The 72,089-nt window shown below is 42.0% G+C and overlaps 2 pseudogenes; one reads left to right on the forward strand and one right to left on the reverse strand.

The window, feature by feature from the left end:
• Positions 1–32,771: 32,771 nt before the first annotated feature.
• Positions 32,772–34,087, forward strand: LOC123392428 (annotated as a pseudogene).
• Positions 34,088–34,107: 20 nt separating this feature from the next.
• LOC123392429 lies at positions 34,108–57,313 on the reverse strand (annotated as a pseudogene).
• Between the last annotated feature and the right edge of the window lie 14,776 nt (positions 57,314–72,089).

Here is a 72,089-nt window from a genome sequence, read left to right on the forward strand (position 1 = left end):
GGAAATAGGTGCAACATATTCTGTATTAAAGTTAATTTGAGTTTGTTGGTTTAATTAAGATAAGCATGTTTATCTCAATTAGTTCCCAACATTAAATATAACACTTTTATTCTACAAAGGTTTGCTGAGGATCAAATAGGCTCATGTTATCTCTTTCCATTTTTAACAAAAAATGGTTTCAAATGATGATTAAATTTGTCTGTCTCAAAGTTTTTATGGGTAATTGCTAAAATAGCTTTCACAGTCTTTGGTAACCTGAAATTTTACAGTTTTACTTGGATGACAACTCAGATTGAATTCATTGGATATCTAAGTCTTTTCCAAATAAGAAAAAATACTGAATCATTAATTCCTAAAGTAAGGTTTACTTGCTTTTGACTTCCTATTATGAGGGAACAGAAGGCTGGCTGAGGACAAAGCAAAAGCTGACACCCAGCAACCTTCTCCCACCCCCACTCCTGGGTGGGACATATTATGACTTTCTTTAGGAATCTCCCTACTATCTTAATGTTAATACCTTGTTAGAGGGAAAAATGACCTTGACAATGGCAAGGCCTCAAGCTTATGAAAGTTTTATTGAAACCTCCCTTTTAGCTTATGAAAGTTCTTTAGCATATGAACGTTCTATTGAAATCTCCCTTTTCCTTCCCCACACTCATGGTACAGAACCTGCCACTCCTCACAACCCTGGAGCAGCAACTCTTACTGCCCATGGGTTGAGTCCCTGTGCTTTATTTAATAAACCACCATTTTGTACCAAAGATGTCTCAAGAATTCTTTCTTGGTCATGGGCTTTGGACCTTACCCCACTGAACCTTACCTATATCTAAACTTAATCATTATTGCAAAGAAGCTGAGTATAAGGACCTATTTAGCCAGAGTGCTTCCATCAGTTAAACAATAACCTTGTTATTTAACCCCTAAAATGTCCCTGTTCCCCTTCCCCTAGGGGACTTACTTAAAAACAAGTTCCAGAAACCAGCCCCAGGTAGCAAAGCCCAAATACAAGGGTGGGTCAGGCTAGGTGGAGACATCTGATCAGTGGGGGATGCATACTGTCTCCCTAGTTACCAAGAAGTATGGGCCATGCCCTTTGGGCTCCTTTTGATCGCCAATTCTGACCAAGGTGATAGGCTGGCTCAAATATCTACTAGGATAAATTGTAATTCAACTGGTCACTTATGTGTGACCTAACATGACTGTGCAGCTTTCTCTGTGTGTTACAATTTCATTGGCCATTTGTGTGTGGCCAGGCCCAACCACATGGCTTTTGCCCTTAAAAGCTAGTCTGTGAAGCAGAGAGGGGTGGCCCTCTCTGTAAGAGGCGTGGACCCAAATGTTTGGTTTGATTCTTGATGCTTGGCATGAAATAAAGCTTTGCATGACCTTCACTTTGTATCAGTCTCACTCCTTTAATCACAGACCCATTATTGGGGGGCCCAACATTGGGGACCGAACACTGAGGATACTTGGATCTATTAGTAAACATACTTGATGCTTTATCAAAAGATTGTACCACAGAAAAACACATTTTTACAAAATAGTAAATGTATCCATAAATTTCAGATCTAAAGAATTCCAGTGTAACACAGAGTTCACAACTGGTTACTACTTAGTTTTCATTAGACACTAAGGTTTCTAAGTGTTAAAATTCTGCCAAATGTAATTGAGACTGATGGAGATAATGAAAGCAACTTTGCAGGGGGAAAAATGTGTTTTTGATGAGAAAGATATAAGGCATGGGAATTCATTTTGTTGGGGTGGGGGATGTAATTTTGTCCTAAAATAAGACTGGTAGTCTAGAGAGAAAGGCTTAGGCCAAATCTGAAGGAGACAATACAAAAAGAGCTACAGAAGGATTGTGAAAGGAAATCGTTGAAGGAGACAAATCAAAAAAAGAATTTTATGTGTGGACAGGACAAATGTTGAAATAAATAAATTCTAAAGGTACACTGGCACATGATTAAAATTCTGCTTTACTCTGTGAGAAAAAGACACCATATTCTTGGATTGTTGCACTTGATAAGAGATTGTAAACAAAGTTGTTTTATTTTACTTGCCCAGAAAATCAAATTTTGTTTTGTCTTTATGGGGTCTTGGGTTACCTAAGAGAGTTAAAACTTCTCAATATTAAAAGAGCTAAATTTTTCGAACAACTATGTAACCCTACCTAATTGTCTTTGGAATCACTCATTATCACCTTGGGGAGATAAATAATTCAGGTTTAAGTTTTATAATGATGCATAATCCTATTTAGACATGTGCTTTAAAGCTTTCTGAGAGTTTTAACAAACTTTCCACAGAAATTGTAAATGAAGTCTTTTATTTTACTAATTAGACTTATTTGATATCTTAAATTACATGGGAAGCACTGTCAAGCAACTGATGATAAGCCTTAGGTTATATTGTAGGGGTAAATGCTATGACTATTTTAGAAACTGTATGAAATTCTGAAAGTTTTCTTATATCCTGGTATAAAGTAATCACTGGATGTTCTGATTATGAAAATGTTCTGTAGCAGAAAGAACTGGGTTTCCTTATCAACTACATTATACTGAACTCTCCTGTTATCACCAACTCTCATCAGATCTTTAACCATGTCCATTTTTGAGTCTTTTGTCAGTTACAGTTATTATCCTGATGCTCTTACAAAATGTGTTTTGTCTTCAAGAAGACCCATGAAATGGTCTTTTGGCAAATACAGGTATCTGATATCTTTAAGATCATAAAACTAAAACAAATGAAAATTTCCAGAGCTAATGGGGAAAGAAGCCACATTCAAAGAGATTAAGAATTAGTAATATGGGACTAAATAAATTGAGAAAAATTGACATATTTTTTTATGAGTCTTATTTGAAACATTGCTGGTTCTCTAATGTTAGCTCTTCCAGATTAAGGAAACTTCCTCATAGGGGATCCATGATATACAGAAATATGATGAAATGTTCTTTTGTTCTTTTAGGAACAACTTGGTGAAGCACTTTTGTTTTTCTCCCTACCTGAACCTTCTGAAATTCAGAAACTCTATTGAGTATACTTTCTTCCAATGCAAATTATAATTTTTTGCCATAAGTTCCATAATAATCTGTTCTCCTTGTACCAGGTCACCATTGGAAACATTTTGCCAAGGCTTTGACTAGAATGTCCTATTTGAGAGAGACATGCATAGATTCATATATGACCAGACAGCTTTAAGAACTAAGGTTGACTTTATGGAGTCAACAAATCCCCTTGGAAATGCAGTCTGGCACCCCACTCACAGAGCTCCCAGCAGCCTCACTAGGTGAGTAAAGAATGTTCCTTCCTGGCAGATGCAGGAACCTCAGAATATTTGGGAGGCCTCGAGAAGTGGAATTTCCCAAATCTACAGATATTGCAGGCATGCCAGAGGACAAGTATGTAGCATGGTTTCTGGCCTCAAGAGGCTATTAAAATTGTTCAATCTAGGGATGCCTGGGTTTCTCGGTCAGTTAAGTGGCTGTATTTGGCTCAGGTCATGATCCCAGGGTTCTGGGATCGAGTCCTATATCGGGCTCCTACTCAGAGCCTGCTTCAATTCTCCCTTTGCCTTCTCTTCCTGCTGCTCCCTGTGCTGTGCTCTATTTCTCTCTCTTTCTCTCTCTCTGAAAAATAAATAAATAATGTCTTTAAAAAAAAAACTTTCAAAAATTGTTCATTCTAGAGATTCCTTATAAAAAGCTCCAACAATGGAAATTTTAAAAAGATCTATGTGGTCAATCACTATTCTTGTTGAGCTTATTATATAAATAAATAGACCAAGTTTGTTAAAACTGGACTTGCTTTAAAAAATAATTAATCTTGATTTGGTTATCTTTCATAAAATGAGGGTGATCATAGAGAAAAGTATGATTTAATAAAACATTTTTGAACATATTGGATTTTAATACCATTTATTATGAACTAGACTAGATACTGAATGTTTCCTGAAATATCTGGCTATGGTTCTCCAAACTAAGGTTTCCAATCTTTTCACATTCTCTCAGCTTGAAGCCAATCAAAACTAAAACTGGGAGGAGGGGCAAGATGGAGGAGGAGTAGGAGACCTAATTCAACAGGCCTCCTGAAGTGAGCTAGGTACTACCAGAATACTCTGAGCACCCATGACATCAGCCTGAGATGTAAGATTATACACTTCTGGATCTCTATGGGGACAGAGGATTATCAGTGGAGAGGCACAGAGCTGTTGGGAACACAAGGACTGGTATCAGAGGATAAGCAGTAAGGGGACGGAGTCACCAGAAATGAGCCATTGGAAAATAATACCCCAATGCGAAAGTGTTCTGTGGTTGGGGACCAGAAATAGCTTAGAGAGCAGTGGCAGTGAGAAGGGAAGGGACTGATAACAGCACTCAAACAGAACAAAGGGGCTTAAGGGACAATTGCTCATACAAGATAGCCATAGGTGCAAAGCTAAGCCTACGATCCAGGAAGGCCACAGCATGGGCTTGAGTTGGCAGTACCTGGGTCTGTGGCTACCACAGCCACCTCTGCTGCCTCCACTGCCACTGGGGCTGAGCACATCCAGGGTGAGTTCCAATCAGCAGTCCCAGGAACCACAGCTGCCAGGCCCAGGCTTTCTCAGACCAGTATCACTCACAGTTTTGGTTGCACAGGGGTACAAAGACAACCAGGGGCCTCAGGCAACCACTGGTGCAGACACCTCTGAATAGGTGCAAAAAGCCACCAAAGAACAAAAACCCCCAGAGAACAAAGCCTGAAAAACCAGTTTCCACAGACCCCAGCCACTGGATAAATGGCAGGGCAACTCAGCCCAAGTTTGATTGACTGAAAAACAATGCAGCAGACCCCTCCTCCAGATGACAAGATGAAAGAACAAGAGAACAGCAGCAACCACAGGGTCCCCATGAAACTGTAAAAGCCCAACATCATGGGCAAAAATATAGTAAACTCCAAGTATTGCCACACAGCCTGTGTATTTCATAGATACAACTTTTCTTCTTTAATTCCTTATCATCATTCTTGATGTTTTATTTTTTTTTTACCTACTTACCATTTCAACTAGATGTCTAATACACCATATTCCATAGTAACTTTTTAACTAAACTTTTTTTATACATATACTTTTGTTTCCTTTTTTCTATATATATAAGCTTCAAGGTAATCCTTTTTCCCTATTCAATGCTATCTGTCTATCTATCTATACACCAGTTTCAATTTCCTTATATCTCTGGAATGGTGAGATCTCTATCAAAACTAACAAGATATACCCAGGAAGAACTGAAATACCCTTCCTCCCCCACTTCAATAGCTTGTAACCAACTTCTCGTTTTCTACTTTTGTTGATGTTTCAGTGTGTTGTTTTTGTACTTCATAAATCTTATTCTTGGAGTTCAGTTTGCAGGGTTTTTCTTTCCTATTCTTTTTCTTTTTCTATTATCAGTCTTTTGTTCATTTTTGTTTTTGTATGTTATAAATCTTATTCTTGGGGCTCATTTGTCTGGGTTTCTTTTTTTCTCTTTGCTCTTTTTTGTTGTTCTTGTTCTTTTTATTTTTCTTTCTTTTTGGTGGTGATTTCTGATTATTCTGAAACTTGCCAGGGTGTACCTTGCCTGGTTCATGGTTGATATCTACAGCTATGCATCCCCTCAACAATCTCTCACCAAAATGACTCGGACGAGGAAGCCCCAACAGAGGAAAAATTCAGAGACTGTGACCTCTGCCACAGAACTATTGGATATGGACATAAGCAAGATGGTGGAAATAGAATTCAGGGCAACAGTTAGTCAGACAATGGCTAGGGTGGAGAAAACCATTAGTGGCAACATAGAATCTCTGAGGGCAGAAGTGAGAGCTAATCTGACAGAACATAAAAATGCTATCAACGGGATCCAACCTAATTTAAATACTCTAACAGCTAGGGTACATGAGGCAGAAGATCAAATTAGTGACCTAGAAGACAAAGTGTTAGGAAAGAGGGATCAGGAGGCCTGGAACAAACACCTTAGAAGCCATGAAAACAGAATTAGGGGAATAAATAATGCCATGAAATATTCCAATGTCAGAATTGGTGGGATCCCTGAGCAGGTGGACAGAGGACTAGAAGACAAGGTTGAGCAAATCCTAGCAGAGAATCTCCCTACTTGGGGAATGGAACAAGTGTTCATGTCCTAGAGGCAGAGAGGATACCCTCCAGATCAATGAGAGTAGAAAGACCTCCAGGCATGTGATAGTAAGGTTTGCAAATTGTAAATTTGGAGAAAATGCCTTTTATTTTTTTTTTTTCCAGGCTCCCGGGAAGATTCATTGTTTATGCACCACACCCAGTGCTCCATGCAATATGTGCCCTCCTTAACACCCACCCACCTCCCCAACCCCCTCCCCTCCAATACCCTCAGTTTAATTCTCAGAGTCCACAGTCCCTCATGCTTCATCTCCCCCTCTGATTTATCCCAACTCACTTTTTCTTTCCTTCTCCTAATGTTCTCCATATTATTCCTTATGCTCCACAAGTGAGTGGAACCATATGATAAGTGACTTTCCTGCTTGACTTATTTCACTCAGCATAATCTCCTCCAGTCCCATCCATGTTGATACAAAGGATGGGTATTCGTCCTTTCTGATGGAGGCATAATACTCCATTGTATATATGGGCTATATCTTCTTAAACCATTCATCTACTGAAGGGCATCTTTTCTCTTTCCACAGTTTGGTGACTGTGGCCATGGCTGCTATGAACATTGAGGTACATATGGCCCTTCTTTCATTACATCTGTATCTTTGGGGTAAATACCCAGTAGTGCAATTGCATGGTCATAGGGCAGCTCTATTTTTAATTTTTTAAAGAATCTCCACACTGTTTACCAACCTGGATGCACCAACTTGCATTCCCACCAACAGTGTAAGAGGGTTCCCCTTTCTCCACACCCTCTCCAACACTTGTTGTTTCCTATCTTGTTAATTTTGGCCATTTTAACTGGTGTAATATGGTATCTGAATGTGGTTTTGATTTGAATCTCCCTGATGGCTAGTGATGAATTTTTTTTTTTTCATGTGTCTGTTAGCCATGTATGTCTTCTTTGGAGAAGTGTCTGTTCATGTCTTCTGCACAATTTTTGACATGACTATCTCTTTTCTAGGGGTTGAGCTTGAGGGGTTCTTTATGGACCCTGGATATCAGCCCTTGGTCTGGAGTGTCATTTGCGAATATCTTCTCCCACTCCGTGAGCTGCCTCTTTGTTTTGTTGACTGTTTCCTTTGCTCTGCAGAAGCTTTTAATCTTGAGGGAGACCCAAAAGTTCATTTTCACTTCTGTTTCCATGCCTTTGGAGACATGTCTTGAAAGAGGTTGTTGTGGCCGGTGTCAAAGAGGTTATTGCTTATGATCTCCTCTACAGTTTTGATAGATTCCTGCTTCACGTTGAGGTCTTTTATCCATTTAAAAATTTATCTTTGTGTATGGTGTAAGAGAATGGTCGAGTTTCATTCTTCTATACATAGCTGTCCAATTTTCTCAGCACCATTTTATTGAAGAAACTGTCTTTTTTCCACTGGATATTTCTTCCTGCTTTGTCGAGAATTAGTTTACCATAGAGTTGCGGATCCATATCTGGGCTGTCTACTCTGTTCCACTAGTCTATGTGTCTGGTTTTGTGCCAGTACCATGCTCTCTTGGTGATCACAGCTTTGTAGTAAAGCTTGAAATCCCATGACGTGATGCCCCCAGCTTTGTTTTTCTTTTTGCAACATTTCCTCAGCAACCCAAGGTCTCTTTTCTGCTTCCATACATAAAACTTTTGGATTGTTTGTTCCAGCACTTTGAAAAATGGCATTGGAATTTCGATTGGGATGGCATTTAAAGTTTAGATTGCTCTGGGAAGTATAGACATGTTAACAATGTTTATTTTTCCAATCCATGATCATGAAATGCTTTTCCATCTTTTTGTGTCTTCTTCAATTTCCTTCATGACTATTCTATAGTTCCTCAAGTATAGATCCTTTGCCTCTTTGTTTAGGTTTATTCCAAGGTATCTTTTGGTTCTTGGTGCTGTAGTAAATGGAATCAATTCTCTAAATTCCATTTCTATATTTTCATTGTTAGTATATAAGAAAGCAACTGATTTCTGTGCACTGATTTTGTATCCTTCTACATTCATGAATTGCTGTATGAGTTCTAGTAGTTTGGGGGTGGAGTCTTTTGGGGTTCCCATGTAAAGTTATCATGTCATCTGCAAAGAGAGAGAGTTTGACTTCTTCTTTGCCAATTTGAATAACTTTTATTTCTTTTTGTTGTCTGATTGCAGTTGCTAGGACTTCTAGTACTATATGGAAAAGTAGTAGTGACGAGAGTGGACATCCTTGTTGTGTTCCTGATCTCAATGGGAAGGCTGTCAGTTTTTTCCCATTGAGAATGATATTCACTGTGGGTTTTTCATAGACAGATTTTATGAAGTTGAGGAATTTTCCCTCTATCACCATACCCTGAAGAGCTTTAATCAGGAAGGATGCTGTTATTTTGTCAAATTCTTTTTCTGCATCAATTGAGAGGACCATGGGATTCATCTCTTTTCGTGTTGGTTGTTCTCAATCAAATTGATTGATATGTGAATGTTGAACGACACTTGCATCCCAGGGATAAATTCCACCTCGTCCTGGTGGATAATCTTTTTAATGTGCTGTTGGATCCTAACTATCTAGGATCTTGTTGAGAATCTTGGCATCCATATTCATCAAGGATATGGGTCTGAAGTTCTCCTTCTTGATAGAGTCTTTGCCTGGCTTGGGGGTCAAGGTGATGCTGGCCTCACAGAATGAGTCTGGAAGTTTGCCGTCTGTTTCTATTTTTTGAAACAGCTTCAAGAGAATAGGTATTATTTTCTTCTTTGAAATTCCCCAGGGAATCCATCCCATCAGATTCTGGACTTTTGTTTTTTTGGGAGGCTTTTGATCACTGCTTCAATCTCATTGCTAGACATTGGTCTATTCAGGTTGTCAATTTCTTCCTGTTTCAGACTTGAAAGTTAATAGGTTTCTAGCAATGCATCCATTTCTTCTAGGTTGCATAACTCTTTGGCATACAGCTGTTGATAATAATTTCTCATGTTTGTATCTATTTCCCCGGTGGTTAGTCATGATCTCTCCCCTTTCATTCAGAATTTTATTAATTTTGGGCCCCTCTCTCTTTTCTTTTGGATTAGTTTGTCCAGTGGTTTATTGATCTTATCAATTCTTTCAAAGAACCAGCTTCTAGTTTCATTGATGTGTTCTACTATACCTCTATTTCCTAACTCATGATCTCTGCTCTAATCCTGATTATTTCCCCTCTCTGTGCATGGGGTTGGCTTAATTTTTTGTTGATTTTCCCGTTCTTTAAGGTGTAAAGAGAGCTGGTGAATTCTGAATTTTTCAATTTTTTTGAGGGAGGCTTGGATGGCTATGTATTTCCCCCTTAGGACTGCCTTTGCTATATCCCATAGATGTTGGACCGATGTGTCTTCATTCTCATTGGTTTCCATGAATTTTTTAAGTTTTTATTTGATTTCCTGGTTGACCCAAACATTCTTGAGCAGGATAGTTTTTAGCTTCCAAGTGTTTGAAATCCTTCCAAACTTTTTCTTGTGGCTGAGTTCCAGTTTCAAAGCGTCTTGGTCTGAGAATATGCAAGGAATAATCTCGGTCTTTTGGTATCAGTGAAGCCCTGATTTGTCACCCAGTATGTGGTCTATTCTGGAGAAAGTTCCATGTGAGCTTGAGAAGAATGAGTATTCTGCTGTTTTAGGGTGGAATGTTCTGTATATATCTATGAGGTCCATCTGGTCCAATGTGTCATTCAAAGCTCTTCTTTGTTGATTTTATGCTTAGATGATATGTCTATTGCTGAGAGTGCCATGTGATGATCCCCTACAATTAATGTATTTTTATCAATATGTCTCTTTATTTTGATTAACAGTTGGCTTAGGCAGTTGGCTGTTCCCATATTGGGGGCATAGATATTTACTATTGTTAGATCTTGTGTCTAACAATCTATCCATCCCACCTGCCCTATATAGACCCAGCTGAGGGTTCACAGCGGAATGTGAGTGGGTCCTAGGTGCATCAGCTCTGCAATGACCTTTCATTTCTTCTTCCTCTACCAGTGCGCCTTGGGTGAAATTTCTGTAACGTCAGCACTTGGAGAGAAAAAAGCCATGTCTGGAAAACAAAGCAAAACAATTACTCCAATGAGACTAGTGCTTAGGGAATTTTATGGTCATCAATGAAACACTTCTAGAATTCTGATTAGCCTTTGTCTTTATTATGGCTTGAGTAGTGTCTTACTTTACAAAATGTTGAAATTAGAACATATACATCGGAAAAAAAATATGTATTTAGGAAGTAAATATACATATACTTATTTGTATGTATTTGGTTCCAATACGAGTTGACTCCTGACTCAATACTGTGGTGGTGGGAAAAATAATGCCCCCTCCCTAGCAGGTCCCCATTCTAATCCCTGGAACTGTGAATATGTTACATCACAGAGTAAAAGGGACTTTGCCAATGTGCTTATGTTAAGGACCTGGAGATGGGGACATTACCCTGGATTGTCCAGATGACCCCATGGAATTACACGGGGGCCTTCACACTGGAAGGAGGGAGAAAAGGAGGTCAGAGTGAAAGAACTCTACCTGCTGTTTCTAGTGCTGAAGACGGAGGGAAGTGTCTAATGACCAAGGAATACGGGGAACCTATAAAAGCTAGAAAAGTCAATGAAACAGATAGTCCCCTAGAGCCCCCAGAAGGAAGGCAGCCCCGTTGACACCTTGATTTTCATCCAGGGAGATCCTTGTTGGACTCCTAGCCCATAGAACTGTGAGATAATAAAGTGTGTCCTTTGAAGCCACTGTGTTTTGTGGTGACCTGTCATAGCAGCAGTAGAAACCTATACACCTATCTCTCTCACTCACTTCAACAGTGATAAGATCTGTGGGAGACAATAAACCCTGGATAAACTCTGTAGTTTGTCTGTCTTAGGTAGTCAGGTCAAGAGCTAGCTTTACATGTTTCAGTGTTACATTAGGTCTCTGCCATCATTTTCCTTCTCATTCTCTTCTGTACGATGTATACACCATCCTCTGCACAGAGCTCATCATAGTCCTTATGTGAATTATGCAAATTGGAAGACATTGGCGGTCACAAGGATGGATTTTTTTTTTTTTAAGCAATGGGCTCTGTTTCTGTACCATTGAGGGAAAGAACATAACTTACAAAAAATTAAATATTGGCAAATCCTTTGCTCAAACGTACATTTTTTTTTTAAAACAGTTTTGTTAAAGCACAGAGCTATTTTCAATGGTTCATAAAGAGCAGATCTGAGATTTAAGAGATCACATGCTGTTACTTTCATAAATGTTATGTATTCTTAGGAGCAATATCTGAGCTTTCATTGATTACTGATTATCTTCTCAATGCACCAGTCTTGGCAGCATAAAGATGAAGGAAGAATCACAAGGATGCTAGAACAGCCACGGGGCAAGAGAGTCTCACGTTTTGCTACTTTCTCTATGTTACAAGTTTGAGGACTTATGCATTCTGCTGATTCTGCCAGCGAGCTTCTGTGTATTGACAGCCAAAGGCACTCATGGAAATATTTAACCAAGTGTGAAAGCAAACACTGAGGCTACCCCATCTACCGGGAAAGAGGGGTATGTCTCCACTTCAGACATGAGTTTGTTGATGGATTCTTTTTGCTGGTGGTGGTGATGGTGATGACAGTGGTGGGCTTTTTTCTTCTTGTTATTTGCTTTAATTTTTAAACTGTTTCTAGGAAATAAGTGTGGAGTAGCAGCTTTATTTAACTCTGGAAGGCAAAGGAACGTAACTGAGGACAGTTCCTAATGAATATATTAAGATCTCTACATCAACATTAATGAAATGACTTATACACTTTCCTGTTAAAGTTTCTTCAAGTAAAACAACTTTATTTATAAGAGTAACTCAATGTTATATAAGCATATTTAGGAATCTGTGGTCTGTAGCCCACCTACATTAGTATCACTTGGGGTGTTTCTGTAAAAAGTGCAGAGCCCAGGGCCCCACGTCAACAAATAGCTTGGGAGTGGGGCCCAGGAAGCAGCTTCTGTGATCCCCGCTGCTGATCCTAAGGTCCCCACATCTAAGAGCCTCTCTTTATTCACATTTGCTTCAATAGCCACCACCAAGATGCTTCACTTCCTCTCACTGACCGTGTCCACCAGTTATGCTGGCTTCAATACATCATCACTATAGCAACACAAATGAATACAGGTCATGCATTTATATACACACACTTTCTACAGTGCCATGAGACACAGGCTAAGCCTCTCAGGTGCCACTTGAGAGTGATCATTAGTTTGGATTCACAAGACTTTCAATGTTCTGGGTCTGGCCACTGGTTTCAGTTCTCCAGAGAAGACTGAGGATGACAAAATGCAATAGCATATTTAGAGTGAGATCACCACACTTTGTAGATCATAAAAGAATCAAAATGGGAGGTGGTAGGTTAAACATGAGATGGTATCTGGGAAGCCATGTGACTTCAGAGCACTCAGATGCTGCAGTGTAGACTGACAGCCAGCATGATAGGGGCCCAGCTGAGCTGGCCCAGGGCAGGTGGGGGATCTGGCAGTAGGACTGGCTGAGCCCCACTGTCCCTCGGGGCACCACTCTCCATCATCATGTGCGTTAGAACTGCCAAGGAACTCCCGTGTTGGGACCATGTGCCCTAATTGTAGGAAGCAGTGTGCTTTTTCAACCTGGGTTGACCAGCTGAGGATAGATGCTGAGGAAAGAAAAGGTTGGTGTTAGTCCCCAGGCCACTGGCCATGTGGAAGCGGTGTCAGGAGGTCCTCTACAAACCCTGCATGTTTAGCTCAGTGCCTGGCCAAGCTGTCCTTGGCCAATGATGTCTCTTAACTGCAGGAAAGGCTTTCTGATTTTAACCGTCCTCATGGGGCAATGTCTCTGGTGTCCCTTGACCCTCTAGCAGGTGTGGAGAAATGGGCTCACATCTATGCAGCAGATTGGGAGCTGCACAAATGGAAGAAAGCCCATTCTTCTGCTTCAAGCAGCTCTGGTGACTCCACTTTTCATGTGGCTCTTGGTAGCCAAGGGTCACAAGATTAGGGTGCACAGCAGAGCCCTTACTGACTTCACCGGGAGACAAAACTATAAGGTGAGAGTCCATTATGCGGCCTTGCCGGGGGCTCCCTGAGCTTCACTGAGCACTGGGCTGTGGCAGAGCCAAGGGCGCAGGAAGAGCCTGTCAGGAGGATGAGCTGAGGGGAGGCACTGCTGTCCTGAGGAGCCACTGGTGCCACCAAGTTAGAGGCAAATGTTCCCCACCAGCAGGGCTGGTGATGGCCCTGCTCAGAGCTGTTGCACATGAGGCAGCCAGATCCCACCACTTTCTGTTCAGGGACCAGTGCTCTCCCCAGTTCACTCTGGAGCAAAATGATGACTTCTGTGCCCTCCCAGGAACCGAAAACTTAATATGAAACATGCACATGTAGAAACAGCTTGTTGTAGGAAGGAGGGAACATCACGCAAGAAAGTCCCCTGTTCAGCCATGTCCCTTTTACTTAGTGAGGAGAGGGAGGGGACACATCACCATGGAGCTTGGAGACCCCCTAAGTCTAGTACCACCTCTTACAAATGAGGGGGACGGCCTTGCAGAGACTGGGGTCCAACCAGAGTCATATGGCTGCTTTGTGGCAAGCCCAGGATTAGAACCGAGGTCTCCGGCTCTCTCCCATGGCCTAGGAGAAGATGAAGGTACCCATGGACATTGCCGGAACTGAGTGATCACTTTTATTTTTTTGGAGGCAGGACTCATGATTCCTATGTGAGTGAGGCACAAATATGGGCCTGTGTGAACTCATGAAACATTTTTTCTAACCTGGAAGTTCAGGATCTCCCACCTCAGCTATGACTAGCCAGCTCAGGACTGGGTGGCTAGCTGGTATGCTTATTTGCAAGCACCAAGTCTTAACATAATAAAGAGTGTGCCCAATACCCCTGCAGGCAAATATGGAGGATAGTGAACTTTCTAGTCAACAAGGGGAAGGACCACTGGCCAGTGACTCCTCCAGTAAGAGAGACCCAAAGCCCTGGATCCAAAACAGGCAACAGATTTTCAAATGAGGACTGACCCGCCAGTTTGTAACTGCTGCTTCAGAATGATTTATGGGGGTGGGCTTCCACTATCCTCTAGACTCTACCATCATTTGGGGACAGGCACTAACTCCCCAGGCCTGGAGGCCCCCTCACACCCATGGTGTGCTGAAGGTATGTGTGCTGGGCATGTGCTGTTGTTCAGATTGGTGCTGTCAGGGATGCAGAAAGACAAGGGTCTGCAGAGCCCAGGTCACAGGATTCGGCTCTTGCAGGACCCAGTGTGTGCCTAATTGCAAGCTCTACTCTGCACAAATGTGCATGGTCCCCCTGAAGGAAGAGATGGAGGAAGCTGTCCTGCCATCCCAGCATCAGCCCAGCCAACTGGCTAGAGTATCCTTCACAAGAAACTTGATTACTGGTGAGCCCAGGACACCATCAGGCAGTCAGTCCCAATGGGGACTGACCGTCCTCAGTTTAAAATTGTCACCTCAGGAAGATTTGGGGGGTGGGGGTAGGCTCTGTCTACCTTGGAAGCTGTGCATTTTGGGGGCCCAACCTGAGCCCAACAGGCCTGGGGGCCCCAGAGCCAAAGGCCAACTGACAGAGTACAGACCACACATCCATGGGTGACACAGTTCAAAAGAGTCTGGAATCTGAACCAGGGCATCTGTAGGGAGAGGCTGGGTTCCAGTAGTGGTCTCTTGGGTATTCCTGGCCACGGCCTCATTCCAAGAGCTAATCTGCACAAATGTGGATATTCTTGCTCCTGAAGACACACCTGGAGGGCTCTGGACTGCCTTGTCAGAGCAGGGCAGTGCAGGACGGTTTGAGATATTCTCCAGTAGGAGACACCCATGAGTCTTGATTACAGAATGCCCAGAACTTTATCATGGAGCCAGTCCAAGTTGGCAGTACGTGTGCTGGCTGAAAGCTGCCACCCCAGAAAGATTTTCTGGGCGTCAGCCTTGTCCACACTGGTGGCTCTGCAGGTTTGGGAATCAGCCAGGGCCCAGCAGGCATGGAGGTCCTAGCAGCCCAATGTTGCTGGCTGACACAGTGCAGAACACACTGCTTGTCTCTCCTGCTTTAGCATCTGAAGGGCTGACTGAACTCCCATTTTCTCTCCTAGTGTGTTATGGTAGTCACCATACAGGGCACCATTAGTTTTTGATGTAGTGTTCCAAGATTCATTGTTTGGATGCTACACCCGGTGCTCCATGCAATCCTTGCCCTCCTTAACACCCATCACCAGACTCACCCATCCCCCTCCCCCCGCCCCTCTAAAATCCTCAGTGTGTTTCGCGGAATCCATAGTCTCTCATGGCTCGTCTCCCACTCCAATTTCTCCCCCTTCATTTTTCCCTTCTCCTAATGTCCTCCATGCTATTCTTTGTATGCTTCACAAATAAGTGAAATCATATGATAATTGACTTTCTCTGTTTGTCTTACTTCACTTAGCATAATCCTCTCCTATCTTTACCAGATGGACCTAAATGGCCATCATCTGCATGTCTCCGTACTTGTTCTCTGTATCATATTATGTGTACAGCTTGGATTCAGGGACTCCCTGGGTCTTCCTTCTCACCTCCTACTTTTCCTTCCTCCTTGCCTGTTCAGTTGGTTCTGTCCACTCCTCATCTACTCTTCCATCATCCCCTCCACACACATCTGCTCCGTGCCTGTTGTGTGCAGTCAGCATGACATGCACTGAGCATACTGACCTCTAGGAATACCTGTTTACCATTTTTTTTTTAACAGCCAAATTGGGCATCTAGGCTTTCTACCAGTAACTAAAACTAATTGAATTTGAGCTAGAAAATTACTAACATTTTTGGTTAGGTCAAATTAGTTAATTTAATTAAAATGTGACTGAATCAGTTGTGAAGCTAGACTGATTTTTTTTTTTATAGAACTTGTGTTGGTAGAACATCAATTTCTATTTTTGTCCAGCTGATTTCAAAATAGCAATGATAATACAGTAACCCTGAACTTCTAAATAGACATTTTACAGAAAAAGATACAGGAAATAGAAAATGTTACTACAGTGTTCATTCCTGTTTTTGCATTATAAATAATAACCTGATGCTAATAAAATTTATCATTAAGGGACCATTAGGGAAGAAACAAATAAGTATGGCTTATGACTTGATAGCTGTATGATATCATTTTAGTAGCTGGAAGCGTCCCAGGTCTTTTTTATATTAAGAATATAAGTATGCTTAAAATATGACTTCTAACCTTTTGAAATGTGTGAGAGGTGAAAAGAAATGGGGTCACTTATGTTGAGAGGTTTAAAAATGGAGCCCAAGGCCATTAAGGAGGTGGGTCTTACACATGTCCTCACTGGGTGGAAAAATGAACTTTTGAAGAAGGCCAAACCAGGAATATTCCAGGGGCTCTGTAGGAACATCTGCAACTTGCAGCAATAATGGACTTTTGCTCAATGATGGCTCTAGCCATCAGAGAACCAATTCTGTCTAGCTGAGATTAGTTTTTTTCTACCACCAACACCAATCATAACTATTTTTAAAAACATATATATAAGCATTCCCTGTTGTTGTAAAAACCCTCAATTTTTTTGTTCCCTAGTGGGACACAATTTGGGTTACTACCTGAATTGATGTTCCTGAATTGCAATTCTAAGACCCCAAATAAGTGCTTTTGTTTTATTTCAATTTTGCTTCTTTTTTTTTTTCAAGTGACGAGGGGTAGTTTTGTAAAGCAAGGTATTATTACATCCAAGTTTTAACTGCAAATAATGAGTTATTGGGTGCTCTAAGAGGATGCTAACCATCCTGGAGAATTGTTACCTTTGACACCTGCTCTACTGTGGATGAGAGACAAAGGAAATGTATGTCTTCCTCCTTTCCAAGCTTGAACTTGGAGGTGTTGAATGGATAGGAAGAGAGCTGCCACTCTTCTGTGATCTGGTGTCCACACACCTGGGCCCACTGCAAGATGCCAGACCTGTAAGGGGCTGAAAATAGTCCTTATATTTTCAGAGAGACAGAATACTTTGTTGAGATGAGTTAGCCTTTATGGTGTTTCAAATTATGCCTCAAAATGCTTACACACTACTCCGTTGGGTCTTTGAACAGAAGGGTCCTTTGTTGTAGTATGCAGTGAGGGAGTGGACATGTATGGAAAATAATGTTGTGGCTTTACACAGAATTACATACAGAGAGTCAAAAGAATGATGTTTACCGGTAAGTCTATAGCAACATCATGGCAGTAATGCAGGCTTACAGTCCTTTGACCTGCCTTCCTTTTAAGGTATCCCCCTCATCTCTTCTCAGTACCCTTGGTTTCCCAGGTGCAAACGTGAATCCAGTCTCACCAGGAAGCTGCTCCCTCCACATCTCATCCATCGGTGACTCTATAGAAGTGTCAGTTCCAGCAACTACCTTTCTCCTAGTAGTGATGCTCTGCATCTCTAGAGCTTTTCTGTATCATTAGAGCTGAGGAAAATCCCCGTGCTAGAGGATCCATCCATACAGTAGTGTGAAGGTGCTTTGGGTGTCTATAATAGTTAGCTGCTGAAAACAGTGATGGTTTTTTTGTTTGTTTGTTTTGGTTTGGTGTTTTGAGAGAGAGGGAACATGGAGGCAGTGAGAGACAGAGGGAGAGAGAGAATCCTAAGCTGGCTCCACACCCACCATGGAACCACTACAGGCCTCCATCTCACAGCCTGGAACATCATGACCTGGGTTGAAATCAAGAGTCAGATGCTTAACCATTATTTGTTGCTGAAGGAGATTTGGATTGGTTGGACTGCCAATACCTGATGTGAAATTGGAAACTTGTGTTTATGAGCACTAAGATGGTGGATGTGTGTGCAGTGGATGGTGACTTAGTTTATGTAAATACAGGGAAGGGAAAGCTGTGTTGCACAATGTGTGACCCAAGGATTTAGAGTATATGGAGTCCCTCCACTGTTGACACCAAACATATTGAGCAAGATCTGTTAAATTCATTAGTATGATATAAGTCAACTCCTCTTCTTGTATGGATTATAGAATTTACATTTTGGGGAGGGAGGCAAGATGGCAGAAGAGTAGGGGACCTCGTTTTATCTGGTCCCCTGACTTTAGGTAGATAACTATCAAATCATTCTGAACACCTATGAATTCAAACCGAGATGTAAGGAAAGAATTGCGGGAATTCTACAAACCAATAAGTGACCACTTTTTACAAAGGAGGAGGTCTGAAGAATCTGAGGGGTTATCTCAGAAGATAATCAGTGGAGGCGGGGAGTCTCTGTAAACTGGCTACTAGGAAGTGATATAGCTCCAGAGCCCAATATTAGAACCTTTATAAATCTGCTCCAATGAGAGACATCTATGCCTGAAAGGTGCTCTGGTTGGAAGCAGAGCAGGATTCTAGGTCTGACAGTGTCGTCTTAGAATCTCCAGGGTCACAGAAAGAACAGGGGTGCATGAGCAGACAGAGTTCCTAAGCATTGGAAAGAAGAAAGCAGCGAGGGGCAGCAAACCTGGGAGAGGACCCTCAACTTGGTTCACCATAAACCATGAACTGCAGCATGATCCGGTGACAGCACTTCTGCATGCATCCTGCAAAGGAGAGATAAGTGGCAGCCCTGTGACTTCCTCCAGCAGGGATGGCACGGGAGTGTGCACAATTGGGCAACCCCCTCAGAGTGTAGGGGTACTGCAAAGGACAGAAAACTTGTAGCCATATGACTTCCTCAGGAAGGACAGCATGGAGGAGTGCCTGACTGGGTGACCACTCTCTGTGTGGGGACCCTACAAAGGATAGAAATTCAGGGAGCTTTTGCATTCTGCTGGGAGGATCCGTGCAAGCACACACCACAGGAGTCTTTAGACTTTGGCACACACAAAAGTGAAGACCACTTATCCCTGAGGGTTTAGTGAAGAGAGGGGACTGCCATCTCTCGGCACCGGTACTCAAGATTGGGCAAGGCCTTATTTGTTTTCATCCTCTAGAGAGATGTGGAACACCTATGGGGAACAAAAGCCACATAGATCAATCAGTAGCAGCTCAGCCCAAGTCCAGCCCCCTGGCAAGGGGCTGTGCAACTCTGCCCAGGCAAAGGCACCTGAGATTCAGTGCAGCAGGCCCCTTCCCCAGAAGACTAGATGAAACAACTGGGAACACCAAGTTTACAGAGCACACAGGACTGCAAAACTCTAGGACTAGAGGAAAATAATATAGAGAATTTAACGTGGTTTTTTTTTTTCATGATTTATCTTTCATTTAAAATTTTCCCTTTTCTTTTTTCTGTTATTTCCTTTTTCAATTCGTTTCTTACTTTATTGACTTTTTTTTTTGTTTTTTTTTTTTTTTTTTTTTTTTTTTTTTTTTTTTTTTTTTTTTTTTAGGCAGACTGCCACGTGAAGAGCTTCATTTGTGTGTGTCTAGGGTCTTGGAAGCTTGACTACCCTACGTCCTCCTACAAATGGACCTAGAGAGCCTGTTTGGAGGTTCTAGCAGGGGAGCGTAGCTACTCGTATACCCTTGGCCCAAGACCGATCCTCTCCTCTATCGGGGAAGGTCATCCTCTTTGACTGAGTGCACTGCTTTGGGAGGGATGTTTATAGAGTGGTGAGGGAGGAAGGGGACACCCGCCTAGCCAGTCAGATCGGCTGAATCAACCCTGGCGAACAATGGGGTGACAGATGCTGTAGTCAGATCGCCCTCACATCTTTAAGTCTTTTTTTAATGAACATATAATGTATTATTTGTTTCAGGGGTACAGGCCTGTGATTCATCAGTCTTAACACAATTCACATCACTCACCATAGCACACACCCTCCCCAATGTCCATCACCCAGTCATCTTATCCCTCCCAGCGTCCACCACTCCAGGAACCCTCAGTTTTTTCCTGAGATTAAGTCTTTTATGTTTTGTCTCCCTCACTGGTTTCATCCTATTTCATTTCACTTCTTCCTCTCATCCCCCATGATCCTCTGCCTTGTTTCTTAAAATCCATGCATCAGCGTGATAATACGATAGTTGTCTTTCTCTGATTGACTTATATCTCTTAGCATAATACCACCTAGTTCCAGCCATGTTGTTGCAAATGGCACGATTATTATTTTTTTTTTTTGGCTGCGTAATATTCTAGTGAGTGTGTGTGTGTGCGTGCATGCTTGTGTGTAGATATAGAAAGATGATACATAGATATAGATATATGTGATATAGATATGGATATATCAATCACATCTTCTTTATCCATTCTTCTGTTGATGGACATCTAGACCCTTTCCTAGTTTGGTATTGTGGACACTGCTGCTATAACCATCCGGGTGCACATGCCCCTTCGGATAACTACGTTGGTATCTTTGGGGTAAATACCCAGTAGTGCGATTGCTGGGTCAGAGGGAAACTCTTATTTTCTACTTTTTGAGGATCCTCCATACTGTTTGCCAGAGCGGCTGCAACAGGTTGCATTCCCACAAACAGTGTAGGAGGGTTCCCCTTTTTCTACATCCTCACCAACATCTGTTGATTCCTAAATTGTTAATTTTAGCCATTTTTGACTGGTATGAAGTGGTTTCTCATTGTGGTTTCGAATTGTATTTCCTTGATGCCAGTGGATGTTGAGCATTTCTTCGTATGTTTGTTGGCCATTTCGATGTCTTCTTTGTACTTCCTTCACCTCCTTGGTTAGGTTTTTTGCAAGGTATATTATGGTTTTTGGTGCTATTGTAAATGGAATTAATTCCTTAAATTCTCTTTCTACAGTTACATTGTTAGTGCATAGGAAAGCAACTGATTTCTCTGCATTGATTTTGTATCCTGTCATATTACTGATTTGCTATATGAGTGCTAGTAATTTGGGAGCAGAGTCCTTTGGGTTTTCCATATAAAGTATCATGTCATCTGTGAAGAGAGAAAGTTTGACTTCTTCTTTGCCCATTTCAATATTTTTATTTCTTTTTGTTGTCTGATTGCTGAGGCTAGGACTTCTGGTACTATGTTGAACAACAGTGGGGATAGTGGGTATCCTTCTTGGGTTCCTGATCTTTTTTTTTTTTTTAATTTTTTATTTTTTTATAAACATATATTTTTATCCCCAGGGGTACAGGTCTGTGAATCACCAGGTTTACACACTTCACAGCACTCACCCAAGCACATACCCTCCCCAATGTCCATAATCCCACCCCCTTCTCCCAAACCCCCTCCCCCCGGCAACCCTCAGTTTGTTTTGTGAGATTAAGAGTCACTTATGGTTTGTCTCCCTCCCAATCCCGTCTTGTTTCATTTATTCTTCTTCTACCCACTTAAGCCTCCATGTTGCATCACCACTTCCTCATATCAGGGAGATCATATGATAGTTGTCTTTCTCTGCTTGACTTATTTCGCTGAGCATGATACGCTCTAGTTCCATCCATGTTGTTGCAAATGGCAAGATTTCATTTCTTTTGATGGCTGCATAGTATTCCATTGTGTATATATACCACATCTTCTTGATCCATTCATCTGTTGATGGACATCTAGGTTCTTTCCATAGTTTGGCTATTGTGGACATTGCTGCTATAAACATTCGGGTGCATGTGTCCCTTTGGATCACTACATTTGTATCTTTAGGGTAAATACCCAATAGTGCAATTGCTGGGTCATAGGGCAGTTCTATTTTCAACATTTTGAGGAACCTCCATGCTGTTTTCCAGAGTGGCTGCACCAGCTTGCATTCCCACCAACAGTGTAGGAGGGTTCCCCTTTCCCCGCATCCTCGCCAGCATCTGTCATTTCCTGACTTGTTGATTTTAGCCATTCTGACTGGTGTGAGGTGATATCTCATTGTGGTTTTGATTTGTATTTCCCTGATGCCGAGTGATATGGAGCACTTTTTCATGTGTCTGTTCGCCATCTGGATGTCTTCTTTGCAGAAATGTCTGTTCATGTCTTCTGCCCATTTCTTGATTGGATTATTTGTTCTTTGGGTGTTGAGTTTGCTAAGTTCTTTATAGATTCTGGACACTAGTCCTTTATCTGATATGTTGTTTGCAAATATCTTCTCCCATTCTGTCAGTTGTCTTTTGATTTTGTTAACTGTTTCCTTTGCTGTGCAAAAGCTTTTGATCTTGATCTTAAGGGAAAGGATCTCAGCTTTTCCCCATTGAGAATTATATTCTTTGTGGGCTTTTTGTAAATGGTTTTTATAAAATTGAGGAATGTTCCCACTATCCCCATAGTCTGAAGAGTTTCAATCAGGAGAGGATGCTGTATTTTGTCAAATGCTTTTTCTGCACCAATTGAGAGAACCATATGGTTCTTCCCTCAACTCTAATTAACATGTTCTATCACACTGATTTGCCAAGGTTGAACCACTCTTGGATCCCAGGGATAAATCCCACCTGGTCCTGATGGATAATCTCTTAATGTACTATTTGTAATGCACTCCTTTTAGGCACTGTTGGATCCTGTTAGGTAGGATCTTATTGGAAATCTTGACATCCATATCCATCAGGGATGTGGGTCTGAAATTATCCTTTTTGATGGGGTCTTTGCCTGGTTTTGGGGATCAAGGCAATGCTGGGCTCACAGAATGAGCCCTGAAGCTTTCCTTCATTTTCTATGTTTTGAAACAGCTTCAGAATAGGTGTTATTTCTTCTTTGAATGTTTGGTAGAGTTCCCCAGAGAATCCACCATGTCCTTGACTCTTGTTTTTTTGGGAGGTTTTTGATCTCTGCCTCAACTAGTTATTGGTTATGTGTCTATTCAGGCTGTCAATTTCTGCCTGTTTTTGTCATAGTAGTCCATAGGTTTCCAGGAAGGCATCCATTTCTTCCACTTTGCTTACTTTATTGGCATATATTTGTTGATAATAATCTCTAATAAGTGTTTCTATTTCCTTGGTGTTCGTTGTGATCATCCCCTGTCATTCATAATATTATTCATTTGGGCTTTTTCTCTGTTCTTTTGGATAAGTCTGGCCAGTGGTTTATTGATCTTATTAATTCTTTCAAAGAACCAGTTTCTAGTTTTGTTGATCTGCTCTTGGCATTTCTGGTTTCTAATTCTTTGATCCCTCCTCTAATCTTAATTAGTTCTCTTCTCCTGTGTGGCTTAGGCTTCATTTTTTGTTTTTTCTTCAGTTCCTTAAGGTGTGAAGATAGGTGGTGAATTTGGGATATTTCTATTTTTCTGAGGCTTGGCTGGCTATGTATTTCCCCCTTAAGACTGCCTTTGCCATATCCCATAGGTTTTATAATGATGTGTTTTCATTCTCGTTGGTTTCCATGAATTGTTTAAGTTCTTCTTTGATTTATTGGTTGACCCAAAATTCTTGAGTAGGATGATCCTTAGCTTCCAAGTGTTTGAATTTTTTCCAAACTTTTTCTTGTGTCTCAGTTCCGGTTTCAAAGAAAGCATTGTGGTCTGAGAATATGCAGGAAATCATCTCAGTCTTTTGGTGTGGGTTGAGACCTGATTTGTGACCCAGTATGTGGACTATTCTGGAGAAAGTTCTATGTGTGCCTGAGAAGAATGGGTATTCTGTTGTTTCAGGGGAATGTTCTGTGTATATCTGTGAGGTTCATCTTGTGCAGCATGTCATTCAAGGCTCTTGTTTCTTCTTTGATTTTCTGCTTAGATGATCTGTCCTTTGCTGAGAGTAGAGTGTTGAGGTCTCCTACTATTAAGGTGTTATTATCTATCTATCTATCTACCTCTCTATCTATATTTTTTGGTAACATTTGGCTTAGGTAGTTGGCTGCTCCCATGTTGGGGGCATACATATTTACAATTGTTAGATCCTCTTGTTGGATGGACACTTTAAGAATGATATACTGTCCTTCTGTATCTCTAACTACAGTCCTTATCTTAAAATCTTATTTCTCTGATATGAGAATTGCTACCTCAGCTTTCTTTTGAGGTCTGATGGCATGAACAATGGTTATCAATCCCTTTGCTTTTGATCTAGAAGTATCTTTAAGTTCAACATGAGTCTCTTATAGAAAGCATATGGATAGGTCCTTTTTATCCAATCTGCAACCCTGTGCCATTTTATGGGAGCATTTAGGGCCTTCATGTTGAAAGTGATTATTGAAAGATGGGGTTTTATTGTCATCATGCTGCCTGTCCTTGTTTCTGTAGATTGTCTCTGTATATTTCTGTTCTATATCACTCTTGGGGACTTTCTCCTTTTATCGAATTGCCCTTAATATTTCTTGTAGGGCTGGCTTAGTGGTCACATATTCTTTCAGTTTCTGCCTATCCTGGAAGTTCTTTGTCTCTCCATCTGTTCTGAATCACAGCCTTGCTAGATAAAGTATTCTTGGCTGCATGTTTGTGCCACGAAGACCATGAGTGATCCCAGTATGGATGGGTGAGGGTGGCAGCTGCAGAAGCTTCCCTGGCAAAGGCCAGCCCCCTTGATCCACAGGCACAGGTCCTCACAAGAGCCTGTCCTGGTCCAGCAATTTTCCTTAAGCTCCTGAATTCTGTTTGAAATGCTGTTATATTGGGCACTTCCTCTCCCACCACCACCCCTCTGTAAACTATCAGTGGTCCCCAGGGGCAGGATGTTTTTTGCACTGGGATATTATTTTACTTCCCAGTGGGTAGCTTCTGTTGGGCCCCTCCCCATTCTGTTCATCCTCTGATATTGGTCTGCACAATCACAACTCCATCCTTTGTACCTCACGACTGAAGGTCTTCTGTCCCCATAGAGATCCAGACATATAATCTTACATCTCAGGCTGATTGCATGGGTGTTCGACAGCTTGGTAGATATCCAGCTAAATTCAGGGCATCAGTTGAAATGGAGTCCCCTACTCCTTTGCCATTTTGCCCCCTTTATCAGTTGATAGCATTTTGACAGGGATTGCATTAAATGTGTAGATCGCTCTAAGTAGCATAGACATATTAACAATATTTGGTCTTCCGATCCATGAGCATGGAATGTCTTTTCATTTTTTTGTGCCTTCCGCAATTTTTAAAGTCTTTTTCTACTTTCATTTTTCACATTTACATTTAATCAATGTATTCTGCCTTTTTGGTTTCCTTTCGATGGATTCATTTAATTTTTGTGTGTATATAAGTTTTGCTTTCTTTCCAGTTTTGGGATTGACTGTCTTCTAACAAATAGATTAAAATACATCCAGGACAAGTTGATTATCCCATTTTGTCCATTTGGGATATTATATTGTCTCTTCTTCCTCTCTCTCTCTTTTTTTCCTTTCATTCTTTTTTCTTTTCTTTTTGGTTTTGACCTATTTTGATTTGTATTGTCTGTAGTTCACATGGATCATGGTTGATGTTTTTGATTTATCTCACTTGTTCATCCATTCTTCTCTGAGCAAAATGACTAAAAGGGGAAATTCACAACAAAAGAAAGAACTAGAGTTAATGCTGTCATGGATCTAATCAATATGGATATAAGTAAAGTGTTGGAGATGGAATTCAGGATAATAATGATAAAGTTACTAGCTGGGCCTGAAAAAAAGTATAAAAGTCACTGGGCTGTCTCTCCGTGTCAAAATGAAATCCAATCTGGTCTAAATTTAAAATGTTTTAACTAACCTGCAGTCTAAACTGGATGTTTGAACAGCTAGGGTAAATGAGGAAGAATAGAAAATAAGTGACATAGAAGACAAGTTGATGGAAAGGAAAGAAGTTGAGGAAAAGAGAGAACAACAAGTAATGGACCAGTAGGGGAGACTTTGAGAAATCAGCAATGTCATCAAATAAAACAAAATTAGAATTGTGGGGGTCCCTGAGAGAGAAGAAAGAGAGAAATTGAGGGCCAAAAGGTATATTTAAGGAAATTATAGCTGAGAACTTCCCGAATCTGGGGAAGGAAAGAGGAATTCAAGTCCAAGAGGTAGAGAGGACAATTCCAAAATCAGTAAAAATGGATCCACACCCCAACAGGTAATAGTGAAGCTTGCAAATTTCAGATTTGAAGGCAAAATCCTGAAAGCAGTTCAAGACAACAGGTTCTTTTTTTTTAATGTTTTCAATTTATTTATTTTCAGAAAAACAGTATTCATTATTTTTTCACCACACCCAGTGTGCTCCATGCAATCCATGCCCTCTATAACACCCACCACCTGGTACCCCCCAACCTCCCAAACTCTGCCAATTCAGACCCCTCAGATTGTTTTTCAGAATCCATAGTCTCTCATGATTCACCTCTTCTTCCAATTTACCCCAACTCCCTTCTCCTCTCTAACACCCTTTGTCCTCCATGCTATTTGTTATGCTCCCACAAATAAGTGAAACCATATGATAATTGACTCTCTCTGCTTGACTTATTTCACTCAGCATAATCTCTTCCAGTCCCGTCCATGTTGCTACAAAAGTTGGGTATTCATCCTTTCTGATGGAGGCATAATACTCCATAGTGTATATGGACCACATCTTCCTTATCCATTAGTCCCTTGAAGGGCATCTTGGTTCTTTCCATAGTTTGGCGACTGTGGCCATTGCTGCTATAAACATTGGGGTACAGATGGCCCTTCTTTTCACAACATCTGTATCCTTGGGTTAAATACCCAGGAGTACAATTCCAGGGTCATAGGGAAGGTCTATTTTTAATTTCTTGAGGAATCTCCAGACTGTTCTCCAAAGAGGCTGCACCAACTTCCATTCCCACCAAGAGTGGAAGAGGGTTCCCCTTTCTCCACATCCTCTCCAACACATGTTGTTTCCTGTCTTGTTAATTTTGGCCATTCTTACTGGTGTAAGGTGATATCTCAATGTGGTTTTAATTTGAATCTCCCTGAGGGCTAATGATGATGAACATTTTTTCATGTGTCTGATAGCCATTTGTATGTCTTGATTGGAGAAGTGTCTGTTCAGATCTTCTGCCCATTTTTTGATGTTTGCCTGTTTCGTGTGTGTTGAGTTTGAGGAGTTCATTATAGATCCTGGATATCAACCTTTTGTCTGTACTGTCATTTGCAAATATCTTCTCCCATTTCGTGGGTTGCCTCTTTGTTTTGTTGACTGTTTCCTTTGCTGTGCAGAAGCTTTTGATTTTGATGAAGTCCCAAAAGTTTATTTTCACTTTTGTTTTCTTTGCCGTTGGAGACATATCTTGAAAAAAGTTGCTGTGGCTGATATAGAAGAGATTACTGCCTATGTTCTCCTCTAGGATTCTGATGGATTCCTGTCTCACGTTGAGGTCTTTTATCCATTTTGAGTTTATCTTTGTGTACGGTGTAAGAGAATGGTCGAGTTTCATTCTTCTACATATAGCTGCCCAGTTTTCCCAGCACCATTTATTGAAGAGACTGTCTTTTTTCCACTGTATATTTTTTCCTGTTTTGTCGAAGATTAATTGACCATAGAGTTGAGGGTCCATATCTGGGCTCTCTACTCTGTTCCACTGGTCTATGTAGACAACACGTTCTTAACCTACAACGGTAGAAACACTAGGCTGGCAACAAACCTACCTTAATGTAACAGAACATATGTTCTTCTGAAGCGCACATTGAACATTCTCCAAACAGATCACATCTCACATTACCAATCAAGTCTCAAGCAATACCAAAAGACTGGGATGATTCCTTGCATGTTTTCAGACAACAATGATCTTGAATTCAATCACAGGAGGAAATTTGGAAGGAAATCAAACACTTGGAGTTTTAAGAGCATCCTACTAAAAAATGAAGGGTCCAACAGGAAATTAAAGAACCTTAAAAATTCATGAAAACTAATGAGAATGAAGACACACTGTTCAAACATTTGGGAAGTAGCAAAAACAGCCTTAAGAGGAAGCTGTATTTCATTACAAACCTCTCTCAAAAATTAGAAAAATCTCAAATACACAAGCTCTCCTTACACCTAAAAGAACTGGAGAAAGAAGAGCAAATATGGCTTAAACCAAGCAGGAGAAGAGAAATAATAAATATTAGAGCAGAAATCAATGAAATAGAAACCAGAGAAATAGTAGAACAGATCAATGAAAGTAGAAGCTGGTTCGCTGAAGTAATTAATAAGATTGATAAACTCCCAGCCAGACTTTAAAAAAAGAAAAGAAAAAGGACCCTTGGGCACCTGGTGGCTTAGTCAGTTAAGCACCTGCCTTCAGCTCAGGTCACGATCCCAGGGTCTTAGGATCGAGTTCCCTATCAGCCTCCCAGCTTTGCAGGGAGTCTGCTTCTTCCTCTGTCCCTTCCCGACTTGTTCTCTTTCTCGCTCATTTACACACACTCTCTCTCAGAAATGAATAAATAAAGCCAAATAAATTTGTTTAAAAGAAAAGAGAAGTGACGCAAATTAAGAAAACCATAGGTGAAAGAGGAGAGATCAAAACCAACACCAAGGAAATAGAAACAAATTTAAGAACATATTATAGCAGCTATATGCCAACCAGCAAGGAAATTGAAACAGTAATCAAAAATCTCTTGACAAAGAAGAATCCAGGGCCAGATAACTCCAGGAGAATTATACCAAACATCTAAAGAAGAACTAATACCTACTCTTCTGAAGCTGCTTTAAAAAAAAAATAGAAATGGAAAGAAATTTCCCAATCATTCTATGAGGCCAGTTTTACCTTGATCCCAGAACCAGATAAAGATCCCACCAAAAAGGAGAGTTACTGACAAATATCCCTAATAAACATAGATGCCAGAATTCTCACCAAGATACTACTCAGTAGGATGCAAGAGTACACTAAAATGATTTATTCATCATGACCAAGTGGAATTGATTCCTGTGATGCAAGCGTGGTTCAATGTTCACAAATCAATCAATGAGATAGATCACATAAATAAAAGAAAAGGCAAGAACATTATGATCCTTTATGTTGATGCAGAAAAAGCATTTGATAAAATCAGCATTCTTTCTTCATTAAAACTCTTCAAAAGTGTAGGGATAGAAGAACCATACATCAGTATCATTAAATTCATCTATGAAAAGCAGCAAATATCATTCTCAAAGGGAAGAAACAGAGCTTTTCCCTTAAGGTCATGAACTTGACAAGGATGCCCAGTCTCACTACTATTGTTTAACATAGTACTAGAAGTCCTAGCTTCAGCAATCAGACAACAAAAAACAAAATAAAAAGCATTCAAATTGGCAAGAAGTCAAACTTTCTCTTTTCCCAGATGGCTTGGTACTTTATGTGGAAAACCCAAAAAACTGCACCCTAAAATTGCTAGAACTCATACAGCAATTCACCAACATAGCAGGTTACAAAAGCAATGCACAGAAATCAGTTGCATTTCTATATATTAATAATGTGACTGAAGAAAGAGAACCACACACCATACACAAAAATAAACTCAAAATGGATGAAAGACCCAAATGTGAGGCAGGAATCCATGAAAATCTCTGAGAACAAAGGCAATAACCACTCCAACCTTGGCCAGAGCAAAGTCTTGCAAGACATGTCTCTAAAGGCAAGAGAAACAAAAGCAAAAATGAACTATTGGGACACAAACTGAGGGTTGTGGAAGGGGAGGTTGGTGGGGGTATGGGGTAACTAGGTGATGGGCATTAAGGAGTACACACGAAGTGATGTGCACTGGGTGTATATGCAACTGATGAATCATTGAACACTGCATCAGAAGCTAATGATGTACTAAATGTTGGCATGAACAGACATTTCTGCAAAGAAGACATCCAGATGGCCAACAGACACATGAAAAAGTGCTCCATATCACTCGGAAACAGAGAAATACAAATCAAAACCACAATGAGATATCACCTCACACCAGTCAGAATGGCTAAAATTAACAAGTCAGGAAATGACAGATGCTGGCGAGGATGCGGAGAAAGGTGAACCCTCCTACACTGTTGGTGGGAATGCAAGCTGGTGCATCCACTCTGGAAAACAGCATGGAGGTTCCTCAAAATGTTGAAAATAGAACTGCCCTATGGCTAATTGAATTCAAATTTTAACAAAATACTTTCCCTGTGTTCAATGATTTTTTTTTTTTTACCATTGTCTCATCACTCTCATTATTTTTGTTTTTTATTATATGGAGAGGATATTTTTATTTTTCATGTTTCCACTTTTTATAGGTATTTATATATTTATATATATTTCCCATTATTTTATTCCCTTAGACTGCTTTGTTGAATCACTGTTTAGTATCATGTTGTTTAGACTCTACGTGTTTGTGTGTTTTCCCGTTTTTTTCTTGTGGTTGATTTCTAGTTACATACCATAGGGGTCAAGAACAGTTGCATGGTATGCTTTCAATCTTTTTAAATTTACTGAGGCTTGTTTTATGCCCTAACATGTGATATACTCTAGATGTTCCACATACACTGGAAGAAAATGTGTATTCTGTTGTTTTGGGATAGAATTGTTTGTATACACCTGTGTTGTCCACATGGTCTCATTTATCACCCAAAGACATGATTTCCATACTGATTTTCTGCCCTGATGATCTACCCATTGATGTACTTTGGGGTTAAAGCCCCCTACTCTTGCTGTGCCATAACATCTTGTCTCCTTATGCCCATTAATATTTCCTGTATGTATTTAGGTGCTTCAGTGTTGGGTGCATAGATATTTAGAATTGTTATATCTCCCTGTTGGATTTAACCCTTTGCATTATGTAATGTCTTTATCACGCGCTACAGTCTTTGTTTTAAATTCCATTTTTTATGATATAAGCATTTCTTCTCTGGGTTGTTTTCATTTTGTTTTGATTTTGTTTGTTTGGTTTTTTTTTTTTTTTTTTGCTTCCAAACGCATGTATCTATGCTTTCCATACCTTAGCTTTTACTCTGCATGTATCTCCACATCTGAGATGATCTCTTCTGGGTACCATATAGATAAGTCTTGCTTATTTAACCCTTCTCTACCTTGTCATTTAATTGGAAAATTTAGGCCCTTTATATTTAACATAATTATTGACATGTATGTCCTTATTGAAATTTTGTTATTTATTGTCTGGTTGTTTGTAGTTTACTGTTTCTGTCTCCTTATCTTCCTCTTTTCCTTTGTGATTGACAAGTTTCTGTAGTGTTGTTTGGCTTTCTCTTTTTAAATTTTGTGCATCCTCTACAGGTTTTAGGTTTGCTATTACCCTGAAGTTCTTATATAATATCCTGCATTATAGCAGTGTATATGAATTGGACAGTCACTTGAGTCTAAACACATTCTTTACACATTCCTGGGTGGCTCAGTTGCTTAAGCATCTGTCTTCAGTTCAGGTCTGATCCCAGGGTCCTGGGATCGAGCCCTACATCCAGCTCCCTGCTCAGCAGCCTGCTTCTCTCTCTCCCTCTGCCTGCTGTTCCCCCTTCTTGTGCTCTCTCTCTGTCTCTCCCTGTCAAATAAATAAATAAAAACTTCTAAAATCAATACATTCTTTTAAAAAATATCTTCTCTTCCTTTTTCCTTAACTCTTCCATATATTATGTATATGCTATCATATTGACATATTATTTTGTATTTTACATCTTTTTATTCATAATTACTTATGCAATTTCTGGCCACTCATTTTCCATTTATTTATTTATTTATTTATTTATTTATAATTTATCTACTTATTTGACAGACAGAGATCACAAGTAGGAAGAGAGGCAGTTAGAGAGAGAAAGAAGAGAAATCAGGCTCCTTGCAGAGCAGAGAGCCTGATGTGAGGCTCAATCTCAGTGTCCAGGGACCATGACCTGAGCCAAAGGCAGAGGCTTTAACCCACTGATCCACCCTGGCGTCCCTCATTTTCCATTTTTAAAAGGTCAGTTTCACATTTATTGTAAGACTGTTTTGGTGATGATAAACTTCTTTAGCTTTCATTTCTCTAGGAAGATGTTGATCTCTCTTTGAAATCTGAACAGTAGTCTTGTCAAGTACATTCTTCTTGCTTGTACTTCTTTTTCCCTTCAGCACTTTGCACATATCGTGCCACTCATTCTGGCTTGCAGAGAGCTTCATTTATTTTGACACTGTTAAGATGAAGGGTTCACTGGGTTATCTTCTACTGCGGTGTAAAGTTTTTTGCTTGTTTGCTACCTGGAAAGATGTGGAATATGACAGCACTAACACACACACACACACACACACACACACACACACAGAGTCATAGTATTCTTTTGGCTTTTCAAAATTTTCCTTCCTCCTTTAACCAGCATTACTCTAGCTGGTGGCCTGAGTTTTGCTCTGGCAGCCTGCTATGAGACGTCAAAGGGTACAGCAGGAATGTTCACCATCTGTCTCTCTAGTGAGCACAGCCCTTCTCAAGAGATTGTCATCCCATAACGGAAGTATCAAAACAAAGGTGCCCTGAGAATACCAATTCCAACTCCAACTCCAACTCCCAAGGGTTGGAACATGCTGATGTCCACCCTGAGGTCAGCTGCACAATGCATATGACAGTGGGCAACTGCCCAGCACCATCTGAGTAGGCAATCCACTCTACTTCTAATACCTGAGATCCAAGGAAAGATCAAAACCCCTGAGCTATATAAAGGCAAAGGACTCACACACAATGAAAAAGACATTCTTATAGACACTTGGAGAAATTTTATTATACTCATTAATTAACAATGAGTAAATAAAAAAATTAAAAGAAAAGCAAGCACAGAGTAGGCTCCCCTGGAAGTGCCCCTGTGTAAGCGACGGGGCGCGTCTCCAGGCAGGTCCTCCTGCAGTTACCCTAGAAATGTGGGAAATCTGGCGCAGATGCGGTTACAACCTGCACAGTTCTATCTTTTTCCTAGCAAGCTGTGAGCCTGTCTGAGGGCCCTCTGGTGCGACACCATGAAAGTAGTTGAGGCCACGGCAGCTCAGCTAGAAACTCTGAACTTTAATGGCACTGGTTTGGGGGATGGCCAAGGTCAGGCGGTGCAGTCTCAGGGCTGTATATATGTTCCAGGATCACGGCCGTCACTGCAGTCGCATGAGGTGTCCCCGGACAGCAGACAGGACACGGATGTTCAGCCTGCCAAGGAGCAGTCACTTCAATTTCCTCCACAGTCAAGGCCGGGAACTGCTCACCGTCCCTGAGCGCTGTAGAGCTGGCAGGGACACGCAGTCTCTAGACACGTAGCCTCGGATTTGGACTTGGACGGTGAAACAGATTCGGGTAGTTCAAGCGCCTCCTCATTCTCATCTTCCTCTTGTATATCACTTCCTCCACTGCTGTCAGGCGGAGAAGATGGCTGACAAACTGAAAAGGAAAACAAGAATTTTATTCTTAAAACAAAAGATGAATTACTTTTTAATGGACTACTTTCTGTTGAAGAACTCACTATTATTCTGCATGAAGATACTGATTTAAAGCCCCTTGGGATGGTTTCAAGTATTATTGAGCAATTGGTAATAATTCCATTTATGATTAACCTATCTCCGGTTAATGGGAATGTAATGTTTTTTTTTAATATAATTTTTTATTTTTTATAAACATATATTTTTATCCCCAGGGGTACAGGTCTGTGAATCACCAGGTTTACACACTTCACAGCACTCACCAAAACACATACCCTCCCCAATATCCATAATACCACCCCTTTCTCCCAAACACCTCCCCCCAGCAACCCTCAGTTTGTTTTGTGAGATTAAGAGTCACTTATGGTTTGTCTCCCTCCCAATCCCATCTTCTTTCATTTATTCTTCTCGTACCCACTTAAGCCCCCATGTTGCATCACCACTTCCTCATATCAGGGAGATCATATGATAGTGTAATGTTTTTTTGAGACTGTAATTTTTAAAAGCAATCGACAGGCAGCAGGAAAGATATTTGAGATATTTGAACCTGTTGCACATCCATTTATATCTCACGGTTTAATTCTTCAGAGCACATTGAGAGTAAAGGTATGATAATACAGGACACTATGTATTTTGGTCGGTCAAAGAAAGTCTTCACTCAGTACATAGTCACAGAAATGCCCAGAGTGTCTCAATCGGATTCCTCAGTCCCTGCGATGTCAGTGAATCATTTTCCAAGAGCAAGTGTGACCCGGAAGAATGTACTCACTCTCTCAGTCCCATGTAGGTCAGGCCCATCCAAGGTCAAGCCTGAAATGGGCAAACTGGGTGGGAGGGATGTGAGTGCCAAATTATGGGAAAAGGCCTAGAGAACTGGCACTTTGGGCTCTCACCTTGAAAGCATAAAGGGAGAGAGGTCTGGGGCAGAAAAAGCAATGGAGACCCTGAGAAACCCTGAGAGCCTGATTGGAATCAGCCTGTGTCAGAGTCTCTGTCAGAGAAACTTATCTGCAAAGGCTGGACTGTATGCTGAAACCATGAGGCCAGGATCCTGCTCTCTGCTGACCTTCACCAAATAATCAGACCCACCGTTCACCAGGTGCCATTTCACTCCAAATGTTATGTACTTTATTTCAATAAATAATTTACTCTAATCCTCAGAGGAGAGTCTTTTCCTCATTGTAAATTTGAGAGACAGAAGCTCAACCATAGGAGAACACCTGTCAAGGGTCATTTGGTTGTGTGGCCAAAATCCTACAGGAGCCAGGTGTACCCCAAGCTCAGCTGAGCTCTAAACAGAGGACATCAGATTGGGAGCACCAGCAATAGGAGTGCTCCAGATCAGACAGGCAGGAGGGGAGACAGAGATCATATTTGAACTTCTACTATAAAAAAGGAAACTTCTATTAGGAAGCTTTGAACTTAACTCTCTTAACATGTTTCTTGAATTTCTTTTTATAATCTGTATAATGTCTGTAAATATTTATTAGCTGCACATTGAAAATATATTCTGAAAGGAGTAGATGATCCAAAGAGTTCATTGTTCTGCTTGTGTTTCTCCAGTGTTCCCAGCACCATTTCTTGAAGGGACTATACTTTTTATTCAGTCTTCTTGGCTTCCTTACCTATTATTGGTTGACCACATGTGTTGGTATTTAATTCTGGGCTCTCTATTCTGTTCTATTGGTGCATAGGTTGCTTTTTTTGCCATTACCACGTTGGATTCTGTTACTATGGCTTTGAGGTATGGTTTGAAATGAAGAAATGTGCTACCTCCAGCTTTGCTCTCTTTTTGCAGGATTGCTTTGGTTATTTGGAGTCTCCTATGCTTCCCCACAAATTTCAGAATGATTTCTTCTATTTCTATAAAAAAATGCCTTTGGTATTTTGATTGGGATCAGATTGACTCTGTAATGGTTGTGTAATATGGTCATTTCAACAGTATTAATTCTTCCAATCATAAACGTGGAATGTGTTTCCATTTGTTTGTGTCTTCAGCTTCTTTCAGGAAAGTCTTGTAGTTTTCATTGTAAAGGTCCTTCACTTCCCTGGTTTCTTATATTCCTATTTTGTTGCTTTTGATGCTGTTTTCATTTTCTGATGCTTCACCATTAACGTACAGGGATGCCACTGATTTTTGTAAGTACATTTGTAATATGTCACTTTATTGAATCATTGATTACTTTCAACAGATTTTTTTATTGACTCTTCAGATTTTTCTGTATGTAAGATGATATTTGTAAAGAGTGACATTTTCACTTCTTCCTTCCTGATGTCGAAGGATTTTCTTTCTTTCTCTTGCCTAATTGCTCTAGCTAGGACTTCTGCTACTATATTGAATAGAGGTGGTAAGAGTGTCCTTCCTTGTTATGTTCCTGTTCTTAGAGGAAATTCTTTCAATTTTTCTTCATTGAGTAGGATGTTTGCTATGGGTTTCCTGTAGGTGGCGTTTATATGTAGAGGTATGCTCCTTCTCTATCCAATCTATTAAGAGTTTTATCATAAAAGAATGGTATATTTTGTCTAATTTCTTTGGGCAACTTTTGAGACGATCATGTGATTTTTACCTTTCATTTTCTTGGTGTATTGAATTACACTTATTGATCTTTGTAGGTTCAACTATGCTTGCATCCCACAGATAAATCCCATTTAGCCATGGTGTCTAATTTTTTTCATGTGTGAACTCAGTTTGATAACACTTGCTGAGAATATTTCCGTCTGTATTCATCAAGGTTATTGGTTTATTGCTTTTTTGTTGTGGTGGTATCCTTATTTGGTTTCCTATCCAAATAATACTGCCTTTGCAGAATGAATTTGAAATTCTTGCCTCTTCCTTAACATTCTGGAAGAGTTTCAGGAGTATTGGTATTAATTTTCCACTGCATGTTCATTAGAATTCACTAGTGATGTCATTTGACCACGAAGTTTCCTTTTGGGAGTTTTTGGGTTTTTGTTTTGTTTTGTTTTTAGATTGTTTTAATTTTTAAAATATTTTTTATAAACATATAATGTATTTTTATCCCCAGGGGTACAGGTCTATGAATCACCTGGTTTACGCAATTCACAGCACTCACCATAGAAGTTTTTTTAAAATTTTTTAGTAAACATATAATGTATTATTATCCCCGGGGGTACAGGTCTGCGAATCACCAGGTTGATACACTTCACAGCACTCACCATATCACATATCCTCCTCAATGTCCATAACCCCCTCTCTCCCTTCCTACCCCCCTCCCCCCAGTGACCTCAGTTTGTTTTGTGACAATAAGAGTCTCCTATGGTTTGTCTCCCTCCCAATCCCATCTTGTTTCATTTATTCTTTTCTTACCCCCCCCCAAACCCCCCACGTTGCATCACCACTTCCCCCGTATCTGGGAGAGCATATGATAGTTGTCTTTCTCTGATTGACTTATTTCGCTAAGCATAAAACCCTCTAGTTCCACCACATTGTCGCAAATGGCAAAATTTCATTTTTCTTTGATGGCTGCATAGTATTCCATTGTGTATATATACCACACCTTCTTGATCCATTCATCTCTTGATGGACATCTAGGTTCTTTCCATAGTTTGGCTATTGGGGACATTGCTCCTCTAAACATTTGGGTGTACGTGCCCCTTCAGATCACTACGTTTGTATCCTTAGGGTAAATACCCAGTTGTGCAATTGCTGGGTCATAAGGTAGCTCTATTTTCAACTTTTTTAGGAACCTCCATGCTGTGTCCCAGAGTGGTTGCACCAGCTTGCATTCCCATCAAAAGTGTAGGAGGGTTCCCCTTTTTCCACATCCTTGCCAGCATCTGCCAGGCACTCCCGCCAGGGCTGCCACAATCTCATTACAATAATGTGAGGAGGACTCTCCTGCGAGGATGATGCTGGGCCCTGAGCCATGGCAGGAAAAGAGGGTCAAGCTCTGGTGGTTGAGGGCACGAGGGTCCTGAAGGCCACTAACTGACCCCTTGTCCCCTAAAAATAAAGGCCCCTCAGAAAAGCTGGGGGTCCAATACCAGGTTCGTGATGGGCTTCCATGCTAAACCATTCCTGCTGCTGAGACAGAGTGTGTGCATGCCAGGGGACAAACAAGTCAGAGAAGCAGTCATTAAAGAGCACGCTGTGAAGAAACAGGTTTCCCGGGCTGAAGTCCTTCACTGGCTGATGGTAAAATGCTTGCTCATGCCCATTGAACTGGGTGGGTATAGTGTCCCACAGTGTGGTGGGCTGCCCAGGTTCTGCCCACCTGAAGGTGCTTTGAGCAAGCCTGAGAGGACATCGCTGGATGCTGTAGAGGCTTTGGGGTAGGTGGCTGAGTGGGCAGAACCAAATTGGGGGGCTGTATGGGTATGGAGGCAGCCTCTGGTCAGTGTACAATGTGCTGATATCCACGGGACACCCTGAGTGATGCAGGACAATGCATGTGACATTGTTGTCAAAAACATTTTGGGCAGCTGCTCTTAGGTGTCAGCTGGGCCCTTGGCAACCTCAAGGGGCACATGGTAGTGGCAGGAAGGGATTCTAGGGGGAGAAGTTGGGTAAGGGGGTTACCCAGCACAGGAGAGGAAGCAGAGGGGGACAAATTGGAGGATGTGAGAACCAGAGCACTGAGTGAGGAGGGAGAAGGCTGATAGTGAGGGATAGCTATCAGAGCCTTGAATATGGGGATGGGGGAATTCTCCAAGAAACCTAGGGGTTGGGATTGCTCAGGGAAGACCACAGGATGGGTAGCTGAGTAGGGAGTAAAGTCCTGTCTCATCAAAGCCCAGGGTTGGTCCAGGCACTGGTTCCCACTGATCCTGAGGTGGATCATGCTGTGTCTTAATTTAGAGGTACTGATAGCCTCACTCAGGCTGGGGTATGCTGTCTCCTCAGGGCCCTGGAGGATGGGAAGTCCCAGGGGAAAGTGAAGTTCGGTGAGATCAGGTAAGGAGCTTCCCTGTGTTCATGGCTGGTGAAAGGGCAGGCACATTGGCAGGCTGGTCAGGAAGCACATGGTGCTCTGATTAATATCAGATAAGTGTTAATTCCAGGGAGTTCACAGGACGAAGATCAGGAGGAACATAAGAACAGCTTCTAAGAATGGCATGGCTTCAACAATTCTTTGTCCTCTAACAAGTTTTCTTCAATAACAGGGGCTTTGGAGTGCACTTTGCCATTCAGATAACCTCCATGGTGACTGTGCAAGATGCTAGGAGAGGCAGAACCTGGATAAGTGTCTTGAGGGCTGGGGTTCCTCACAGTGGTGTGAAATCAGAGTCCGTACTTGTCCTATTCAGTCAGATAGTAGTAGAAAGCCCTGCCCTTCTCTGCAGGGACATTGTCCCAGGGCACATCCTCCACCAGCTGGGCTCTGGGGGAAGAGACAAATAGGCAGGACCACAGGGAGAGCTGTCTTTCTGGCAGGGATAGTGGTGGCGTGGGGGCACCATTTTTCTGGAATCTTACTGTAACTGTTCCAAAGCTCCTGGTGCCCAGGGCTCCACAATGAATACAGAGGCCAGCTGAGGGGCCTCTTGGAACTCAGTCAGGTCAGAGCTAATCTGGTTATCAGCGGGCAGAGAATAGCCATAAGAAGAGCTCCTTTGTATGCCAGTTGCAATTTGGGGGCCTGTAGGCACCATGTGATCCACAACCCCAGGCTCTCTGGTGTCTGTGCCTCCCCTACACGCCTGTCTTCCTTCCCTTCAGCTTCCACCTGTGCCTCTCAGATGACTAGACTGGTCTGTGCAGGTTGTCTACATCTTCCTAAGTCAGTCTTGGTAAGTTGTGTGTTTCTAGGAATGGACCCATTTCCTTTAGATATATAATTTGTTGGTATGAAATTATTCATAGTCTCTCATGATTCTACATATTCCTGTCCTATCGACTGTAATAACCCTCTTTTATTTCTTATTTTTTTATTATATGGGTTATATAATATATATAATATATATAACATTATATATATGTAATATATATAATGGGTTATATAATATAATAACGGAGTTACCGTTCAGTACTATGTCTCTTTTTTTTTTCTTAGACTAGCTAACTTTTTGCCAGTTTGTGTTCATCTTCTTCTAGAACCAGCTTTTAGTTTCACTGATCCTTTCTATTGTTTTTCAGGTCTCTATTTCATTTACTTCTGCTCTGATTTTTAGTATTTCTTTCCTTTTGTTAACTTTGGGCTTAATTTGTTCCTCTTTTTCTAGTTTGTTGAAGTGTAAAGGTAGATTGTTTATTTGAGATCTTCCTAATTTTTTATTGCTCTAAACTTCCTCTCTGAACTGCTTTTACTGCAACCCACAAAATTTGATATATTATATTTTCATTTTCACTTGTTGGATAACATTATTTTACTTCCCTTTTGATTTCCTCTTTGACCTATTGATTGTGTTACCAAACTCAGACTAGTTGAGCACCCAATGCCCAGCAAGCCAATGTCTGAGACATGGGTTTTGAGGCAAAGAAAGCCTCATTATCACAAGGAAAGCCCAGTGAGAAGGCTGGCTATCATTCCCAAAGCTGCATTGCCCTCTGGAGGAGAAGGGACAGCCACTACTTGTTTTGGGAAGGAGGTCAATGTATGAGAGGAGGATGAGGTGTTTCTGGAAACCTTGAGACGGTGGGCCTTGAAAGAATCTGGAGCTCTATATTCCTCTGGAAAATAAGGCACCCCATTCAGGACCTGGAATGATCAGGTATGTCAAATAATTTTGAGAAAAATGTTTCTTTCCACTCCCCATTAGGTTCCTATAATCAGTGGGTAAACAAGGAGTCGGGGTAAAAAGCAAAGTAAATGATTGATCATGCATGAGGTTACGTGATGTGAAAATGTCCTTAGTATGGAATAAAACATGACGTGCAGCTAAGGTCATAATGCAACTAATACAATATAGTTCTGCATATGCTTTCAAGACTAGTCCATAAACCAGGTGTCTGGCTTCAGTTGTTTAAAACTTTGTCATCTCTTTCCCACTTATTTTTAGGTCTACTCAGTTTCCTCTTGTTCGTTTTTACCTTCATACCAGTGTGTTCAGAGAAGTTGCTGATATGGTTTCAATCTTCTTAATTTTGTTAAGATTTCTGTGTTCCATCAGGGGATCTATCCTGGAGAATGTTCAAGGTACACGTGAGAAGAATATGCATTCCTCTGCAGCTGGACAGAATGTTCTGTAAACGTCTGTCATTTTTTTTTTTTTTTTCTGAAGTGTGGTTACGTTCTGTTTCCTTGCTGATTCTGCATCTGGATGATAAATCCACTGTGGACCGTCGGGTATTGAGTTCCCCTGCTATTATTGGATTATTGTCTATCTCTCCCTTAAGATCTGTATTTGTTTAATGTATTTCAATTCTCAGTTATTGAGAGCACATCTATTTAAAACTGTTATATCTTCTTTTTGGCTTGAAGTCTATCTTGTCTGACATACACATGGCTACACCTTCTTTCTTTCGGTACCATTCGCTTGGGTTATCCACATCCGTTGCTTCACTATAAACCTACGTTTGTCCTTACAGCTAAAATGGCCCTTCTGAAAGCATCACATACTTGGGTCTATGTTTTCAATGTATCAAGGAACTCTCCATCATTTGATTGGTAAAGTCAACCCACTAACATTTACGTGATTATTGATACATAAGGACTTTACACATTTTATCTTTTCTTTTCTGATTGTTTTGTATCTTTATTGTTTCTTCTTCTTTGTGTTTCTGTCTAGTTTTATCAGTTGCTGGTTTTCCATGATGATTCCCTCAGTTTGCCCCTTTTTAAGGTTCTCTCTGCTCTAGATATTGTTTTGTCTTACCCTGACAAACTGTATAAACTGTCTCATAGATTAAATGGTGCTTTTCCTGCTGTTGGCAACTTTTCTTCATTTGCCTACATGGCTGTTCTCATTTTCCTCTTTCCCTTTGACATTTTTGCTGTCACAAACTCTTTTCCTGGTATGGGTTTGTTACCAACTGTAGTAGCTCTAGTTATTTTTAATAACTTTAGCCATTGCTGTTATCATTAAGTGTTTAATGCCTTATTCTAAAATAAGGTTACAGTTTCTGACTCTGTCTGCCAGCTTACTCAGAGTCTCTGTACCGTCATCTTTTCATTACAGTATTAAAATTCTGCTCAATATGTCTTGGAGGCAGGACTAGTGGTGGTGAATTCCCTCCCGTTTTCTTTGTCTGGGAAATTCTTTATTTCTCCTTCATGTCTGAAAGATAAATCCTGGATACAGATTTTTTTGTCTGGCAATATTTATTTGTTAATGCTATGAGTATGTCATAGACTCTCTCTGGGTCTACAGAGTTTCTGCTGAGAAATCTGCTAATGATCTCTCCTAAGGGGGCTTTTTTTTTACGTTACTTTCTTTTATACTTTCAAGATTCCTTCTTTATCTTTGACATATGACTGTGTCATCAGAAAGTGTCTTGGAGATGATATTTTTGTATTGAGATAATAAGGTAATCTATTAACTTCACAGACTTCTATATCCAGTTCTTTCCCCAGGATTGGGAAGTTCTGTGACAATACTTTTGTAATAACAGCTCTGCCCCTCTTCTTCTCTTCTCCTTTTGATATACCCACTATTCTTAACTGGCTCTCCTAATGGAAATTGGTAGCTCTCGCAGGATTTCTTCATTTTCTAAGCTTGTTTTTCTTTAAAGTAATCTCTACATGCTATATTGGGCTCCGGGTCACAATCCAAAGATCAACAGTCAGATGCTCCACTATCTGAAGCAGCCAGGCACCCCATGGTATCTTCACTTTAAAAAATAATAACAAACCTTAGTTCTCTTCACTTCTACCTGAATCATTTCTAGATTCCACCTTTCAGATCATGTATTTTCCCTTCCACCTGATCTGCTCTATTTCCAGTGTTTCTAATGCATTCTTCATCTCATTTATTGAGTTCAGCTTCCGAATTTTGGTTTGGTGCTTTTTTAGAAATTCAGTCTCTTAGGTAAAGTACTCCTTCTACCCATTCATTTTATCACTGAGTTCAATGAATTGCCTGATTCTCTTGTATCTTGTTGAATTCTGTTCTGGCCGTTATTTTGAATTCTCTATTACTTAGATCACAGTCTTCTGTAAATGTAGGTTTGGTGGCTGGAGAACTGTCATTTCCTTTTAACAAAACCATATTACCGTGATTTTTCATGCTGTTTAATGACATTTTCCTCTGCCAAATAGTTTGAAGTAGTCAACACCTTTTGTGTGTAGGTAAAAATTTGTTAATTTTGATTCTAACAGTTCATGGGTGGGAGGTTAGAGGCCCTTCTTTAGTATTACAGCAGGTGGCAGAAGAGCACAAGTTTTGCTTTCTCTTACCAGAGTAGCCCAGGTGGCTGTATAGACCAGGCTCAAAGAAAAAAAAAAAAAAAAAAAAAAAAAAAGGATACAGGCAACTCTGGGGGGGGGCATATGTTCTAAGTCCCTTGGGTTTGGGGTATGCCCCACACTCCAGGAGGAGGATCCTCAAGTTCATAAGTCCCATGGTCCCACAGAGCTGGGAGCTCTCTTGCTGAACTCTCAGGGCAGACAGTGAATAAAGTGTTTCTTCTTCTCTACCTCCTTTTTACCTTGCCTTTTCCTTTCCCCCACTGTCCCCTCCTGGTCACAGATGTCATAGCTCAGAGGACCCTGCTCTGTGGCTTCACAGCTTTGGGGTCCTCCAGTCATATCCCAAAGGACCAAGTTTTCTTTCACTCACCCCTTTCCATCCCCACCATCTTGACCCAAGGAGTTACAGGTGAGCACTACCATCACTGTAAAAGCCAGGATAACAGGCCCCACCAAGCTGCCTGGGCTCTAGTATCCCTGAAGACCAATCCACACCCCTCTGATGTAAACATGGTGGATCTCTTTGGTGTCTCATGTGCTGTGCAGAGGAACCTTTGTTGGGTTTTGGAATCCTATTAGTTGTAAACAGAAAGTGGGAGACAAATGGAAGGACTCATTCAACAATGATGCTGACCTCACTTCTCCCAAGAATGATGGTTTTAACCATTCTTTCTGGAATTACATAGACAGCTGTTCCACTAGTTTCAAAAGATTCCTCTTTTAGGCAAAGAATCTATACTCAGAAAACTATAAAGTACTCATGAAAGAAATTGAGGAAGACACAAAGAAATGGAAAAATGTTCCATGCTCCTGGATTGGAATAATAAATATTGTGAAAATGTCTATGCTACCTAAAGCAATCTACACATTTAATGCAATTCTTATCAAAGTACCATCCATCTTTTTCAAAGAAATGGAACAAATAACCCTAAAATTTATATGGAACCAGAAAAGACCTCGAATATTCAAAGGAACATTGAAAAAGAAAGCCAAAGTTGGTGGCATCACAATTCTGGACTTCAAGCTGTCATCATCAAGACAATATGGTACTGGCACAATAAAAGACACATAGATCAATGGAACAGAATAGAGAGCCCAGAAATAGACCCTCAACTCTATGGTCAACTAATCTTCGACAAAGCAGGAAAGAATGTCCAATGGAAAAAAGACAGCCACTTCAATAAATGGTGTTGGGAAAATTGGACAGCCACATGCAGAAAAATGAAATTGGACCATTTCCTTATACCACACACAAAAATAAACTCAAAATGGATGAAGGACCTCAATGTGCGAAAGGAATCCATCAAAATGCTTGAGGAGAACACAGGCAGCAACCTCTTCGACCTCAGCCTCAGCAACATCTTCCTAAGAACATTGCCAAAGGCAAGGGAAGCAAGGGCAAAAATGAACTATTGTGATTTCATCAAGATCAAAAGCTTTTGCACAGCAAAGGAAACAGTTAGCAAAACCAAAAGACAACTGACAGAATGGGAGAAGATATTTGCAAACGACATATCAGATAAAGGACTAGTGTGCAAAATCTATAAAGAATTTAGCAAATTCAACACCCAAAGAACAAATAATCCAATCAAGAAATGGGCAGAAGATATGGACAGACATTTCTGCAAAGAAGACATCTGGCCAACAGACACATGAAAAAGTGCTCCACATCACTCAGCATCAGGGAAATACAAATCAAAACCACAATGAGATACCACCTCACACCAGTCAGAATGGCTAAAATGAACAAGTCAGAAAATGACAGATGCTGGAGAGGATGCGGAGAAAGGGGAACCCTCCTACACTGTTGGCGGGAATGCAAGCTGGTGCAACCACTCTGGAAAATAGCATGGAGGTTCTTCAAAATGTTGAAAATAGAACTACCCTATGACCCAGCAATTACACTACTGGATATTTACCCTAAGGATACAAACATAGTGATCCGAAGGGGCACGCGAACCCAAATGTTTATAGCAGCAATGTCTACAATAGCCAAACTATGGAGAGAGCCTAGATGTCCACCAACAGATGAATGGATAAATAAGAAGTGGTATATATACACAATGGAATACTATGAAACCATCAAAAGAAATGAAATCTTGCAATTTGCAATGACATGGATGGAACCAGATGGTATCATGCTTAACGAAATAAGTCAAGTGGAGAAAGACAACTATCATATGATCTCCCTGATATGAGGAAGTGGAGATGTAACATGGGGGGTTAAGGGGGTAGGAGAAGAATAAATGAAACAAGATGGGATTGTGAGGGAGACAAACCATAAGTGACTCTTAATCTCACAAAACAAACTGAGGGTTGCTGGGGGGAGGGGGTTGGGAGAAGTGGGGTGGGGTTATGGACATTGGGGAGGGTATGTGCTTTGGTGAGTGCTGTAAAGTGTGTAAACCTGGCAATTCATAGACCTGTACCCCTGGGGATAAAAATATATGTTTATAAAAAAATAAAAAAAAATTAATTTCTTAATGCTGTAATACAAACACATACATAAGATTTTATATATAATGGCCAGTATCTCACAAACCAACTACCAGGACTCCCTAAACATCCTGGAGGCTCTGGATCTGATAATCAGAACACTGACCTAAAGAAAACTACTTCCAAACAACCTTGGAGGTTTAGAGAAAGATACCAGGTTTGGACAAGGAGTCAGAGCATGCAGAAGCAAAATAAAGACACCATCATTCCAGAAAAACAAAAAAAAAAAAAAAAAAAAACCCAAAACAGCAACAACAAACCAGGAAAACCAAAGCAAGATCCAAAAAGAGATAGTAATTTCAGGGTAAAAAGGATTCAGAAAAAGGATCCCTCATGGAAGACCTGAGTCCTAAACAGGCAAGCTTGATTTCTAAAATCTTCCAGAGACAGCAAATTCTGAAGTACACTGTCAAAGCCATGGTCCAACTGCCCTTACAAATGACCACTCTGTTGTCACTGGACCAACAACCTATCAGTTGAACAAGGTATATTCAGAGGGTGTGCTAATTCTCACAGCAACCTACAGTAGAGGATGGGTCAGAATAGAGGCAGATCTGTGTTCCCAAGGACTTTCCCTGCAGTCTTCAGAACACAACAAACATAACAAGGAGATCAGGGATACCAACCCCATGCTGGTGTGGGGTCCAATGACAGAGAAGGTGGCACAGTGGAGGCTGGGGAGGAAACTGAGTCACTTACCTGCATACAGTTTTGCCTTCTTCAGGGCTGAAAGGGAACACACCCTGGTGAGACATGGGCCAGAACAAGTCTGCATATTATTGATCTACTGGCACTTGACTCCTCTGTGTGCTGCAGGTGACACTATCAACAGAGTAAGGAGAGAGGCTTGAGAGGAGGTACCTCCTGACATGGGCAGACAATAGGGTGTTTGGGAAATTCCCTGGACCACAGGTCAGAGAGCCAGCATTTCAGGCTGAGTTCCATGCCTGCCAAATATAGCTGTGTGACCTTTGCCAAGTTAGTGTCCTGAGTCTTAAAAACCACAACATTAAAAATAAAAAGTCAGAGAAAAAAAAAAAACAGGGTTTTGGAGGGGAGAGGAGTGGGAGGTTGGGTGATCCTGGTGGTGGGTATTATGGAGGGCACGTATTACGTGGAGCACAGGATGTGCTGCATAAACAATGAATTCTGGAACACTGAAAAGAAATAAAAAAAAAAGACACATGTAGTTGATTAGCAAGACCATCAAAATGACAGTTAAGTTAAAAATTAAAAGCACTTTTAACTATTAAACTTCTCTTCTCCTACAGACAAGTAGACTTAAGAGTCAAACAAGAAAAACAATTTTAACCAGAGACAAAATTTTAAAAATAAATAAATAAATTCAGCAGAGTCCAAAGAGACAAATGAAAATAACATAAAATTGAATGACTTATCATGACATTAAGAATCTCTAAGGTAAAAAAACCCAAAAAACTCTTAAGTTATTCATTCAATTTTATGCACACAAGCATTGCAAGGCCAGTTATCTATATGCATTTGATTTTCTGAGCAATAGAAGAGGCACAACTTCTGTCGAAACACTGAACCCATAAGAGTCAGGTAGATCTCCTGGGGCCAGTGGAGAAGAATTTTAATCTCTAAAGCAATTTCATGTTTAAAAAGTATTGGTAGCAGTGTGGGAGGTACTCAGCATAAATATAGTCAACATCTAAATCTGTTTCTTCTTTTTTTAAGGTGTGCAGAGAGATTCAACAATAAGTCAAAATATGCATTTCAAATAAATTTTCAATAAAAATAGTATTCCTTCAAAAAACAATACACTATGTCCAACCGTTCTTGATTACCAAAAGAAAATGCATAATACTAACAAATTTCATCCACAGAGTTTTCTGAAATGAATCCCAATATCAACTGCATCCCAAAATAAAGAAATTTTCACATGAAAAAAAAAAAAAGCAAAAATTTTTTATTCCATCGGCTTTCAATTTGCTTTAAAAGGTCAAAAATCATACAATGTATGAAAGTGTTTTTAGGGAATAAAAGTATATATTATTCCATGAATGTAATAAGTCATTATTACATCCAATGATTTCCAGAAAAGAGAGATATGGGAAATAACACAAAAGGGGAGGTGAATTAAGGACCAGGATGTTAGGTGAGCTCTAGGGTAAAGGTGGCCAGACGTTCTCAGAAAACTCATCACTGGACCACTGACAACTTATCCCACGACATTCCTGCCCAAGCTCTGCACAGTTCTCTACCTAACACTTTGTGATCAGTACCTCCAGGAACTGGAGAGAAAAGACTCTCCTATGATGGTGTTATGTGGAGGGATCACACTCCTAAATTTAATGACCCCATTTATTTATATAGTTTCGCTAAAATATTCCAGAGTATTCAGGTTAACTGAGAACTAGTTGCATTAAAGGCTGAAAAGCCACAAAGGGGTGGGTAGATCAACCCAAGACTCCAGTGACCACCATCATTCCAAGTTTCAAAGCACCATGTGTGAAACAATAGCCCAGATGGTGAAAGCCCATGAAGCAAGTTCTGCTTTCCGCCAGTTTCCACTTCTGCACGAGGTACGGGTCCACATGTCTCTTCATGAAATAGGGAGGAAACGCTATGGCTTAGGGGGCAAGAGACCCAAGGATATTTGGACAGTCACTCACCACCCAGGTAAACAAATTTCCTCAAGTCTGAAAGGGAACACAGGAAACAGGTGAGCTGAGAACCAGAATGTCTCCTACAAACGTGACACAGAAACTTCTGGGATAAGGACACAATGTACCAAGTTCTGCTTGGAGTTCATCTGAAAAAAAAGTAAAAAAGATACATAAACGCCCATCACTAAGAGCAGCAAAGATTGCAACTGGAAAATCTGCAAGAACATCTATATGTCTCCTAGAAGATCTAACTCCAGACCCTTGAGCCTCCACAGCCCCACCTGTCCTCTCTGGTCCCCCTTAGCACCCTGATCCTGGACAAGGGCCTACTGTCTGCTTCTCCTCTGCAACAGCTTGTCTGCTTTCGCCCTGTCCTGCCTTACCTCTGGTCTTCAGTGCCTCCTCCTTTATCTGCTGGTCCTCCTCCTTGTCTCTGTGCAGTTTCTCCCATTCCTGCATCTCCTGGAGCTTTGCAGTATGTTCTCTCATGATATAGAAGACAGCCCCAAGGAGTAGGAACATCAGCACAGTCAGGATCACCATGTAAGCCAGCTTCCAGGGAGAACTCCGAGGGAATAAGGGTTCTGTGCCCAGCCAGACACCCCATCAGGGTGCTGCTCAGGATGGCCCAGCCCAGCATACACATGGACCCCCAACCAGACCATCCCATCCTTCTAGGAGTGGGAAGTAGTACTGACCTGGGATGAAAATGGCCATTGCCTTCTCCTGGCCCAGGACAGGGTAGAGGACTGAGCAGGTCACATTCCCTGAAAAGCTGTCCCTCACCACAAGAGTGGCCTCTATGGTGAACAGCCCTTCAGCATCTTGGGCTTGGGTCTCAGAGAACATCAGGAACTTCTCTCCACTTAGAGCTCTCCACTGCACTTTGGGCTTTGGGAACCACCCTGAGGCCATTCACACAATTAGGACACCGTCCTCCTCTGTCCCTGTGATGTGCACTTGAGGGGGAGAGCCCACATCTGAGGAGAGAAGGTAGAGAGTACAAGGAGGCCACCCAGAGCCCAGGAATTCCAGCAGAACCTTCCTGTACACAACTCCATGTGCAGCACTGCATTTTGGGGGTTCCTTGGGGGGGGTGGTCCCTACAAGGATTAATGTAAGGGGTCCTGCCATGGAGGACAGAAGGAAGGATCATGGGGACCTACAGCAGGGCCAGAGGACAGGCTTTCCTCCCCAACCATGAGGGTGGGAATTCCATCACTCAGAATGATGGAGGAATTTGGTTCCAGGATCCATCCTTCTCTGATCTTCTCAACTCACACACACTCTGCAGGGCATCTGCGGGCACACCCACTGCCACTCGGTCATCACTTCCACCAACCTGCATACCTCCTGAGCTCACTCCCTAATATCCAAAACATCTCTGGTTTATCTGTGCCAGGATTCCTCACAGATGCTTCAGACTCAAAACCTGAACTAATTCATGTTTTTGGCCCCATCTGTGATAGGATAATGTTGAAAATATCCCCAATCTTTCAGCTTTCTTTGCATCCAGCCAGCCCTCTGCCACCTATTGTTAATGCCTGCACACTCTGCGCCTGGGATCCATCCTTTGACTTGACTCAGCCCCTGAGAATTCAGGGAATGTGACTCTAGCAGAGGTTGGAAACTGCTTCTGCCATTGCCTTACCCTCTGACACAGGACAGACATCTTCAGGCTAGCACAGCATTTCCAGCTGAAGCTCCCCTAGATCAACCAATAGCCACCTGGACAATACCAGCTGAGTAAACCCAGCCAAGGTCCACTGTCAGGACAAAATATATTAAAAGTAAGGGTCTTATTGTTCCTGTTGAAAATAGGGAAAGAGAGCCCCTTCCCATCCTTTCCTTGTAGCATTTACTTGAGGAAACTTGTGTTTTGGGTGTTTTCTCTCCTCTTTGAAATGTATATAAGTACTTAAAAAATTAGGCCTTTTGCCAGCTGTGTGATCCAAGAATGGGTTTCGCAAGGACCTGGGAGCTCTCTCTTTGAACTACTCACACCAAGAAAGACAGCAGCCCTCTCTCCCCCTTCTCTGCCAGTGTAGGAGCCCAACCTCAGTGGGCACCATGATCCAGTGTAAAATCACTACCTGTCATCATGATGGGAGAATTGGTAAAAAACAACAACAACCACAACAACAACAAAAATACTACTTTAACTTTTATTTGTCTGGAAAACTCTTCATCTCTCCTTCTATTCTGAATGATTCTCTTGCTGGATTCTTGGCAACAGATATATATATATATATATATATATATATATATATATATATATATATATCTGTTTTATATGTGCCAGGATTCCTCACAGATGCATATATATATATAATTTTTTTTTTCCTTTTAGCACATTGAGTATATCACACCACTACATTCTGGCCTGCAGAGTTTATATTGAAATTTCCACTAAGTATATGTGAAAGTGTTGAATCACTGTATTGCACACCTTAAATGAATATAACACTTTATGTTAACTACAATAGAATTTTTTTAAATTATTTTTATGGTAGGAGAATTTGGTTTTCCTCAGAATAAAGCCAATTAGCTAACTTAAATGCTCACCCAATTTCCAGCAAATATAAGGTGCACCACCTAGGACAAGTAGTGCCAACATGTCCACCTACATGAGGGCTCATAACTGTTGATCCTGAGAATATGTATGGAGTGAGTTCTGTCTGCATATGGAAAATATGAGATTTCTTCTGTCTTTGCATTTCTTTTTTTTTAATAATTTTTTATTTTTTATAAACATATATTTTTATCCCCAGGGGTACAGGTCTGTGAATCACCAGGTTTACACACTTCACAGCACTCACCAAAGCACATACCCTCCCCAATGTCCATAATCCCACCCCCTTCTCCCAAACCCCTCCTCCCAGCAATCCTCAGTTTGTTTTGTGAGATTAAGAGTCACTTATGGTTTGTCTCCCTCCCAATCCCATCTTGTTTCATTGATTCTTCTCCTATCCACTTAAGCACCCATGTTGCATCACCAATTCCTCATGTCAGGGAGATCATATGATAGTTGTCTTTCTCTGCTTGACTTATTTCGCTAAGCATGATACGCTCTAGTTCCATCCATGTTGTCGCAAATGGCAAGATTTCATTTCTTTTGATGGCTGCATAGTATTCCATTGTGTATATATACCACATCTTCTTGATCCATTCATCTGTTGATGGACATCTAGGTTCTTTCCATAGTTTGGCTATTGTGGACATTGCTGCTATAAACATTCGGGTGCATGTGCCCCTTTGGATCACTACGTTTGTATCGTTAGGGTAAATACCCAATAGTGCAATTGCTGGGTCATAGGGCAGTTCTATTTTCAACATTTTGAGAAACCTCCATGCTGTTTTCCAGAGTGGATGCACCAGATTGCATTCCCACCAACAGTGTAGGAGGGTTCCCCTTTCTCCGCATCCTCGCCAGCATCTGTCATTTCCTGACTTGTTTATTTTAGCCATTCTGACTGGTGTGAGGTGATATATCATTGTGGTTTTGATTTGTATTTCCCTGATGCCGAGTGATATGGAGCACTTTTCCATGGGTCTGTTGGCCATCTGGATGTCTTCTTTGCAGAAATGTCTGCTCATGTCCTCTGACCATTTCTTGAGTGATAATTTGACTTCTTCTTTGCCAATTTGGATGCCTTTAATTGTCTGATTGCTGAGGCTAGGACCTCTAGTACTATGTTGAATAGCAGTGGTGATAATGGACATCCCTGCCGTGTTCCAGACCTTAGCAGAAAAGCTTTCAGTTTTTCTCCATTGAGAATGATATTTGCGGTGGGTTTTTCATAGATGGCTTTGATGATATTGAGGTATGTGCCCTCTATCCCTACACTTTGAAGTGTTTTGATCAGGAAGGGATGCTGTACTTTGTCAAATGCTTTTTCAGCATCTATTGAGAGTATCATATGGTTCTTGTTCTTTTTTTTTATTGATGTGTTGTATCACATTGACTGATTTGCGGATGTTTAACCAACCTTGCAGCCCTGGAATAAATCTCACTTGGTCGTGGTGAATGATCCTTTTAATGTACTGTTGAATCCTATTGACTAGTATTTTTTTGAGTATTTTCGCATCTGTGTTCATCAAGGATATTGGTCTATAACTCTCTTTTTTGATGGGATCCTTGTCTGGTTTTGGGATCAAGGTGATGCTGGCCTCATAAAATGAGTTTGGAAGTTTTCCTCCCATTTCGATTTTTTGGAACAGTTTCAGGAGAATAGGAATTAGTTCTTCTTGAAATGTTTGGTAGAATTCCCCCGGGAAGCCGTCTGGCCCTGGGCTTTTGTTTGTTTGGAGATTTTTAATGACCGCTTCAATCTCCTTACTGGTTATGGGTCTGTTCAGGCTTTCTATTTCTTCCTGGTTCAGTTGTGGTAGTTTATATGTTTCTAGGAATGCATCCATTTCTTCCAGATTGTCAAATTTGTTGGCGTAGAGTTGCGCATAGTATGTCTTAAAATAGTTTGTATTTCTTTGGTGTTAGACGTGATCTCTCCTCTTTCATTCATGATTTTATTTATTTGGGTCCTTTCTCTATTCTTTTTGATAAGTCAGGCCAGGGGATTATCAATTTTATTAATTATTTCAAAGAACCAGCTCCTAGGGGCACCTGGGTGGCTCAGTGGGTTAAAGCCTCTGCCTTCAGCTCAGGTCATGATCCCAGGGTCCTGGGATCGAGCCCCGCGTCGGGCTCTCTGCTCCGCAGGGAACCTCCTTTCTCCCCTCTCTCTGCCTGCCTCTATGCCTACTTGTGATTTATCTCTCTCTGTCAAATAAATAAAATCTTAAAGAAAAAAACAAGAACCAGCTCCTAGTTTTGTTGATTTGTTCTATTGTTTTTTTGGTTTCTATTTCATTGATTTCTGCTCTGATCTTTATGATTTCTCTTCTCCTGCTGGGCTTAGGGTTTCTTTCTTGTTCTTTCTCCAGCTCCTTTAGGTGTAGGGTTAGGCTGTGTACCGGAGACCATTCTTGCTTTTTGAGAAAGGCTTGTACCGCTATATATTTTCCTCTCAGGACTGCCTTTGTTGTGTCCCACAGATTTTGAACCGTTGTATTTTCATTGTCATTTGTTTCCATGATATTTTTCAATTCTTCTTTAATTTCCCGGGTGACCCATTCATTCTTTAGAAGGATGCTGTTTAGTCTCCATGTATTTGGGTTCTTTTCAAACTGCCTTTGTGGTTGAGTTCTAGCTTCAGAGCATTGTTGTCTGAAAATATGCAGGGAATGATCCCAGTCTTTTGATACCGGTTGAGTCCTGATTTAGGACCGAGGATGTGATCTATTCTGGAGAATGTTCCATGTGCACTAGAGAAGAATGTGTATTCTGTTGCTTTGGGATGAAATGTTCTGAATATATCTGTGATGTCCATCTGGTCCAGTGTGTCGTTTAAGGCCTTTATTTCCTTGCTGATCTTTTGCTTGGATGATCTGTCCATTTCAGTGAGGGGACTGTTAAAGTCCCCTACTATTATTGTATTATTGTTGATGTGTTTCTTTGATTTTGTTATTAATTGGTTTATATAGTTGGCTGCTCCCACGTTGGGGCATAGATATTTAAAATTGTTAAATCTTCTTGTTGGACAGACCCTTGAGTATGATATAGTGTCCTTCCTCATCTCTTATTAGAGTCTTTGGCTTAAAATCGAATTGATCTGATATAAGGATTGCCACTCCTGCTTTCTTCTGATGTCCATTAGCATGGTAAATTCTTTTCCACCCCCTCACTTTAAATCTGGAGGTGTCTTCGGGCTTAAAATGAGTTTCTTGGAGGCAACATATAGATGGGTTTTGTTTTTTTATCCATTCTGATACCCTGTGTCTTTTGACAGGGGCATTTAGCCCATTCACATTCAGGGTAACTATTGAGAGATATGAATTTAGTGCCATTGTATTGCCTGTAAGGTGACTGTTACTGTATATGGTCTCTGTTCCTTTCTGATCTACCACTTTTAGGCTCTCTCTTTGCTTAGAGGACCCCTTTCAATATTTCCTGTAGAGCTGGTTTGGTGTTTGCAAATTCTTTCAGTTTTTGTTTGTCCTGGAAGCTTTTAATCTTTCCTTCTATTTTTAATGATAGCCTAGCTGGATATTGTATTCTTGGCTGCATGTTTTTCTCGTTTAGTGCTCTGAAAATATCATGCCAGCTCTTTCTGGCCTGCCAGGTCTCTGTGGAGAAGTCAGCTGCCAATCTAATATTTTTACCATTGTATGTTACAGACTTCTTTTCCCGGGCTGCTTTCAGAATTTTCTCTTTGTCACTGAGACTTGTAAATTTTACTATTAGGTGACGGGGTGTGGGCCTATTCTTATTGATTTTGAGGGGCGTTCTCTGAACCTCCTGAATTTTGATGCTCGTTCCCTTTGCCATATTGGGGAAATTCTCCCCAATAATTCTCTCCAGTATACCTTCTGCTCCCCTCACTCTTTCTTCTTCTTCTGGAATCCCAATTATTCTAATGTTGTTTCGTCTTATGATGTCACTTATCTCTCGAATTCTCCCCTCGTGGTCCAGTAGCTGTTTGTCCGTCTTTGCTCAGTTTCTTTATTCTCTGTCATTTGGTCTTCTATATCACTAAGTCTTTCTTCTGCCTCATTTATCCTAGCAGTGAGAGCTTCCATTTTTGATTGCACCTCATTAATAGCTTTTTTGATTTCAACTTGGTTAGATTTTAGTTGTTTTATTTCTCCAGAGAGGGCTTTTATATCCCTCGAGAGGGTTTCTCTAATATCTTCCATGCCTTTTTCAAGCCCGGCTAGATCCTTGAGAATTGTCATTCTGAATTCTAAATCTGACATATTACCAATGTCTGTATTGATTAGGTCCCTAGCCTTCGGTACTACCTCTTGTTCTTTTTTTGTGGTGAATTTTTCCTCCCTGTCATTTTGTCCAGATAAGAGTATATGAAGGAACAAGTAAAATACTAAAAGGGTTGCAACAACCCGAGGAAAATATGCTTTAACCAAATTAGTAGAGATCCCAAATGGTGAGTGGGGAGGAAAGGGATAAAAAGATGTTCAAAAAGGAAGAAAGAAAAAAAAAATAAATAAAAAGAAAAGAAAGGAATAAAAAAAAAGAAAACAAATAAGAAGAATATAAAAAAGAAAAAATATATATATTAGATAAACTAGTTAACAAACGTTAAAAAAGAAAAAGGTAACAGTTAAAAAAAAATTTAACCAGAAGGCGAGAAAAAAAACAAAAAATGAAAAAGCAGAAAATTAAATTAACTGCAAGACTAAAAAAAATCACAGGGAGAAAGCCATGAGTTCTGTGCTTTGCTTTCTCCTCCTTTGGAATTCTGCTGCTCTCCTTGGTATTGCAACCTCACTCCTTGGAAGGTGAACTTGGTCTCGGCTGGATTTCTTGTTGATCTTCTGGGGGAGGGGCCTGTTGTAGTGATTCTCAAGTGTCTTTGCCCCAGGCGGAATTGCACCGCCCTTAGCAGGGGCCGGTGTGAGTAATCCGCTGGGGTTTGCTTTAAGGAGCTTTTGTTCCCTGAGCACTTTCCGTAGAGTTCCGGAGGATGGGGAATACAAATGGCGGCCTCCTGGTCTCCGGCCCCACTCCTCAGTGCGCCCTCAGAGAACAGCGCCCAGTTACTCCCATCTGCCTGACCTCCGGCCGCGCTCTGAGCTCACCGAGCCTGCGACCGGTTCAAGGTAACACCGAGCTGTGAGCTTACTGTCGGCTCTGTCTCTGTAGCCGGCTTTCCCGTTCCAATACCCGCAAGCTCTGTGACACTCAGACACCCCCGATCCTTCTGTGACCCTGCGGGACCTGAGGCCACGCTGACCCTGCGTGGGCTTCGTCCCGGTTTAGCCTCTGGAGCGATGTCCCTCAGTGGAACAGACTCTTAAAAGTCCTGATTTTGTGCGCCGTTGCTCCGCCACTTGCCGGGAGCCGCTGGGTCTAGTTTCCAAAACTCTCTGATGCTGGAGTGCTCCCTTCCCACCACACTGCCCCTACATGAATGCAGGGGTCCATCCTCTCCACCCCATAACTACATCCAGGCCTCCAGTCTTGCTCACCTTCCATACACCCTCCATTACAGCTGCCAAAGCAAACCTGCCCTCACATACCTCGCTCCACTGCTCTGTTGAAAATTCCCTCAGCCCTGCATCTAAACGACATAAGAGCACACAAAGCCTTTGATGGCCTGGTATTACCATCCTCACTACCCCACAAATAAAACTCCTATTCACTTCTTCTCAAATCCCACCATCTGCACCTGTCAGGGAGTATACACTCCAGGCCCGGGGCAATTCAGTTGACTGCTCAGACCCACAATCACCATGTTCTGTATGCCCCACACAGATCCATTAACCAGAAGGCCATTTCAGAACACTATATGCTTCTCTCAAATATCTGTTTAAGTGTGTGCTACTCATGGGCTTCTCCTGATATATCCTGTCTCTGTGCACCTGGACCTGGAACTCCTCTATATTCCAGAGAGTCACTTCTCACCACCTTCCCATTCACCTCCACACCAATCATGTGGCCTCTCTCTCTGCCCAGACTCACCAGCCACACTCCTCCCTCAGGTGTCTCATGTGGGGGTTCTTCTGCTTGGAACTCTCACCCTTAACATACTTATTAGGCTAAATCTCTACTCACCACCATCTAACATTGTCTATAACCTATCTATTTGACTATTTTTTGTCCTTATAATATAAACTCTACAGGGCAGGGACCTTTATTTGTTACACTGAGATATCCAGGTGCAGACAACAATAGCTATCACGTACCAGGAGTTCTGTATATTCGTATTGAATAGATGAAGAGTGAAAGACCCACTTTCCCTCTTGTATAAATTGAGGGCTATTAATTTAGATCCTGAGGTGGCTCCAAATTCCAGTACTACAGCTGAATAAATACCGATCAGCAACCCACCTGCCACCTTCAGTTCCAAATCAGCCTCTTCATAGAATATTCCCATTTGGAAGAAGTAGGTATACAGCCGGTTGTTGAAAGCCTGGACATTGTGGATGCACACAGCAGTCTCCCCTTGGGTGAGGGAGACTCACCAGTGAGGTTCGCCCTCTGTACTCAGCCAACTGCTCTTCTCTCTGCTCCCGCTGGTTTTGATAGATGAACACTGCTTCTGAGAACTTGGAGCGGAACCACCGCAGCTCCATATTTTCCACACCCATGGCCGGGGACACATGACATGGCAGCATGATGTCCACACGGAGCACTGCCACAGTGGGATCCGAGGGTCCAATCACAATAAACTCCTCTGTGGACACAGACATAGGAGTGAGAAAGCTGGAGGGATGCAGGACTGGGAAGGAAACATGCTGTCAGAAGGGAAGCCCTGACTGAGGGACTCAGCTGTGACAATTCCTAATGGGACAATTTTATCCTACAACAAATTTGAAACACACAAATGGTGTCAAAGAAACTCCTCAACAGCCTGTGCTCCTGACCCCAGGCCCTTCCATGAAGGACTCTCTAACTTAATAGTTCCAACCTTCCACAGGAATCACAATCACCAGAAAGGCCTGTGGAGCACACAGACTGGTGGGCTCTACCACAGACCTCCTTGTTCAGAAGGTCTGGAGCAAGTCCAAGAATGTGCATTTCTAAGGAGGTGGTGAGAAGCTGATACTGATGTTCCAGGGACCACACACTGAGAACCATAGCTCGAACCTGCCTCCACTCAGGGCAGGACTGAAAACTCATCAAAGAGAACTACTCTGGCCTAGTGGTAACATCCTATTCATTGCACCATACCTGAAACTTTCCTACACCTGCTCCTAAATTTATTATTTCTGCCTATGTCTTTGTTCTCTGCTGCATTCTATGTGCACTAAAAACTAGACCTCACAGCTAGTTCCATTAAAAACTGCCTTCACTCCTCTGTTCCCAGGACCCAAATCACTGCCTATTCCCAAAGACGGTTCATCCCACTGTCCCTAGCTCCTCACAGACCTTGGTCTTCTGAGACCTGGTAGATATGTCACAGGAGGACACTTCTGCAGGACAAACACCAGCAGACATCTAAGCACTGACTTCTCAGCTCCTGTTCTACTCAAATTCAGCTGAGTCTATATGTCTCACCTGAGGGATGATAATTATTAGTCTCCCAGTGATATCCTCTCTCTATGTCTATGAACCTTTAAACCTGTAACCAAAACCACGTCCATCCTCTACCAAAGCCCTTCAAAGATTCTGCAGTTACCCATGTAATCCCAAGCCCATTAAGAAAGACCCTTCCTGTTCTCTGATCCCCAACTCCTGCTCCTCTCCTCCTCATTCACTCTGCTCCGCCCAACATTCACCTCCTCTGCTCCTTGAACAACCAGGCACACCGCCAGCTTTGTCTGGCTGCTCCTCAATGTGGAGAACCTCTTTCCATGGGATCCAGACAGGCACCTCCCCCCGCCTCCATGGCTTTGTTCCCATATAGTAACCACCTTATGGAGCACTGCTGCTTGCCCACTTGCTATCCTGCAGCCCTGACTGTCCCAAATGCTCTATATCCTTGTCCGAAGCTCTCCACTCCTCTAACAGTCTGTACAGGGTTGTGGTATTTCATACTCTCTGTCCCTGCCAGAATGTAAGCTCTATAAAGATAGAGACTGGCTGCTTTGTACACAGAGTAGCACCTAACATGTACTCAGTACCCTATAAATATTTGAGACATGTAAGTACCATTAAACCTCGGAAACAAAAATTCAATAAAGCCAGGAGGCAAAAAAAAAAAAAATATATATATATATATATATATATATATATATATATATTCATACTATTCATAGTGAAATTCACATTTTTTTCTTATTTTTTTTTAAATTTATTTTTTATTTATTTTCAGGAACACGACAAGGATGCCCACTCTCACCATTCTTGTTCAACATAGTATTAGAAGTCCTAGCAACAGCAATCAGACAACAAAGAGAAATAAAAGGTATCCAGATTGGCAATGAAAAAGTCAGACTCTCTCTCTTCACAGATGCCATGATACTTTACATAGAAAACCCAAAAGACTCCACCCCCAAACTACTAGAACTCATATGGAAATTCAGTAATGTGGCAGGATACAAAGTCAATGTACAGAAATCAGTGGAGAACAGTGTGGAGATTCCTCAAGAGATTAAAAATAGAGCTTCCCTATGACCCTGCCATTGCACTCCTGGGCATTTACCCCAAAGATACAGATGGAGTGAAAAGAAAGGCCATTTGTACCCCAATGTTTATAGCAGCAATGGCCACGGTTGCCAAACTGTGGAAAGAACCAAGATGCCCTTCAACAGATGAATGGATAAGGAAGATGTGGTCCATATATACTATGGAGTATTATGCCTCCATCAGAAAGGATGAATACCCAACTTTTGTAGCAACATGGACGGGACTGGAAGAGATTATGCTGAGTGAAATAAGTCAAGCAGAGAGAGTCAGTTATCATATGACTTCACTTATTTGTGGAGCATAACAAATAGCGTGGAGGACATGGGGAGATAGAGAGGAGAAGGGAGTTGGGGGAAATTGGAAGGGGAGTTGAACCATGAGAGACTATGGACTCTGAAATTCACATTTTTTACTTTAGTTGACATAAAGTCATTAGAGAACTCTCATGCTCCCCTGTCCTTATTTTGCAGTTCTGGGATTCTTCTTATGTGTTTAATTTCAAATAGCAGTTGGGGATCCAGAATCTGGGTAGAGCCAGGGCCTCCACCAATAGCCATCTGTCCTGATGGAGACACCAGCAGAGCTCCGGAGGCTCTCTCACCCCAGGGAGACACAGGGAGGGGGAGAGGACACACTCACCTGCAGAGCCCCCAGCAGGCAGCTGGAAGAGGAGGATCAGGGAGGGGAGGTGGGAGAGCAAAGAGCCCCTCCATATCCTCAGAGCTGGGGAGACACAGGGAAGAAGGCAGGTGAGTACCTCCAGAGAGCAGGCAGGTCCAGCCCACAGGTCTGGGCCTCAGAGCAGACAGCAGGGTCAGGGCTGGCAACAGTCCCTAGCCAGAGCACAGCCTTTCCTACAGCTCAGTATGCTGATGAGGTGGGGGCCCCACAACCCTGATGTGAGGAAAGCCTGCCCAGGCCTTTGGAAACTTTCCCAGCCTGCTCTACCCATAGAACCAGACTCTTCTCTCCTCTGCACAGGGGCCTCCTCCATGTCTGCATGAGTCACAGGACACCACACATATCTGGGGACACAAGGCCCTCCCTGTGAAGGACACGCCAGCTCTTGTGTGCTGTTCTGCTGTCCCCTAATTATGACCAGGGAATGACTGAGAAGAAGCATGAAAGTCAGACTGCCTCCTCCTCAAGGACACTGTGGCTCCCACCACATGCACGTTGTTCTGGAGTCCTTTGATAGGTGAGTTCACCCTCATTTCAACTCCTGCCTCCTGCAGCCCTTTTCTGCTCAAGACCAAGTATGTGCACTTGCTCATAACTGAAGCCAGACAATTCTCCATGGTTAATCCTGGTCTTCTCTATCTTTGAGGAGTTTCTGCCTCAGGATAAAGTATCCTAGCAGAGCAGTGGGAACCACAGGATAAAATGAGACCTGGTCAAAAAGAAGGGCTAAGTGGGTAGAAGAAGAATAAATGAAACAAGATGGGATTGGGAAGGAGACAAACCATAAGTGACTCTTAATCTCACAAAACAAACTGAGGTTGCCGGGGGGAGGGGGTTTGGGAGAAGGGGGTGGGATTATGGACATTGGGGAGGGTATGTGATTTGGTGAGTGCTGTGAAGTGTGTAAACCTGGTGATTCACAGACCTGTACCCCTGGGGATAAAAATATATGTTTATAAAAAATAAAAAATTAAAAAAAAAAAAAAGAAGGGCTTCAAACCAATGAATCAGGGGAGTAGGGGGCAGCCAACAGTCCTGGGAAGGACAGATTCCGGGACTGACTGCTAAGGTCTCCTCCATATACAGCCACATGATAAGGCAATCACCTGATTCCCTGCCCCATGTCCTATCTGCCGTATTGAGAGCGTAATAAGATCTCATCCCAGAGAATAAGAAGCATCCTATGAATTTATGTAATTGAGAGTCAGTGCACATTAGAACAGTGCCTGGTCCTAGGAATGCTGCAGAAATGTCATTCAGTAAATGAATAAAGTGGAGCCCCTACTATAGTTGGCCTGGGTCATCTCAGAGCCTCATTATTACCCAGCACCAGCCCCACAGCCCTACCACGATCTCAGCATCCTCTTCCCAGCCAGCTGCTCCCCACTTTCCCCTTCTTGTCCAGCAAGTGTCTTCAGAACCCACTCACCTGCATGAAAAACAGGGGCTTCTGGAACGTCTCTGACTCAGTACTGTGAGACCTCAGCCAGCCCCAAATCTGCTCTCAGAGATTGCACATATGGTTCACTGCTCAAGCCCCAAGCCCTGCTCCAGATCCAACATTGGTGCCATGGGCTCCTCTTGTCTGAGAGGCAGCTGGTTCCTAGGAGAGCAGAGAAGCAAGCTTGGCACAGGTTGCAGAGGTCTCAGCTGAAAGAGGACCTGGGGCACTCAGCACTCCCAGACAGAAGAATCCTGCTCTGACTCCTTCCATTATTTGAAAGTGAAAGCTTACAAAATGCAACCCTAGCAGACTCTGCCCTGCCCTCTGGATGGTGCACCCTAGTTGTAAGGAACGAAACAGCATGATCATAGCCACAGAAACAGGGCAGATACAGATACACAGACCCACTCTGCAGGGGGACACACAGAGACACAGACTCTGTAATCCTTTGTTGAACAACTGCTACTCTCCAGGTTGGCTAGCTTCGAGACCAGAAGCAGAGAATGTGTGTGGCACAGCCAAGATTAAAAAAGCCCTATGCTTGGGGCTTCTTGTATTTTCTGTTCACTACCAAAACTATTCTGTTAGTTGGTGAATCCTGTCAGCTGGTGAATGCTATGTGGTAGGAACCGTTGAAATGCCCCCAGTGTAGCTGCTTTTCTAGAAGTTTCACCAAGTGAACCCCACAGCATGACAACAGAGGGGTTAAGCCTGAGTATCACAGAATCTTCCTGGACCAGCTCCAGGACCCTGGTCCTGCCCCAGCTGATTGGACAGCATCCTGTGGCTTCTTAATACTTTACTATCACACAAGGCCTGGGTAGACCATTTAGTTCCTCCCTGACAGGCCACAGTGTGCTCCAGGAAAGGTGGATCCCTTGGTCTCTGAAGGAACACCATGGAGCCCTAGAGCTTCCTTTCCAGCCCCTCCCTTCCTGCAGTTCCCCATCTCAGTAAAGGACACCTGGGTTCACCCAGTTATGCCTGCTAGACTCTGGAGGTTCATTCCACCACACACTCCACTTTCCCATCCAGTCTGCTGCCAGTGCACCAGAAATTTCAAGACTTTTCTCTAATCCATATCTGTGGCTACCTTCTAGGTCCACACCAATCTCACTCCCTCCCCCCCCCGGCATGGTGTCCCTACTTCCCCATGGGCGTCCTCTGTGCATGTCCAGCCTTGCCCTCTCAAGTTCATTTTCCATCTAAGGTTATAGCCTCTCAAACCATCTTATATCAGCTCTGCTTCACCCCTTCCAGGGATCCCCCTGCTAAACCTCTTGTCTGTGGCTCCTGGGCCCCAGCTTCCTCTCTGATTTCATTCCACTGCTCCCAGTGCTCCCTCCTGATCTGGCAGTGTTCCTCCAGTTCATGGGGCTTTCCCAGCCTCAGGCCTTCTCACAAGCCCCTGGATGTTCCTGTCTCTCTCGTCCCCCAAACTGGTCATGATTCCGGTCTCACCTAAAGTGATCTTCCTCAGAGGGGCCTTTGCCAAACTGCTCATCCCCATATGAGCCCCATACACATGCTTGTTGGGGGTTAGTGGTGCCCTAATCTCCTCCACAGCCCTGACATGTGATCTTCTGTGGAATGTCCGTGGCATCCACAAAAAGAGGCACTATGTGCCCTGGTCATGTGTCCAGCACACAGAAAACACTCAGGAAACTTTGCCCGAGCTCATGTGCAGAGAAGTCACCTCAGCAGCACGTTGGCTTCTCTGTCCAATTTGGAAAACACTTCAGTCCACTGAGAAACAGGAAGACTTAACCCTGACCTAAACAGGTCAGACGCTGGGTGAATGCAACAACTGCACAAAATCCCCCCCGCCTTTGTGCTTCCTACCCCAAACATATATGCAACACCGGGCCAGAAAAATGTCAGACTCAACCACCTTGCTTGCTCCCTCAAGCCCCTCCAGTGCTTGAGTGTTCATATGTGAAGCAACTGGCGTTAAGACACCAGTTTTGGCTAGAGCCTCCCCGGCCCCACTCTTGCCAGGTTGTTGTCATTATTGTCTTTATTCTACAAGTGAGGAAACCAATGTCTCAGAGATCTACAACCACACACCCAGCAAAGCCTCTTGCAGCCTGTGTTCACTCTCAATTGTTCTGAATGATCCACTCTGTCTGTTTTCATGAAGCACAGACTGATGGACCCATTGGTACATGGGAGTGATTGGTTTCCACCCAGATGTCTGGTCTGAGATATTAAACTCTAGGCAAACCCGGGGCTTCTACATATACCTGAATACATTCCATGTTATCATCCCCAAAGGCCTATTCTGCCAATATCCACTTAGACTCAGGAATATTGGGAATATCCGTCTCCAGTGGGGGGCGGGGGACAGACAAGGGCCAATATCATCCTCCAAGTCCACCCTCAATTACCACCACCAATCTCTGCCCAATGGGGAGATTCCTCAAGGCCTCAGTACATAGTGGAATTTTGTGAAAAGTCAGAGGGAAGAAAACCAAATTTTATTGAGTACATACTAAGTGCCAGGAACTGCACTACACAAGTTGTACTTATGACACTTCATTCTCACACATACAGTGATGAAGGAAGACGGGAGTCCTGCCATTTAGTAACTTTTCATCCAGGAACTTCCTATAGTAGGGAGGGATGGAGCTTCAGGGACATAGCACCCCACACCCTCACACACCCCAGTCCTCAAGCCCAGCCCAGCCCTGGCTCCACACAACTCAGGGTGAAAGAGGAACAGGAAGGGGACCTCGACTCAGACATAGCCCAGCATGATGGGGCCAGAAATCTTATCTCCCCTGAATGCAGCCCCTGGATCCCATGCTGGGAGGGGAGTGGAGGGAATGACAAAGCACCAGGAAGGTTTTCCTGAAGGACACTGGAAGGACACCTGAAGACATGGCAGGAAGAACACCACACAGCAGACTTCATTGCCCTCCCCCCGCTCAGCAGGCTCAAATTCCAGCTGCTTTAACCACCAAGACTGTTCATTGTCCATGAATTATTTTTCTTGCTAAAAATAAATTATCCTTTTTTTAAAAATTTATTTCACAGACAGAGATCTCAAGAAGGCAGAGAGGCAGGCAGAGAGAGAGGAAAGAAAGCAGGCTCCCTGATGAGCAAAGAGCCCGATGCGGGGCTCGATCCCAGGACCCTGGGATCATGACCTGAGCCGAAAGCAGAGGCTTTAACCCACTGAGCCACCCAGGTGCCCCTCAAAACAAATTATCCTGATGGAACTAGGATTAATATTGTTCTTTCTACTTTCACAGCCATATCAAACATCTTATGTTTAGTTGCTTCAAGTTCTTTTCAATAGTTCCAGAAAATATGCCATAAAACATGGGCTATGGTAAAATGAAGTGTGATTTCACATTTGCCAGTTGGAGGAAAGGATTAAACCCACTTATTACAAACATCCAATAAAACAAAGTTTAATTTAGGTTTGGCAAGGGGGGGGCGGGAGAACTATCATTTTCTTTTAGCAAGATAATGGCATCACAATTTTTCATGGTCTTTCATGAGATTTTCCTCTGCCAGATCATTTGAAGTAGCCAACACCTTTTTCATGTAGGTCAAGATTTATTAACTTGAATTCTAACAGTTCACAGATGGGCAGAGGCCCTTCTTTAGTATTACAGCAGGTGACAGAAAAGCACAAGTGTTTGGTTTTTTTTCCCAGAGCATCCATGATTGTTTAGACCAGGCTCCATATAAAAAAAAAAAACAAGGAGGACATGGAGAGTTAGAGAGGAGAAGGGAGTTGGGGGAAATTGGAAGGGGGAGGTGAATCATGAGAGACTATGGACTCTGAAAAACACTCTGAGGGGTCTGAAGTGGTGGGGGGGTGGGAGGTTAGGGGTACCAGGTGGTGGGTATTATAGAGGGCACGGATTGCTTGGAGCATTGGGTGTGGTGAAAAAATAATGAATACTGTTATGCTGAAAAAGAAAAAAAAAAAAAAAAAAACAAGGGGAGATGGAGAGGAGAAGGGAGTTGAGGGAAATTGGAAGGGGAGGTGAACCATGAGAGACTATGGACTCTGGAAAACAATCTGAGGATTTTGAAGGGGCGGGGGATGGGAGGTTGGGGGAACCAGGTGGTGGGTATTAGAGAGGGCACGGATTGCATGGAGCACTGGGAGTGGTGCAAAAACAGTGAATACGTTGAAAAGAAATAAAAAATTAAAAAAAAAAAAACAAGTAGGGGGCTGGCAATGGACTAGGGGCAGCCTATACTAAGCCCCTGGGCTTGGGGTGTACCTCACACTCCAGGAGGAGATCCTCAAGTTTCGTAGTCCCATGGAACTCAGAGTTCTCTTGCTGAACTCTAGGGGCAGACAGTGCACAAAGTGTTTCTTCTTCTCTGTCTCCTTCCCTTGCCTTTTCCTTTCCCTCACTGTCCCTCCTGGTCACAGATGTCCCACCTCAGGGGACCCTGCTCTGTGGCTTCATAGCTATGGGGTCCGCCGGCCACAGCCCACAGGACCAACTAGCCTTTCACTCACTGCTTTCCACCCCCACCTTCTCAGCCACAGGAGTCACAGGTGAGCATTACCACCACTGTAGAAGCCAGGGTAACAGGCCCCACCACGCTGCCTGGGTTCTGGTCTCCCTGAAGACCAACCCACACGCCTTGAGAGGTAAAAATTGATGGATTTCTTTGGTTTCTGGTGTGCTGTGCAGAGGAACTTTTGTTGGGTTTTGGAATCCTACTATTTGTAAACAGAAAGGGGGAGACAAATGAGAAGACTCATTCTGCCATGATGCTGACCTCACTCCTCCCAAGAATTATGGTTTTAACCATCATTTAACCATTCAACCCTCCACCCACTCCAATGGCTCTAAATAAATAAATAAAGAAAGAAATCTTTTTTTAAAGATTTTATTTATTTGAGAGAGAGAGACAGAGATAGTGGGAGGCAGCAAGAGCAGGGAGGAGAGGGAGAAGCACTGTGCCCACTGATCAGGGAGCCCAAAATGGGGCTTGAGCCAAGAACCCTGGGGTTATGACCTGAGCCAAAGGCAGCTTCTTAAAAAACTGAACCACCCAGGGGCCACTAAAATCTTTTTTTAATTCAAAAATAAAATAGCCGAACTGTGGCAGGAGCCTAGATGTCCTTCAACAGATGAATATATAAAGAAGAAGGAGTTCATATATACAATGGAATATTATTCAGCCATCAGAACGGATGAATACCCACCATTTGCATTGATTTGAATGGAACTGGAGGGGATTTTGCTAAGTGAAATAAGTCCAGCAGACAAAGATCATATGGTTTCACTCATATGTGTAAAATAAGGAAGAGCATGGAAGACATTAGGGGAAGGAAGGGAAAACTGAGGAGTTGGGGGAAAAAGAGAGGGAGACAAACTATGAGAGACTATGGACACCAAGAATCCATCTGAGGATTTCAGAAGGGTGGGGGTGGGAGGATGAGGTAGCCTGGTGATAGGTTTTAAGGAGGGGATGTGCTGTGATGAGCTCTGGGTGTTAAATGCAAATAATGAAACATGGAACACTAAACTCATGATGTACTGTATGATGATGAACATAACATAAAAATATTTTGTCACTATGCTTCATGAAAAAAATATTTTAAAATAAATAAATAAATGAATCATGCACATCAATTCAGCAGAGAAGGGGAAATGCTAAATATGATTATTTGATCATCATTTTTCACATACATCCCAAGAATCAGCAAGGCTCTCTAAGGAGCCTTACATCTGGACCCCTGGTTTCCTTCACCTCTGGCTTCTCCTTCTCTGCTCTCACAGTTTATATCCCTGATTATAAATAGAAACAGCCAAAAAGAAAAAGCACATATTACACTGGTTCAAAGGGCCCAGATTCTTAACCTACCCCAGTACTAAAGGAACCTCTGGATAACTTTTCATTGCTTTAAGATACCCAGACCACTCTTCTGTCCCCACAACAATGGAATATCAAGGTGATCTCATTATCAGAGGCAAATCTGGTTACATGATTACTTTCAAACAGCTTAAAACAGGTATAAGGCCTCTCAGAAATCTCTCAAATAGGCATCAGGAGTTTATTACTTTTCATACATGCAAATAACTTGTACACCCTCTTTTATACTACCCACACAAACCACCTCAGCTGCGATTTGTGGTCTCACTTCTACCACTCTTATCTGCCCATAATCTCTCCAAAGGAATCTCAGGCTCTCTACTTAGCTTCTCAGCTCCTCCTCTTTTCCTAACATATTTTTTCTTTCCTGATTTGAACTCCACTTTTCCATAGTAAAGAATTTTAACTCTCTTAGTTTTCTCCTTTTGCATCTTCACACTTTGCCTCCAATAAACCTAACCAAGTTAAGCCCAACAGGTAAGAGCAATATTCTCCTAAAAAGAGAGATAATGGTTGTGAATAATTATCAGTAGCTGTTTTTTAAAACACACATACATATCACATAACATAATGTTAAATATTTAATATATAACATATATTTAATAATGTAATATGATTATAACATATATAAGTTATTGCTCTTCTTACACAACAATATACAAAAGATATTATATATAACTGAAGGTGGTTCACAGACCCCACCCCCAGGAATCCATAAATATCCTGGTGGCTCTGCATCTCAGATTCAGATCACCTGCTCTAAAGTATTTAATTCCTCAACACCTAAGGAGGCTTAAAGGAAGAAACCCAAAAGTTTATTTGCGTTTTTGTTTCCTTTGCCTTTGGAGACATATCTTGAAAGAAGTTGCTGTGGCTGATATCGAAAAGATTACTGCCTATGTTCTCCTCTAGGATTATGATGGATTCCTGTCTCACGTTGAGGTCTTTTATCCATTTTGAGTTTATCTTTGTGTATGGTGTAAGAGAATGGTCGAGCTGTCCAGTTTTCCCAGCACCATTTATTGAAGAGACTGTCTTTTTTCCACTGTATATTTTTTCCTGTTTTGTCGAAGATTAATTGACCATAGAGCTGAGGGTCCATATCTGGGCTCTCTACTCTGTTCCACTGGTCTATGGGTCTGTTTCTATGCTAGTACCATGCTGTCTTGGTGATCACAGCTTTGTAATAAAGCTTGAAATCAGGTAATGTGATGCCCCCAGTTTTATTTTTGTTTTTCAACATTTCCTTAGCAATTCGGGGTCTCTTCTGAATCCATACAAATTTTTGGATTATTTGCTCCAGCTCTTTGAAGAATACCGGTGGATATTTGATCAGAATGGCATTAAAAGTATAGATTGCTCTAGGCAGTATAGACATTTTAACAATGTTTATTCTTCTGATCCAAGAGCATGATGGTCTTCCATCTTTTTGTGTCTTCTTCAATTTCTTTCATGAGTGTTCTGTAGTTCCTCAAGTACAGATCCTTTACCACTTTTGTTAGGTTTATTCCCAGGTATCTTATGGTTCTTGGTGCTATAGTAAATGAAATCGATTCTCTAATTTCCCTTTCTGTATTTTTATTGTTAGTGTATAAGAAAGCCACTGATTTATGCACATTGACTTTGTATCCCACCACGTTGCTGAACTGCTGAATGAGTTCTAGTAGTTTGGGGGTGGAGTCTTTTGGGTTTTTCTGCACAGCAAAGGAAACAGGAAAAAAAAAAAAGAGGCAACCCACGGAATGGGAGAAGATATTTGCAAATGACAGTACAGACAAATGGTTGATATCCAGGATCTATAATGAACTCCTCAAACTCAACACACATGAAACAGGCAAACACATCAAAAAATGGGCAGAAGATATGAACAGACACTTCTCCAATGAAGACATACAAATGGCTATCAGACACATGAAAAAATGTTCATCATCACTAGCCCTCAGGGAGATTCAAATTAAAACCACATTGAGATATTACCTTATACCAGTTAGAATCGCCAAAATTAACAAGACAGGAAACAACATGTGTTGGAGAGGATGCGGAGAAAGGGGAACCCTCTTCCACTGTTGGTGGGAATGGAACTTGGTGCAGCCTCTTTGGAGAACGGTGTGGAGATTCCTCAAGAAACTAAAAATAGAACTTCCCTATGACCCTGCAATTGCACTCCTGAGTATTTACCCCAAAGATACAGATGTAGTGAAAAGAAGGGCCATCTGTACCCCAATGTTTATAGCAGCAATGGCCACGGTCGCCACACTATGGAAAGAACCAAGATGCCCTTCAATGGACGAATGGATAAGGAAGATGTGGTCCATATGCACTATGGAGTATTATGCCTCCATCAGAAAGGATGAATATCCTACTTTTGTATCAACATGGACGGGACTGGAAGAGATTTTGCTGAGTGAAATAAGTCAAGCAGAGAGAGTCAATTATCATATGGTTTCACTTATTTGTGGAGCATAACAAATAGCATGGAGGACAAAGGGTGTTCGAGAGGAGAAAGGAGTTGGGGTAAATTGGAAGGGGAGGTGAATCATGAGAGACTATGGACTCTGAAAAACAATCTGAGGGGTTTGAAGTGGTTGGGGGGGGTGGGAGACTGGGATACCAGGTGGTGGGTATTATAAAGGGCACGGATTGCATGGAGCACTGGGTGTGGTGAAAAAATAATGAGTACTGTTTTTCTGAAAATAAATAAGTTAAAAAAAAAAGAAATGAAAAAAAAAAATGGAAGAAACCCAGTTCCAACAGGGAGTCAGAGCATGAGGAAGCAAAATAAAGACCAACATGCTAGAGGTCTAGCAAGAAACAGGAAAATCAAAACCAGAGACCAAAAAAGTAGGGATTTCAAGGGAAGCTGGATTCAGAACCAAGAATCCACCTAGGAAGTCCTGAGTCCTAAGCAGGCAACCTTGATTTCTGAAATCCTCTACACCAACAGTTTCTGGTTTAGAAAGTCACTATCCTGTTCCAGACTCTCCTTATAAATGGCCTCTCTATCAATACACCAATTAAAAGTATGAATTGAGCAGTGGGTTCAGAGGGTGTTGGTAACCCTAACAGTGACCTGCAATAGAGAATAGGTCAGAATGGAGGCAGAACTGTGTTCCCAAGGGCAACCCTTACATTCTTAGGAGAAAGAAGACAAAAGTGCAAGGGGAGCATGGACACCAACCCCATCTTGGTGTAGAGTCTGTGACATAGAAGGTGGCTGAGTTGAGCCTGGGGAGATAAGGTAACAGGAAATTGAGTAGCTTACCTGCCTATAGATGTGCCTTCCTCCACACTGAAAGGGAACACACACTGGTGATACCTCAGTCAGAACAAGCCTGCTCAGCATTCATCTACTGACCCTTGCCTCCCCTCTGGGCTACAGGTGACACTAACTGCAGAGTGGGGAGAGGTTGGGCAGGAAATGACCTCCTGCCAGGTGCTGACATACACTGTATAAAAAATTACAGGGATAAAATATATAAAATTCCATAATTATAAAAACATCATTACTATACCTGGTGATTTTGAACACAGAGATATTTGAGAAATAACCCAAAAGGAGAGATAATTTCAGGCAGGGATGTGAGGTGAACTCTAGGGTAACAGTGGCCAATCCTTCTCAGATAACACAATCACTGTTTGGGGGCATTGGCAGCTCATTCCACCACATTCTCACACATAGTCTTTCCAGTCCTCTACCCATCACTTTGTGATCACAACTTCTAGGAACTGGAGAAAACACACTCCTGGTTGGTATTATGGAGCTAAGGTCACACTCCTATCCTTAGTGACCCCATTAATTTATATAGTTCTTTTCTTGAAATCTCCGAGCAGCTCGCTTCTGGATTCCAAGTGCTGACAGAACTAGTTGGACTGAAGGCTAGAGAGGTAGCAATATGGCATGCAGGTCAGCATTGGAATAAACCCAAGATGCAAAACAGACTCCAGGAACCACTATCACCCCCGGGTTCCCAAGAACTGGGTGGAAACAGTGGCCTAGATTGGAGAAAGCTCATGGAATGTGCTCTTAGATTCCATCCTTCTCTGCTCTTCTCACCTCACACACCCTCCAGGTCATCTGCACACCCACTGCCACTTGGTGCATCACTTCACCTTCAATAAATCAAGCTACCTCCTGAGGAACCTCCCTAATATCCACATCCCTGAGGGTTACCTCTGCCTGAATTCCTCACAGATGCTTCAAACTCAAATCCTGAACAGGTTCATACTTGGTACCATCTTTTATAGCCTGATGATGAAAATATTCCAATCCTTCAATCTTCCTTACATCCAGCTCACCCTCAGCCACATACTGTTAGTGCCTTCACACACTGCTTCTAGGCTCCATCATGTGACTTGATTCAGTCACTGAGAGTTCAGGAAACGTGACTCCAGCAGTGGTTGGAAACCATTTTTGCCATTTGCCTTGCCCTCTCCTATGAAAAGGACATGCTCAGGCTAGCACTGTCTTCCTAGCTAAAGTTGTCCTCGACATGCCAAGAGTCAGCTAAACAACACCCATTGAGAAAACCCAGCCAACGTCCACTGTCAGGACAAATAAAAATTAAGGCAAAGAGGCTGATTTTCCCTGTTGAAAATAATGGAAGAGAGTCCCCGACCTTTTTTGTTTTTCATCATTTATTCAGAAAACTTGTGACTGTGGGTGCTTTCTCTCCTCTGTGAAATGTAAGTAAGTCCATTGAAAAAACAAAGGTAGGCTTTTGCCAACTTTGTGATCCAGGGATGTCTTTCTCAAAGATCTGGGAAACTTCACTTTGAGTGGCTCACTCAAGGAAGACAATGCTCCTCTCTCCTCCTTCCTGTACCAGGGTATGGGCCTAACCACAGTGGGCACCAGGATCCTCCTGTAAAAACTGCTTCCTGTTATACAAAATGGGAGAATTTGTTTTCTTCTGGATGAGGCCAACTAGCTAACATAGATGGTCACTTCTGTTACTATGTAAATCTAGGGTTAACTGTTTTGACAGATAGTGCTGTCATGTCCACTTACTTGAGAGATAGTAACCATCTATCCTGAGAACATATGTGTAATGAGCTGTGTCTGCATGGCTATGGAAAAGAGTGATTTTCTTTGTCTTTGCATCTCTTTAAAGATTACCTATGAAACACATCACATTTTGGTAAATCTAATTCTATAATAAAAAGGGTTTTCCTTCCCACTATCTGTCTGAAAGAGATTTCTCAGAGATTTCTTTTTAATTATATTTCCCCAATATGACCAAAGATGCATGAGCAAGCCCAGTTAAGAGTAGCCGAATACTGCTCCAAATGGCTAACAGACACATG

This window comes from Mustela putorius, unplaced genomic scaffold, assembly GCF_011764305.1.
Source record: "Mustela putorius furo isolate JIRA1106 unplaced genomic scaffold, ASM1176430v1.1 tig00000569_pilon_pilon_pilon, whole genome shotgun sequence".
NCBI lineage: Eukaryota > Metazoa > Chordata > Mammalia > Carnivora > Mustelidae > Mustela > Mustela putorius.